We start from the raw sequence: 72,089 nt of genomic DNA on the forward strand, positions 1-72,089 counted from the left end.
ACAGAGTTGTAAAGGGGTAGATAATTCTGCAATAACTTACTGGATGATCACAAAATTTTAACTTTAACATACGTATCAGAATAATAAGGCAATTTATGATTATGACTGACAATCCAAAGTGCTCTTATAAATGTATCCATTCAGGTGCCAATTATATTTTTTTAGCTTTTGAAGAATCAACTTCAAAGTTGTCTTGAGGGGTCTGAGCATCCCCAGGTTGCCAGGATGCAGTAGATGTTTTGATCTTGGTTTCTGTTTTCCTTCTTGCCATCCACCTGCTGAGGTTAAGGGGATAGATTTTATATACATCTGGCACTAACCCGCAGCTGGTGGGCAACTCACACTATAGTTATAGCAAATTACCTAAAAGTAAATAAAAGCCTGGAGTATTTGAGTTAAAAAAATGTATCTCCATAAAGTTACACTGCCATCACACCTTTATGAACTTGGCAATGGATGTCATTGCCAACTTTTTCTTGCAATTCTCAGAAGTATGTTTTTCAGTTGACCAAATAGACAAAGAACAGTTTTAGGTGTTTCCATACTTTCCAATGGCACAGCTATGCCTTATCTGACCATAGCAAATATTCACATGTGTCAGCTTTCACCAAAACGTGCAAAAAATAATATTATTATGTGAGCCCATTGGACTTTCTGCAGGCCGGCAACTTTGATTGTGCTAAGCTACTTATATAAATCATATTTCAAAAGCACAAATGGCACATTCTCTCAGTTTAAAAGAGATGAACCTGATATTAAAACCCCAAATGGCCCTGAATGGAGACCTCTTTAAATAAAAAATTCACCAGCTAATATAGGTCAAGAAACCAGTTTGCTCAGGCAATGAAACATTTACAGCATTTTTCTCCTGTACAAATTCTTGTGTATTGAAAAAGGTGATGATTCTGGCTGAAGGCTTTCCCACATTCATTACTTTTATAAGGTTTCTCTCCAGTATGAATCTGAATTACATCATGGGAAAGTTAGTTTCATGACTCCTTTGGGATAGTTGTGGTCTTGAATATGGAAAGTCAATTAATCTATTGCTTAAAGAATAATGGTCAAGAAATAATATGTGAAAGTTCTTTGTGAACATTGAAGTGTTATACAAATGTAAGATCTATAGAACATTACCTTAGCCTGTGAATTCAAGGAAAGACTCATGCCTTATTATTATTATTTTTGGTACCAGCTTCAGTGCCTGGCAAAATATAGAAATCTTAAATGTTTTTGAATGAACAGATAAACACTGGAAGTAGCAAGGTGACAGCTACAGTTTAAAGAATGTTTAGGAATAAGAATTAAAACAAAGGGAAGTATTTGTGTCCTACAATCTTGGCCATTGAAACTAGCTTGGTGGATAGGGGGATTGGGTCAGACAAAGCCTGAACCAAAGCCCTGCAGGGTTGGAAAAGAGAGTCAGAGGAGACTGAAGGATTAGAACACAGAAGTCCTTAAGAGACCCAGCAGGAGGTTGTAGGGCTTCAGTCAGGCAATCTGAGTTTGGGGGAAGTTCCCCTATCTCTAAAATGAGTAGGAGGGTGAAACTGAATCCCAGTCCCAAAAGAACTCACTAACAGTCAGCAAACCAACACAGCAAACCAATCCCAGTCCCAAAAGAACTCACTAACAGTCAGCAAACCAACACAGCAAACCAATCCCAGTTCCAAAAGAACTCACTAACAGTGAGCAAACCAACACACTAACAGTGAGCAAACCAACACAGGGACCCAAGCACAGAGGCACTAGATAGGAAACCAGTTGTTGGAATTACAACATAATGGGGCTGATTTAATACAAACCTGTTACAAGGAGTTATAGGGTAGAGGTTTATTATGAATGTGTCCCTGACCTAGAAGAGCCAGAAATCATGGCAACCAAGAACTGTTCATTCATAGTGAGAAAGCCACAAGAACACGCACTGGAACCCTTGGGCATATCAAGGGCCCATGTAGGGAGAGTGGAGACAACTTGTCTGGTCCTTGGTTTCCCAGTCTATGGATCTCATCTGAATGATTGGAGTCATCCAGAAAATGGGAAACAGAAAGTGTGAATTTCCAACTTTTGTTTTATTATTAAAAAGTATTAAGTAAGGACCAGTAGGTTCTTTACCTATTATTCATCTCTTTCTCAAAATGCCTGATATTTCTGGAATTCCAAATCTCAGCAATCACATTCAAATGCCACACCTTATCCGAACACCACATATAAAGTAGTGTTAGTTGTTTTTTTTTTTAATTGAAACCAACACTTGGCCTAAGACAACTGAACTTATTCATTACCATGAAGGGACTATTTTTAACATGACTTTCCCATGTTATCTGATTTATGACACAAAGAAAAGAATGCAGTTCTCTGAGCCAATTGGGATAGGGATTATGTATGGCATGTGTAGCAACTATTCCTCTTTGCCTGTTTTGTACACGCATCCAATAGTAGAGCAGCTGCATCCTTTGTCATCTGGTATCGTACAAGAAAGGGCTTTGTGAACCACGACACAGAATAGGCATTTCTCACTTTGGAAATGACTTTCTTGCTTTGGCTTTGATGTGTGTGTTGATAAATGATTTTGGATTGCCTCAGGATTTCCCCGCTGATGGGAGACTACTGCTTATTGAAAACACTCAGTGTCACTGATAGCGTCCCTCAATGCCAATGCCTTTGTGCTCCATGGCGGTCATGGAGACTGAATGCCTGCCAAATGAATGTGCGACTGGTCATACTTGCAATGCCAGGGCACACTTAACCTGTGAGGAGCTCTGCTCTCCTGGAATACTTCCATTCCTAACTGTTCATCAGAATTGAATTACTAACAAGCACTTCACCCTGAAAGTTGCCACTACCAGCTCACTATAAGAGTACAAGGAGCCCAGCATCATCCAGAAGGCCATTCTGTGCAAGGTACCTAAAATAGCTACAAAGTTTTCACATGAGTATTCATAGTAAGAGAAAAGAGTGCATGGTAGCCAAGTTACGAGTGGGATGGTGAAGCCAGCCTCTCGTTCTTGGCAAACAAAACAAAAGCAGCAAGTCTCTTTGTGATAACAGCATGGCAGTGAACGGATGACTCCTCTCCTGTTAGAAACAAACATTTAGTGCTATGTAGAAATCTTTTCAGGCATCAAGTTGTAAGTTCTGGTGGGAGAATGAGAGCATCGTTTCCTGACACATTAGGAAGTGCCTGTGGCCCACAGGGCAGGCTGTCTTTTAGCCTTAGTTCTTATCTTCGGCTAGACTGTCTATGGATTTCCTCCTGAACATACCTTATATTCTCTCATTTCCAAACATTTGCCAAATGAAATGCTTGCCCTGCCCCACCCATAACCTCCACCTTTCTAAACTCTATCAGCCCTTTGGTTTTGGTCTCCATCGTCCCCAGCTCCCTCCGAATACCACAACAAAGTTTTGTATAACAAAGAGCCAGACATATAAACATTTAGAGAGAGTATTTCAGGTAGAAGTCACAGCTAGTACAAAAGTCCTAAGGCAAGAAGGAGGTTGGCCCAGCTGAGGAACATAAAGGTCAGTATGCCTGTAGCAGAAGAGTGGCAGGATAATGCTGGAGAGGCAGGTTGGAAATCGATCACATAGGGCCTTGTAGACTAGTAAGAATTTTGCATAAAGTATCGGGCACAACTTCATTACACAACTGGACTTTTAATTCAAGGTTTTAATCATTTTCACCTTTCTCACTTTGTAATTCTTTAATTCTTCCTTATTTCTATCACTAGTTCAGAGAGAGATTTTTTTCTTTCCTTTAGGGCTTTCATTCTTTGTAGAAGCAAAAAGAAGAAAAAAAAAGCTATTTTTCCCTTACCTTGAATTAAGGTTAGAATATATTCAGGCATATCTTAACATATTATATCTCTACTCAGTCTGCCTTCTGTCACTCCCTGCATATTCTATCAGAAAAATCAATACTTGGTTGAACCCCAACTAAGGTCAGAGTGAAAGCTTTCCCTGGGATCACATGTGGCTGGATTGAGTGTAGAGGGCGGGTGGTGGGTACTTTTCATGCCAGGGTAGCTGAGCATGAGCCCCAGCCTACTAAGAGCCACCTCTAGAGTTAGGTACTGAGGGTATTTCAAATCAAAATAAGAGAGTGGGAAGGAGCTAGAGAAAGATAATTTTATCAAGAACCAGAAATTAAAGTATTACCACAATTAAGTACTAAATTAATTCTGAGCTTATGATTACCCAAGGCAAAAGAGCAGTGTCATGGGACCTCTTTGTTGAGCAAAAGGAAAGATGAGTTTTCAAGGAGAGAACTTTGCTTTTTTACAGATTCTAAAATCAAGGACAAATTATTCATATGGATCCTAATCACAGAGACTTCAAGAAATCCAATGGACAATATCAGTTTTGCAAACACATTTCACATATATTTCACATGGCCATTTCTTATATCAACTCTTGATTAAAAGTAGTTGAGATCACGGTATATAACCGTGGTTAAGTGAGGACATTTGGATAAGTCACTGGGTTTATATAATCCAAATGTATTACAGTTGTTGACTAGAATGTTATCAGATGCATGGTTAGTATTCTCTTTGGCAGTTTGCAAATATCATTCATTTTTATCAAGGTTTTGATAGTGAGTTAAGATTGGGATTTCTGAAAAGTACCTCAAGTACAGATGGTCCACCTTGTTTGAAAATAGATCTGTAAGATTTTAAGACATAAAATGACGAAATCACACCTGAAAATACAATACTTCACTACACCATCTCACAATAATCTTTCTTAATAACAGTCCCTCTCATTTGAATATATATTCAGAAATCCACAACAGTTCATATGCTTGGTGTTCTCTGCTCCCATGGGCTTATTACCGTCCATTCAGTTCCTCTAAACAAAATTCTTGTACTTTTAGTCCCTGAACTTCTAACCCACCCCATGTTTTGCAGTTAATATGTATAGCATTGTTTTTATACTGCTGCTTGATCTTATGATGTTCTTCCTGTCAAATAATCATTACACTACCAAGAGAAGAAATGAGGATTTACAATAGAACCTACAGCAGAAGGATGAGAAAGGAGATTTTCAGTACTACAATAAAATCACATTAAAATTATGTGGTAAATCCCCCCGCCCTTTAAAAATGTTTGTTACAATAGCGCTCTCCAATAGAAATCCTATGACCTACACATGCAATTTAAAAATTTCTAGTAACCATATTCTAAAAAAGAAACAGTGAAATTAATTTTAATAATATATTCAACTTAACCTAATATATCCAAGACTATCATTTCAATATATAACCAAAATTTAAAAATATGAATAAAAATAATTCAATACCCAGTGCATATTTTACATTTGCAACACATCTTAATGCATTCTACATGCAAAATTTTAATCTAGTGGCTGCTATATTGAACAGTATAACTCTACAATGTATGACGTCTCTCAGGAAGCTTTTTTGGTGAACCTTAGTCTATAGTACTGAAAAATATTAGGAATGCAGAGCTATTACAAAGGAGTCAGTATTTAAATTCTAAGTAATATCTAGCACGCAATTACTGAGAGAATTAATTACTGTATTGATTGATTATATTGTTCATTCAACAAATATTTATTGAATCTTAAAATATGCTGTGCAACTTAAGAGGTTTCGAGATCCCTTGAGGGGTACAGTCAACAGTTACTTTCTGACTGTTCTGCAAAATAACAATCAGCTTTGCCTCTTCTGAGTATTTAGATATGATACAATTTAGCCTCCTTTGTTCTTCTTTGTAGAAGGGGGAAAGGAGGGCTCTGAAGGAGCTGAAGCCTACAGTGTGTCAGCTTAGTGTCCCTGAGATTTGGCAAAGGACTAATTCCATACACTGACATAGTAAGAATAATTTTGTAACTGCAATACTAGGAGAGGCAGCAAGGACACCCTGACTGAACAGTGCCTGAGGGCTGAAACCAAACACAACAAATAACTTTGATAACATGCTGCTATTTTTAATTGTGGCAGAAACTATACATGATTTGAAAATTACAGGAAAAAAAGAAAACGACAAAGGAAAAAAATGCCTCTAATTCAACAACTTACACGTATTTCCATTCACATTTATTTTTAACATCTTTATTGGAGTATAATTGCTTTACAATGGTGTGTTAGGTTCTGCTGTATAACAAAGTGAATCAGCTATAAGTATACATATATCCCCATATCCCCTCCCTCTTGCGTCTCCCTCCCACCCTCCCTATCCCACCCCTCTAGGTGGTCACAGAGCACAGAGCTGATCTCCCTGTGCTATGTGGCAGCTTCCCACTAGCTGTCTACTTTACATTTGGTAGTGTATATATGTCCACGCCATCCATTCCCATTTTGATGCATTTCCTTTCATCCATGCCTACTCCCCACCACTTAATGTCCCAGGTCTCACAAGTCTCAGGCATGAGAAAATGTCACGCTTGCTTTTTATATCTAACTTGACAATGATATGGGCCGCTCCTGCCCTCACGCAACCCCTACCAGCTTAACCCCCAGGAACTAGCTGCCTCGAGGGGTCTCCTGGCAGGTTTTCCTGGCAAGTCTCCTGCTGTCTCAGGAACATGCTCCCCCTGCCCCTCGCCCCTCCAGTTTCAACACTGTGGCATCCCACCTTGCCACCTCGCCGTGCCTGATGCCCACCATCCTCATGACATCACTGCTCTCCAGGGCCACCCGTCGGCAGTGACTATGTCCTAACTCTAGCCTAGCCAAGGGCCTTCTGCAGGTTCCCTCCGTCAGTGGCTAATAGACGTGGCGACTGACTCCATACAACACAAGTCACAGTCAGCCTTCTTCCTGCCTGTGGTCGGGGCTAACTCAGCTCTCACCAATCAGAGCTCTCTGGCATTTCTACACCTTCCAACTTAACCCCCAAATGAAGCTTTGCAAATCCAAACTAAGCCTCTCTTCCCAGGACTACCAACACTGGGAACACCCGTTCCTTTATGGAAACATCACCTTCAAGGGTGTGGTCTGGCCCTGTGGCCTCAGCAGGATCATCAAAGCAAGATAATCACTGCAGTCTAACAATGCTCTTCTCAAGGCCTGGACTAGAGTCTTGCCTTCTTTTTCCCATCTTCTTTTTTTTCCCTTCCTTCCTTCCTTCCTTCCTCCCTCCCTCCCTTCCTCCTTTTTATAACTTTGCTTATCTAAAATGGTATGAAAATATTTTCCTGTTATAAAAGTACAATACATTCCCACTGTAAAAATGAAAAATCCAAGTAAACAAAAAGACTCATAAACTTACCACTTCAGAGTTTACTGTTCTGCCATTCTAATACATTGATATATCAAGAATTTTAAACCTAAGGTAATTTCAAGTATTAGAGCCCTGGGATAACCTAAAAAGGAGTGTGCCCCTCATTTAGAATTAAAAATAGACCAGAAAGGGGAATTCTAATAAAAATCTGGAGAAAAGTTGAGGGCTAAGTTAAGTTTTGATTGATAATAAATTAGTACTATCCAGTAATCTCCAAAGTGTAAGTAGGTATTTATTTAAGTAAAAGTTTGTTAAAATAATTTCTTATGCTGCTTTACTAAAGGAATTTTAAATTTTAAAAAATTAGTGATCACTGTGTTACACTACCAAAACTATGGCCAGAAAATTACCTAAAAGTAGAGAAAGAATTTTAATTTGAACCCCTAAGTTAAACATTAGTACCAGTACCATCATATCCACACTTAGGAAACATGGACCTCTGCTAGGACTTTTCAGCTAGTACTGTTTCCTTTCCCCTTCTTTTATGAGCTAATAAAAGCAATGCAAAATGGGGAATCAAAAGAAATCCAGATTCTAGCCTTATTTTTCTTACTACCTGGTGACGATTTCCTTGATATCAAACGGGGATGAGAAAATCTGTCTTAGGCAATTCTGTGAAGACAAAATAAGATATATGATGTGCAATAATTTTGAAATGCTATACTAATTGTATAAAATATGGTATTATTTTTAGGAAAAAATTACCTTTCAAGGGCCTTTTAAAAACATGGTTATTACTTTCATTAGAAAATGTTGGTGAAAAATGACACCAAAAGAAAAGAATCACTTGGCATTGCTCTACTCTTATATTTTAAAATGTTGAGATCTAGGTGCTTGAGATTGAAGATGTGTGAGTGACAAGCTCTGTCTTTTCCACAGGCATCTTTAGTTCCAGCCTTCTAATTTTAAGCTAACACCATTAGCTTAGTTTTAGCTATCATGTTTTAAAAATGTACAAAATTCTGTTTTTGTAAATAACCTAGACAGAATGCCACACTCCCACCTCCATCACGGCCACTAATTAATCTCAGAGACGTTTCTCAGGACTTCAGTTATAAGACTTCATGCAAAACTAGCAAACAAAGATTTTGCTTCACACCATTTGAAATGAAATGGGTTTTTATAAGCTTTTCAGGGAACTTGACTAAAGAGTTAATGCTTCCTCATGGAATGCAGTGGTATATTCAAAATGTAATGAGCCTACATGACAAAATCCTTTACAACTCTACTAAATTTTGAAGAACAAGTCAATTCTTTCATTCGATATACAGGACACACATACTACCAACTAGCAAAGGAGTGTTTAGCAGATTCACAAATGCCCTCTCTACTACTGCCCCAGCTCCAGGGGCCATGGCATCAGCAGGTGTGTACCTGGAGGCACCTGGGGTGGGAGTGGGTGTGGGCAGACTGTCAACCCATTGCAAGGGTCTTTAACCATTTTCTTATTCCCTCACCGTGTTCACTACTCAGGGCTCTATACTTACCACCTAGTGCCTTCCCATGACAGATTATAAAGTTAGGCAGCATGATGGTGAATACGGCCCAATTTAAGGGATGCCAGAAAGACCCTTGTTTTCTTCTTTTCTTTCCCTCTCTGTCTGTCTTTCTGTCTGTCTCTCTCCTTCTCATACACATACACACAATTTGTCCAGGTAGTAAACTCCATGTGATATATTCTAAATGAAGATCCCTGATTTATATACATATTTAAGGTAAAAGGGAAGTCCTTAACTCATTATTAGTCATCAGAACTAGATTTTAAATGAGTTTACCAGAATACCTGTCCAGTCAACTTGAAGAAGATGAAACTACATTCAAGAACTTTGAGATTGGGAGAAAATAGAAAAGAAAAATAGGTGTGACGTATGGGGTACTCCCCAGGATAGCGTCTCGGGGGATGCTACATGGCCATGCCATGCCATGGGGCCTGAGGCAATCTCAGGACATTGGGCATCTTGAGGTGGGAGAAAGGCAGAGAAAGAGTGTTCAATTCCAAGCATTTTACAACCACGAACAGACAAATCAGGAGTTTAAGCAGCCTCACTGTAAAGGGATGATCGGAAGCGTCAGGGGATTCCAGGTAACCTAGATTTTACTCACCTTGTGTTCTCTCTATGAAAGAAACTTTGGAACACTATATTAATTGTGAGTAGATAATCAATGATTCATTATCTCAGTATTTTAAAAGAGATTCTCAGAGAGGCAAAGAGGAAACAAAGAACCTAAACCAAAGAGAAAATTCTGAAATTCTCCTAGCAGAACAGTCCCAAACATTGGGAGATGGGTAGAAAAAGAGTAAGGATAGGAGAGGGAAGGGTACACAAATAAATTTGTATTTGTTTCTTCAGGACTATTGATTCAAGTGAGAGGAAGTAATAAGGAATATCAAAGGCCAAAATAAACATCAAAAGAGAGAGAAAGTCACCAAGTGAAATCCTCAGTCTGGGCATGCTGTGGATGCAGGTCATGCTTTACTCACTTTGACTTCATAGTAATGCTTGTGGGTTGGTGAGAGCTATCTAGACCCCAGATCGTTTTTCAGTATCTATGCCTCTTCCTTTCTCCACCCATAGCTGTTAAGTTACCACCCAGTGTCACATCCTTGCTTAGTACTCTCTCCATCCACCCACATCCACACACTCACACACACGCACGCGCACACACACACACACACACAAGCACAGAGGCATAATACAGGGTGCTTACTTCACTTTGCTGCTCTTCTTGGCCAACTCTATTCCTGGAAACCTGGTTGTTCACAGTAGGGAATACAAACTAAATGGGGTCTTTCTGCCTTCCATGGGAAAAATCACAGGGCCCCAAATAAGGGTAGATTTCTGGGGCATCAAACACCAAGAGCTCTGAGCTGTCTTCAAATGCATTTCAGCAGAACTTCCAGAAAACAAGATACTTGAAAAGCAATTTAGTTTATCAAAACCAATACAAAATGCAAATAATGAACTTGAAGCAACAGCAGGACAAGTCAGAGAGAAAAACACCACTCACCTCCTTTCCTCCCCTACAGAACCATCTTGTTTTCAGAGTAAGGTTCTATTACCATGGGGACTGCTAAGAATATATGAGAGAAAGCAAAAGAGGGCTGTCACAGTGGGGGAAATTATCTGGCAGATCTGCATGGCAGGCGGTATTGTTTAGAAAATTGTGGTTGAAGGTTGTATCTGGGTAGACAGTGCCCAATGAAGATTTTTTTTTAAACATCTTTATTGGAGTATAATTCCTTTACAATGGTGTGTTAGTTTCTGCTTTCTAACAAAGTGAATCAGCTATACATATACATATATCCCCATATCCCCTCCCTCTTGCATCTCCACATATATCCCCATATCCCCTCCCTCTTGTATCTCCCTCCTACCCTCTCTATCCCAGCCCTCTAGGTGGTTACAAAGCACCGAGCTGACCTCCCTGTGCTTTGCAGCTGCTTCCCACTAGCTATCTATTTTACATTTGGTAGTGTATATATGTCCATGCCACTCTCTCACTTTGTCCCAGCTTACCCTTCCACCTCCTCAAGTCCATCTTCTACATCTGCGTCTTTATTCCTGTCCTGCCTCTAGGTTCTTCAGAACCATTTTTACTTTTTTTTAGATTCCATATATATGTGTTAGCATATGGTATTTGTTTTTCTCTTTCTGACTTACTTCACTCTAGGTCAATCCTCATCACTACAAACAGTTCAATTTCGTTTCTTTTTATGGCAGAGTAATATGCCATTGTATATACGTGCAAAATCTTCTTTATCCACTCATCTGTTGATGGGCATTTAGGTTGTTCCATGTCCTGGCTGTTGTAAATAGAGCTGAAATGAAGATTGTGGCACATGACTCTTTTTGAATTATGGTTTTCTGTGGGTATATGCCCAATAATGGGATTGCTGGGTCATATGGTAATTCTATTTTTAGTATTTTAAGGAACCTCCATACTGTTCTCCATAGTAGCTGTATCAATTTACATTCCCACCAACAGTGCAAAAGGGTTCCCTTTTCTCCACACCCTCTCCAGCATTTATTGTTTGTAGATTTTTTGATGATGGCCATTCTGACTGGTGTGAGATGATACCTCATTGTAGTTTTGATTTGCATTTCTCTAATGATTAAAGATGTTGAGCATCCTTTCATGTGTTTATTGGCAATCTGTATATATTCTTTGGAGAAATGTCTATTTAGGTCTTCTACCCATTTTTGGATTGGGTTGTTTGTTTTTGTGATACTGAGCTGCATGGGCTGCTTGGAGATTAATCCTTTATCAGTTGCTTCATTTGCAAATATTTTCTCCCATTCTGAGGGTTGTCTTTTCATCGTGCTTATGTATTCCTTTGCTGTGCAAAAGCTTTGAAGTTTCATTAGGTCCCATTTGTTTATTTTTGTTTTTATTTCCATTTCTCTAGGAGGTGGGTCGAAAAGGATCTTGCTGTGATTTATGTCATAGAGTGTTCTGCCTATGTTTTCCTCTAAGAGTTTTATAGTGTCTGGCCTTACATTTAGGTCTTTAACCCATTTTGAGTTTATGGTGTTAGGGAGTGTTCTAATTTCATTCTTTTACATGTAGCTGTCCATTTTCCCCAGCATCACTTACTGAAGAGGCTGTCTTTTCTCCATTGTACATTCTCGCCCCCTTTATCAAAAATAAGGTGACCATAGGTGCGTGGGTTTATCTCTGGGCTTTCTATCCTGTTCCACTTATCTACTTTTCTGTTTTTGTGCCAGTACCATACTGTCTTGATTACTGTAGCTTTGTATTATAGTCTGAAGTCTGGAAGCCTGATTCCTCCAGCTCCGTTTTTCTTTCTCAAGATTGCTTTGGCTATTCGGGGTCTTTTGTGTTTCCATACAAATTGTAAACTTTTTAGTTCTAGTTCTGTGAAAATGCCATTGGTAGCTTGAAAGGGATTGCATTGAATCTGTAGATTGCTTTGGGTAGTATAGTCATTTTCACAATGTTGATTCTTCCAATCCAAGAACATGGTATATTTCTCCATCTGTTTATGTCATCTTTAATTTCTTTCATCAGTGTCTTTATATAGTTTTCTGCATACCGGTCTTTTGTCTCCTTAGGTAGGTTTACTCCTAGGTACTTTATTCTTTTTGTTGCAATGGTAAATGGGAGTGTTTCCTTAATCTGTCTTTCAGATTTTTCATCATTCTTGCATAGGGATGCAAGATATTTCTGTGCATTAATTTTGTATTCTGCTACTTTACCAAATTTATTGACTAGCTCTAGTAGTTTTCTGGTAGCATCTTTAGGATTCTCTATGTATAGTAACATGTCATCTGCAAACAGTGACATTTTATTTCTTTTCCAATTTGGATTCCTTTTATTTCTTTTTCTTCTCTGATTTCTGTGGCTAAAACTTCCAAAACTATGTTGAATAATAGTAGTGAGAGTTGACAACCTTGTCTTGTTCCTGATCTTAGAGGAAATGGTTTCAGTTTTTCACCATTGAGAATGATGCTGGCTGTTGGTTTGTCATATATGGCCTTTATTATGTTGAGGTAAGTTCCCTCTATGCCCACTTTCTGGAGAGTTTTTATCATAAATGGGTGTTGAATTTTGTCAAAAGCTTTTTCTGCATCTACTGAGATGATCATATGGTTTTTATTCTTCAATTTGTTAATATGGTTTATCACATTGATTGATTTGCACATATTGAAGAATCCTTGCATTCTTGGGATAAACCCCACTTGATCGTGGTGTATGATCCTCTTAATGTGCTATTGGATTCTGTTTGCTAGCATTTTGTTGAGGATTTTTGCATCTATGTTCATTAGTGATATTGGCCTCTAGCTTTCTTTCTTTGTGACATCTTTGTCTGGTTTTGGTATCAGGGTGATGGTGGCCTCGTGGAATGAGTTTGGGAGTCTTCCTCCCTCTGCTATATTTTGGAAGAGTTTGAGAAGGATAGGTGTTAGCTCTTCTCTAAATGTTTCATAGAATTCGCCTGTAAAGCCATCTGGTCCTGGGCTTTTGTTTGTTGGAAGATATTTAATCACAGTGTCAATTTCAGTGCTTGTGATTGGTCTGTTTATATTTTCTATTTCTTCCTGGTTCAGTCTTGACAGGTTGTGCCTTTCTAAGAATTTGTCCATTTCTTCCAGGTTGTCCATTTTATTGGCATAGAGTTGCTTGTAGTAATCTCTCATGATCCTTTGTATTTCTGCAGTGTCAGTTGTTACTTCTCCTTTTTCATTTCTAATTCTGTTGATTTGAGTCTTCTTTTTTTCTTGATGAGTCTGGCTAATGGTTTATCAGTTTTGGTTATCTTCTCAAAGAAGCATCTTTTAGTTTTATTGATCTTTGCTACTGATTCCTTCATTTCTTTTTCATTTATTTCTGATATGATCTTTATGATTTCTTTCCTTCTGCTAACTTGGGGCTTTTTTGTTCTTCTTTCTCTAATTGCTTTAGGTGTAAGGTTAGGTTGTTTATTTGAGATGTTTCTTGTTTCTTGAGGTAGGATTGTATTGCTATAAACTCCCCTCTTAGAACTGCTTTTGCTGCATCCCACGGGTTTTGGGTCATCGTGTTTTCATTATCATTTGTTTCTAGGTATTTTTTGATTTCCTCTTTGATTTCATCAGTGATCTCTTGGTTATTAAGTAGTGTATTGTTTAACCTCCATGTGTTTGTATTTTTTACAGGTTTTTTCCTGTAATTGATATCTAGTCTCATAGCATTGTGGTCAGAAAAGATACTTGGTATGATTTCAATCTTCTTAAATTTACCAAGGCTTGATTTGTGACCCAAGATATGATCTATCCTGGAGAAGGTTCCATGAGCACTTGAGAAGAAAGTGTATTCTGTTGTTTTTTGATGGGATGTCCTATAAATATCAATTAAGTCCATCTTGTTTAATGTATCATTTAAAGCTTGTGTTTCCTTATTTATTTTCATTTTGGATGATATGTCCATTGGTGAAAGTGGGGTGTTAAAGTCCCCTACTATGATTGTGTTACTGTCGATTTCCCCTTTTATGACTGTTAGTATTTGCCTTATGTATTGAGATGCTCCTATATTGGGTGCATAAATATTTACAATTGTTATATCTTCTTCTTGGATCGATCCCTTGATCATTATGTAGTGTCTTTCTTTGTCTCTTGTAATACTCTTTATTTTAAAGTCTATTTTGTCTCATATGAGAATTGCTACTCCAGCTTTCTTTTGCTTTCCATTTGCATAGAATATCTTTTTCCATCCCCTCACTTTCAGTCTGTATGTGTCCCTAGGTCTGAAGTGGGTCTCTTGTAGACAGCATATAGATGGGTCTTGTTTTCTGTATCCATTCAGCCAGTCTATGTCTTTTGGTTGGAGCATTGAATCCATTTACATTTAAGGTAGTTATCGATATGTATGTTCCTATTACAATTTTCTTAATTGTTTTGGGTTTGTTACTGTAGGTCTTTTCCTTCTCTTGTGTTTCCCGTCTAGAGAAGTCCCTTTAGCATTTGTTGTATAGCTGGTTTGGTGGTGCTGAACTCTCTTAGCTTTTGCTTGTCTGTAAAGGTTTTAATTTCTCTGTCAACTCTGAATGAGATCCTTGCTAGGTAGAGTAATCTTGGTTGTAGGTTTTTCCCTTTCATCACTTTAAATATGTCCAGCCACTCCCTTCTGGCTTGCCTAGTTTCTGCTGAAAGATCAGTTGTTAACCTTATGGGGATTCCCTTGTATGTTATTTGTTGTTTTTCCCTTGCTGCTTTTAATATTTTTTCTTTGTATTTAATTTTTGATAGTTCGATTAATATTTTTCTCGGAGTGTTTCCCCTGGATTTATCCTGTATGGGACTCTCTGTGCTTCCTGGACTTGATTGACTATTTCCTTTCCCATAATAGGGAGATTTTCAACTGTAATCTCGTCAAATATTTTCTCAGTCCTTTCTTTTTCTCTTCTTCTTCTGGGACCCCTATAATTCGAATGTTGGTGTGTTTAATGTTGTCCCAGAGGTCTCTGAGACTGTCCTCAATTATTTTCATTCTTTTTTCTTTATTCTGCTCTGCAGTAGTTATTTCCACTATTTTATCTTCCATGTCACTTATCCGTTCTTCTGCCTCAGTTACTCTGCTATTGAGTTCTTCTAGAGAATTTTTAATTTCATTTATTGTGTTGTTCATCATTGTTTGTTTGCTCTTTAGTTCTTCTAGGTCCTTGTTAAACGTTTCTTGTATTTTCCCCATTCTATTTCCAAGAGTTTGGATCATCTTTACTATCATTACTCTGAATTCTTTTTCAGGTAGACTGCCTATTTCCTCTTTATTTGTTAAGTCTGGTGGGTTTTTGCCTTGCTCCTTCATCTGCTGTGTGTTTATCTGTGTTCTCATTTTGCTTATCTTACTGTGTTTGGGGTCTCCTTTTCGCAGGCTGCACGTTCGTAGTTCCCATTGTTTTTGGTGTCCTTCCCCAGTGGCTAAGGTTGGTTCAGTGGGTTGTGTAGGCTTCCTGGTGGAGGGGACTGGTGCCTGTGTTCTGGTGGATGAGGCTGGATCTTGTCTTTCTGGTGGGCAGGGCTGCATCCGGTGCTGTGTTTTGTGGTGTCTGTGAACTAATTATGATTTTAGGCAGCCTCTCTGCTAATGCGTGGAGTTGTGTTCCTGTCTTGCTAGTTGTTTGGCATAGGATGTCCAGCACTGTAGCTTCCTGGTCGTTGAGTGGAACTGGGTCTTAGCATTGAGATGGAGATCTTTGGGAGACCTTTCACCATTTGATATTACGTGGAGCTGGGAGGTCTCTGGTGGACCAATATCCTGAACTCGGCTCTCCCACCCCAGAGGCACAGGCCTGACATGCAGCCAGAGCAGCAAGACCCTGTCAGCCACATGGCTGCTAGGGTTGGAGGGTTTCCTGAAGATGTGGGAGGTGGCTGTGGCTCACCATGGGGACAAGGATACTGGCAGCACAGGTTCTGGGAAGTAATCCTTCCAATGAAGATTTTTGATGTTTTTACTTCATCCATTAGCTGCAAGTGTGAATTCATATGAAAGTGATTTGCTCTGTAAATGCCTGTTTCCAGATTAATTTCTGCTGAGAAAACTCAACACCCACAATACATAAAAACTTGCTGAGATGCCAAAAAAATCTCTTGTAAGGCTTCCTTGCCCTCATGTCTGTCCCACTGTCTGGCATTCAGTCACTCCTGGACATTGATCTGGTGTTTGCCGTGTGTATAAGAAGCTGTGCCAGATACTTTGGGGGCATGAATCAGATGTGTCTCTGTTTTCAAGAAGTTCACAATCCAGGAGGGAGCTGAGCAGATACACAAGTAAATATGGTAGTGAAACCTCAGGTAATCATCAGTCAAGTCCATTTCACCTGCCTTCACTAATCAAGGTCCCTTTTCTAATATAAATTTATTTATTTAACTTATTTATTTATTTATTTATCTTTTGCTGCTTTGGGTCTTCGTTGCTGCACCGGGGCTTTCTCTAATTAAGGGGAGTGGGGACTACTCTTTGTTGCAGTGTCAGAGGTTCTTTTAACTGTTGCTACAAAAGACTTGCAGGTCCTCCAAGCAGCAGGTAGCCTAAACAAGAATATGTCTGTTCCAGCTGTTTTGCATGAACTTGGAGTCAGCTGTGTGTAGTTGGAGCTGAGCTGATTAGGACTGCATAGGACCACTGACCCTCTACCTGGACATGTGTGAGTGTCCACTTGGTGACCTGTTGACATCAGCGGGCCGAAAACTTCACCCTCAGATCATGCTAAGGGCCTCTATGTTTGAATGTGCAGAGGCCTGGAGCTTAGTTACACTTGCCCAGAATCACAATTACCGCACCTTTTTTCAATCACCTTTCCCCACTCTCCCCATGCCTCAGACTGTGCTGCTGCTATATTCTTTATCCCATAAATACCCTGAGCCCTTTGCCTTTAGGCGGAGGGGAATCTGAGACTTTTTCTCCCATCTCCTCACTTGGCTGCCTTGTAAATAAGCCCTCTGTTTGCTGCAAACCTCGGCGTCTCAGCAGCGTTTTGGCTTGCTGCGTGTTCAGTAACAGTATCAAGTAGAAAGTAATAGGAGCCCTAGGAGAAGCAGAGAGATGGGGCTACTGGGATTCGCAGGGAGGGGAGCCACTCCTATGTAGAGCTGTCAGGAAGGTTTCATGCAGGAGATAGGCTGAGCCCTGAGGGAGATGGGGGCCTGGTTCCCCTCAGAGGGAAGAGAATAAGCAAAGCACACGCCAAGGTTCTCAAGGGACAAGAGCATATGGGGACTAGTGAGTGTCCAGAAGCCCCAGGTAAAGGCTGGGCCTTAAGAGTTCAAGTTAACAAAGGTACTGACACGGAGGAGAGACCATCCTGAGACTGCTGCAAGAATCCAGGCAAGAGGGGTGAGGTCCCACCTCTGGAGGAGGGGTGCTAGAGCATGAGAGCAAGTGGTGGAAGAAACAAATGAACGTGCATTGACATACAGCTAAAAAGGCCAACGTGGAGGGTGTTCTCCACGCATCTTGGTCCTCTCCACGCATTAAAAGCAGCAGGAGGGGGTAGGCAACTTACTATGACTGGCAGCACCTAGGAATTTTCCTTTTATTCCAAACAGGTTGCTTGTATATACGCTTAGAGCAGTTGAGGATGAGTAAAGCAAAAGAGTGGTTCTACTCTTACAACAAAAAGACTTAGGGCTGATAGAAAATAAAGTTGTTTTGAAAGCAAAAAAAAGAAGTATGTGGGGTGCCATATCTCACAAATGTTTAGACAGTGGTCATGTTTCACAACGTTTGTGGCTTTCAGAAACGCTGCTTAAATGGATTTTACCAGAGGGAACAAGGCTTCTTTCCATGGGTTTCTTCATCAGACCTGTAAAATATCGGTAGTGCCAGGGCCTGGAGGCTGGGAGAGTCTCAAAGGTCAGATTAAACCAACTCAGTTCTCCAGGTCTAACACGACAAGCCGCAATGTAGATGGCCACTTTAAGCATCATTTGAGAGTGCCAAGATCATCAGAAAATACATTTCCAAGAGAGCTTCTGTGGCATCTAAACAAGTTCTCACACTGCATCCGAGAAAAAAGCCAGTTGCTGTGCTAAATGAAGGATCTTGGGATCTCTTTGGTGATAGGAATGTTTGAAGGAAAAGGAACTTACTTCTTGGATATCACATCCACTAGATGCGCAGAGCAAGGCAGGTTTTTGTTTTGCTTTCCTGAGCAGATCAGTTACTGCGTTAAATCCCAACCAAACAACCTGGAGAAAAAGATTCACGAGGTGTCAAATCAGATGTTTAATTTCCACAGAAAGTACAAAGGGGAATGTTTTGAAATCCTGTTTTGCAGCCACAATTCACATTCTTTGTACTTGTATATTCCCATAGGTTTTTGTTCACGTGAGGCAAATATGGAATTTGACAAGCTCTACACAGAGTGGGAGACAAGAGCAGCCTCCATGGTGTCGGCTTTTAAATGATGTTGTGTATCTAGGGAGTAAACTGATGGCAGTCTAGGCTCTTTTGGCATAATGTAGCACGTGCATATTAATGACGTCACTATTGTGTGACTAAATCCAGTTTTTATGCTACTATTTACTATTTATTGAATGCTGTTTTATTTAAAAATATAGTAATATTGATACTTACATATTACTATATATAAAATACATACCATATATTACTATGTTAAAAATATAGTAATATTTATATATAGTAATATGCTAAGAGTTTATGTACATAATCAAATTTAATCCTCACAGCAACCCTCTGGGGAAGCAGTATTACCCCTATCTTGCAAATGAGAAAACAAGGCTCAGAGAAGTGAAGGGTATAAATCAGAGCTGGGATCTGGTACCTCCACTGAGCTGCCCTTAAGGAACAAGCGGCTATGTCCCTGCTTTTTTCTTACATTGCATTCTCCTGCTCTTTCCCTGGTTGACCCTTTTGTTCTTTTTCTCTAGCCTGTCCTTTAAATGTAGGTTGTTATAGGTTGAATTGTGCCCCCTCCAAAATTCACGTGTCAAATTCCTAACCCCCAGTACCTCAGAATGTGACCTTACTTGGAGACAGGGTCTTTATAGAAATAATGAAGTTAAAATAAGGTTATTAGTGTGGGCGCTAATTCAGTATGACTGGGGTCCTCCCATAAAGGGGAAATTTAGACACAGATGCACACAGGGAGAATGTGATGTGAATATGAAGACAGAGATGACGGTGACGCTTCTAGAAGCCAACGAACCCCAAAGACTACCAGCAAACCACCAGAAGAGAGGAGAGAGGCGTGGAACAGGTCCTTCCCTCAAGGCTCTCAGAAGGAACCAACACTGCCAACACCTTCATCTTGGACGTCTAGCCTGCAGAGCTGTGAGACAATACATTTCTGCTGTTTAAGCCACCTACTTTATGGTACTTTGTTACAGCAACTTCTCCCTCACCCACCAGATAATTAACTTGGTATGGTCTCCTGGACACCACGGGCATTTTATGTGTTGTTCCCTTGTTGTATTATTTCTCCTTTCTGGAACACCTCCATCACTGTTCCAGCTCAATTATCACCTCCTACAGGAAGTCTTCCCTCATTTTCTCTTATGCCCATTGACCAAGAAGAGTTAATTACACCTTCCTCTGAGCTGTAACTGTTCCTTGTACTTGTTCCTACGGTTGCCCTTACAGCAGCACAGTGCAACCTGGGTGTTTATGTACTTACCTGTCTGTCTCCCCTACTGGGCTGTCATCCCTGGGAGGGCAACTTTCCACCTTATTCCTCCCTATTTAACATGGTGCCCAGGGTTGGTCCTCCTTGGAAGCCTTCAAAGAGCTTCTCCAGCTGCCTCCCCTCAACCACAATCCAGGGGGCTGTAAGATGAACAGTGAGAGGAGACAGAATGGCGCCCTGATTAAACATATGGACACAGCTAGAGAGAGAATATGTCCTTCCAATGGGGGTGGAAGTGGAAAAGAAGCATCTAGGAAATCATAAAAAAGGGAGAAAAGAGGAGTGGCAGGACCTGTCCAAGAATTATCTGATAGGGAATCTTCACTGTCAGGCTTCAAAATCTTTTTAATCACACCGGGAAAGCGTTCTCATGAGATGGATGCTTCAGAGTCTCTTAGCTCTTTGCCATTAAACCCTGGTTTCATCTAAGTGCACTTGTTTCGCTTCCATGCTTACCAAGCAATATCCTCATTCCTCCCTGGATCTTCATACAGACCAAGAGCATGTACTGTATGAACTCCATGCGTTCCCAGTCCTCCAGCAGTGATCACTCCTGGCCAGCAGATTAAAAACTTTGGATTATGTTTGGCTCCCAAGCAGTCTGACAGGGAGATGACAGGGAGAGAAAGCTTGGATGGTGCAAGCATGAGAATTCCTGGTCTGTTTGACAGATACACTTATTAATTTGAATGAATAAATGGGCCTTCTCCTAACTACCCCAGTCTTTCATGGGTTTTGGTTAGTGTGAGCTAGGGAGTCGGATCCATCCTGGTTCGTATTTATTAGGTAAATAATAACACTAGCTGCTGAAAGAGAAACACTCTAAACATCAGTGGTTTAACAATAAAAGTGTATTTCTCACTCATGGCCTCACATCCACTGCGGTTGAGGGTGGGTGAGGACTCTGCCCCACACAGTAACTCAGTCCTAGCTTCTCGGTGTGTCTTCTTTATTAAGCTGGCAGTTGTGGAAAGAAAGCAATTGTGTTTTTATGCAAAAGATAAAAGGGGGCCAGTGGACATATACACGGGTCTAGTCTGGGAGAGGCCACATTGCAAACACTCCAGTGCCACTGGCCAGAATTCGCTCATATGTCCAATCTAGTATAAGGGAGACTGGGAAATGTGGTCCAGACAGATGCTTAAGAAGAGAAGAACTTGGCAACCGGCCAGCCCAAGTAGTCTCTGCCACATGGGGGAACAACGAAGTGAGATTCTAGGCTTTTCCTTGGGCAATACCATGACCACTTCCAGACTCACCACCCTTCCTTCCACTGGTTGCTACACCTGCACCAAGAAGGGATTGGTGCGTGTTTGTTGAATAAATGAATGAATGTAACCTCGGCCCTTTTCTCTCTCCAACTCTCTTGGAAATCCTGAGGCTTTAGTCATCACCTCTAGGTAGATGGGCTCCCAGTGTCTTCATCTTTCTCCTCTCGCCTGAGCTCCAGCCTTACATTTCCAGCTCGTTGCTGGACATGGTCACATAGGGTTCAAGCACCCCTTCAATTCAACACACCACACCTGAGCTCCGCCATCTCTTCAGTCCTGGACCGTCCTTTTCTTTGCTGAATACTACAACAAGACCCTTGTCTGACTCAACTTTCTAGCCCTCTGAGCATGTAGCACAACACCTTACATGCTATTGGCTATCAAGACGCATCTTTATTTATTCATATGAATTTTTCTATTGTAGAGATGTGTATTTAAATCACACTGCACTAAGACGTGCAAAAATATAGTTTCTCTATTTTTCTGTAGCTTATTTGATCTTCCTCATAAACATTTACCCCTCTGAAAAAACGATCTGGTTGTAAACTCAGTTACATAAAATAACTGGAAGTCTCTTTAGGTATCCGAGTCTAGCGTCTTTAGGGGGATATTCTATCTTCAGACATCCCTTTCCTCTGCTCCCTGCAGGAGGCATCTGTGTCAGTGGCTGTGACCTGTTGAATCCTGGCTTGGGCAGTCTGACCACCAGCCCTTGGCTTATAAGGTGTGTTTATTCTCATCACAGCAGCATCTGGAGTGAACTCACCCTCCAGTGCTGTCAGCTGACTCCTGCACGTGCCTCCACAGGGTCCCGGAACTTCAGGGCACCCAAGGGGAGCAGACAGAGAGCTAGGTGCAGGCCTCCCTTGCCACATCGTGCCCCAGATGCCAAATCTTCTCTGAGGGGCCCATCAGTGCTGGTGAGTGGGGAGGAGGGACATCTGGGAGGCTGCTTCCTCCCACAGTCCTAGCTGGAAATGCCGAAGATTCCACTCTGCTTAGCCTTTCAGCTGCCACTCTGAGCCCCCTTTCAGGAACTTGCTACTGGGGCAGCTATAATATGTGACTCCGGGCCTGCTTTCCCTGTTCCTGCTGTGGTCCACTGGGGCCGGCTGCTTCTCTCCGGGGGGCTAACAGTTCCCTGCACCGATTCTGCTGCTTCCCCAGGGGCACTGGCTCCATACAGTGGAATGACTTCTGAATATCATGATGTGCAAGACAGTAAATGAGAAACACATTTAAAAATATTTTTATATGTAAGAAATACTTATTAAGTATCAGGCGCTATTCTGAGAGCTTTCCAAATAAGAACTCATGTCATCCTATGACAACCTGAGTACCCTGAGTGGGTACTATTATCCTTCCCATTTTACTGACAAGGAAGCAGAGGAACAGAGCAGATAAATAACTTGGCCCATGGGCACAGAGCTTAGGTTCAAACTCGGAGAGGATGGCTCTAGAATCCATATTCTTAATCACTATGCCAAGGTGCCTATCACATTCATTTTATATTTTTCAAAATATAAATCTAAGTAAGATGTGAAGCGAAGACTTCTCTATAGCATAGGGCAAAAATTCACAAGGCCAAATCCTGGTGTCCATGACCTATGATAATTTGATAACCAAAATCCCATAAGATGTGATATAGAAGCTTCAAAGAATGGTAGTCTCTGGGATTCTCACTAGTTTTAAAGATTTTAGAGGAGTCAGGTTTAGTTCCCCTTCTCTGGATTCTCTTCCCAGCCCTCCAATCCAGCACTTTTGTACATGTGTGTGAACCTGAGCATGTTCTTGTGCACATCCGTGCACACACACACACTCACAAACTCATTGACAGCAAAAACCCACTGGAATCCTGCAAATCCATTCCAGGATCCTTTGGGCCATTAATTACCACTAACAGGGCCATTTTGAAATCTGATGCGCAATTTTAAGGTTGTCATTCAAACAGTAAAGTATAACCTTTTTGGTTTTTGTTTTTGCGGTACGCGGGCCACTCACTGTTGTGGCCTCTCCTGTTGCGGAGCACAGGCTCCGGACGTGCAGGCTCAGCGGCCATGGCTCACGGGCCCAGCCGCTCCGTGTCACGTGGGATCTTCCCGGACCGGGGCACGAACCCGCGTCCGCTGCTTCGGCAGGCAGACTCTCAACCGCTGCGCCACCAGGGAAGCCCAAGTATAACCTTTTTGAATCACCATTTCGCATTTTAGAGGTGATCAGATGATCGTGAGTTGCATCCCTATAATAGTGTCACTCTTGTACACTTGCATTCCCTCTCTTAAATAGGAGAGAGGGGAGAATTCCAACCAGAGAGGTGGGACCTGCACAAATCCTGCACCCTGTCTCTGAGACTGAGCAAACTTTACTGCTATAGTATTTATAACAGTCCCAAGGCTGAGATTATTTCTCTGCCAAAACATTGTCAGGCTTAACCTCCTCACCAAAAGTGTGACTCTGGTCAGATTGCCAGGCTCTTGGACATGTCCTAAAAACTTTTAGTTTTTGCTACTTATGTGCTCCTTAGACATAAAAGCTGATGATTAACTGATTCTTTTAGGCTTTTCGAAAAAATCAATGTTTCATGCAACTATTTAGGCCCAGAACAAAGGCTTCTGGGATGAAATAAATTCAGAAAACTCTCTATATCTTCTTTTCCCCTTGAAGTTTCACAGTATGCATTGTCCTATTAAAGGCTTCCGAACCCCTACAAAAAAAGAAACCTCGTTAACTGTATATAAACTGGTGTTCTCCAAACTAAGATTTGATCAAGAAACCCTTAAGTTTTTCATGATGCATATTATCAGAGTTTCTGACAGAGACTCTCTTTTATCTTGAGAATTTCTCCACAGCCCTTAGAAAGAAGTCACCTTCTCGTTGTATAGACGTGGACACTTTTTTTTTTTTGAATTTTATTTCATTTTTTATACAGCAGGTTCTTATTAGTCATCAATTTTATATACATCAGTGTATACATGTCAATCCCAATCGCCCAATTCATCACACCACCACCACCACCACCCCGCCACTTTCCGCCCCTGGTGTCCATACATTTATTCTATACATCTGTGTCTCTATTCCTGCCCTGCAAACTGGTTCATCTGTACCATTTTTCTAGGTTCCACATATATGCGTTAATACATGATATTTTTCTCTTTCTGACTTACTTCACTCTGTATGACAGTCTCTAGGTCCATCCACGTCTCAACAAATGACCCAATTTCGTTCCATTTTATGGCTAATATTCCATTGTATATATGTACCACATCGTCTTTATCCACTCGTCTGTCGATGGGCATTTAGGTTGCTTCCATGACCTGGCTATTGTAAATAGTGCTGCAATGAACATTGTGGTACATGACTCTTTCTGATTTATGGTTTTCTCTGGGTATATGCCCAGTAGTGGGATTGCTGGGTCGTATGGTAGCTCTATTTTTAGTTTTTTGAGGAACCTCCATACTGTTCTCCATAGTGGCTGTATCAATTTACATTCCCACTAACAGTGCAAGAGGGTTCCCTTTTCTCCACACCCTCTCCAGCATTTGTTGTTTGTAGATTGTCTGATGATGCCCATGTTAACTGGTGTGAGGTGATACCTCATTGTAGTTTTGATTTGCATTTCTCTAATAATTAGTGATGTTGAGCAGCTTTTCATGTGCTTCTTGGCCATCTGTATGTCCTCTTTGGAGAAATGTCTATTTAGATCTTCTGCCCATTTTTGGATTGGGTTGTTTGTTTTTTTAATATTGAGCTGCATGAACTGTTTATATATTTTGGAGATTAATCCTTTGTCCATTCATTTGCGAATATTTTCTCCCATTCTGAGGGTTGTCTTTTCGTCGTGCTTATGTATTCCTTTGCTGTGCAAAAGCTTTTAAGTTTCATTAGGTCCCATTTGTTTATTGTTTTTATTTCCATTACTCTAGGAGGTGGATCAAAAAAAATCTTGCTGTGATTTATGTCAAAGAGTGTTCTTCCTATGTTTTCCTCTAAGAGTTTTATAGTGTCTGGTCTTACATTTAGGTCTCTAATCCATTTTGAGTTTATTTTTGTGTATGGTGTTAGGGAGCATTCTAATTTCATTCTTTTACATGTAGCTGTCCATTTTCCCCAGCACCACTTATTGAAGAGACTGTCTTTTCTCCATCGTATATCCTTGCCTCCTTTGTCATAGATTAGTTGACCATAGGTGTGTGGGTTTATCTCTGGGCTTTCTATCCTGTTCCATTGATCTATATTTCTGTTTTTGTGCCAGTACCATAACAGACATTACCATACAGTAATTGTCTTGATTACCGTAACTTTGTAATATAGTCTGAAGTCTGGGAGTCTGATTCCTCCAGTTCCGTTTTTTCCCCTCAAGACTGCTTTGGCTATTCAGGGTCTTTTGTGTCTCCATACAAATTTTAAGATTTTTTTGTTCTAGTTCTGTAAAAAATGCCACTGGTAATTTGGTAGGGATTGCATTGAATCTGTAGATTGCTTTGGGTAGTATAGTCACTTTCACAATATTGATTCTTACAATCCAGGGACATGGTATATCTCTCCATCTGTTTGTGTCATCTTTGATTTCTTTCATCAGTGTGGAGACACAATTCGTACTTGCTTTTGGGGTTGTTAGGTGGGTAATGACCCAACCCATAGAAGAGGATGAGGAAACTGTGCATGAATATGAGGATGTCTTATGTGACCAAAAGGCAGAGAAGAAATTGAAGCTTCTCCCTACCTTTTCAGCATTCAAAACTCCTACTGCTCAAGAATTCAAGTCTAATTGGAGGAAATAATAGAGGATATCCACATAGGGACCCTATCTTATAATGTTTACCATTTATTCTGTACCCCTTTTCTCCAAGGTAATTCATTACTGCTGTTACTAATGAAGACATTACAAAGGATAAAAGGGGTTGGCTGTCACTTCTCAGCATGGAGTTGGGTAGCATCAAATGAAATGAAATGCTTCAGAAACTGACAGCTGGAGAAAACCTGTCACCACAGTCACAGTGTCAAGTGTAGGATGACACCTCTGTGTGTGTTTCCTTTGCATCTAAGAACTCCTTTGCCGACATGGACCGAAACAATGAAAGAAAACGGCTTTTGCTGGCACAGAGGATTAGCTATACTGTTGAGAAAACCATAGGGATAATTGGAATGGACTTGGGATTTAAGATTTTTTTCCCCTGAGGATTCTGCACAAAGTGTTTTTCTATGAAGGATTTAAATAGAGTTGCTTTTCCTTACATTGGTCATGGAAGAGAATTGAGACGTTAACTGTTGATCCAATTTACACTGCCATTTGATCCCATAAGTGCTGGACGGGACTCGGTTACTCATGGAAAAGAGCTCCTGGCAGATCAAACACTCTCAAGGCCAAAGTCACAGGATTCTGACTCTACAGACTGTTCTGCCTCCATTCATTTTGCCTCTTAGATTGTCATGATCTCCCTGAGCAAGGAGGCCATCCACCATGCAGCCTCATCTCTTGCTATGAGATTAGTCACGCCATTTATAATATGTTCCTGCAAGGAATTTCCTCATGAAGACCTTCCCAAGTAATGCAAGGTAGTACCTTGTAGCCTTTTCCATCCTTGTCCTATTCATTCACACCTTGCAACAAAACTGAAAGCTTAACTCCGATTGGAGGAATACTGATACTAAATGGTATTTGGTGTATCTGCAACTTTTTGTTCTAGTTTGTGGAAGAGGGTGTGTATACATGTGCACATGTTTACTGAGTCCTTGTATCCAACAAACATCCTACATCTGCTTCTTTGTGAAATGCTTTGCAGACTATTTATATTGGATGTTATCTCAGATTAAAATTTTCAATAGGGCTGGAGAGGTGCCTTTAAATCTAATAGGCATTGGATCATGTTTCCTGAACTGCATTCCCTAGAATATTAGTAGCCATGAATACTAGAGGCTTTATGATGAAAGGGCCCATTTTCAAAGTTTGAAGACCACTTTATTTTCAGCCCTCTCTTGTAAGAGGCATAAAATTCTATAATGCTCAAAACACCTGTCATACCTATCATAAAGAATCATGTTTAACTGAAACTTAGTGTGTCTCTAATTTATTTGACTTTGAAGTTCAAAATTCTTGTAAAAATCCATAGGCCAGGCAAGACTTAACAACATCCAAAATCTCTGAAAAAGAAACACATGGCTGGGTAGCTAGGTGGTCTCCCTCCTTCTAAGTTCCCTGCCTCTATTCTCTCCTCTCTGCCATCACCAGGAAGATCTTTCTAAAGTATCATTCAGATCTTCTCACTCTTCCACTAATTAGGATATAGGTGTGTTGCTGCAACATAGATACCAAATAGTAGTGTCTCAAAAAAACCCAGAAATTTATTTTTCTCTCACATAACAGTCTGTGTGTTAGCAGTCCAAGATTTGAATGGTTTTGCCGAAAAGACAGAGATCCAGGCTCTATCTTATTCCCCTGCTGTATGTAGGGTGTCTTCCCATCCACATGGCCCAAGATGTCTCACCTCTACGTCTATATTCCAGGCAATTGGAAAGAGGGAACGAGTAGGGGAAGGAATTCTCCTTCCTTTCAGGAACAACATCTGAAAGTTGCATTTATAGCTTCTGCTCACATCCCACTGTGAACTTCATTGCTTGATCACACCTACCTGTGAAGAAGACTGGAAGACGTATTTTTCCTTAGTCTGGTGGCCATTGGTACACTACCATGTTTCTATGCTGTAAGAGAAAGAAAGAATGGATACCGGGGAACAGCTAATGGTCTCTGCCACTCATGTGACATCCCATTTGATCCTTACCTTACCACGATTTTTTGAGGTGAAGATTTTTATCCCAAGTTTCCAAATGAGAAAATTAAGGCTCAGAAAGCATAGTGTTGTATGAAACAAGAGACAGTTAGAAAGCATTCATAATTTGCATATTGCCACCATGTCAAGAACTGTTCATTCTACTTATTTCCAAGCTAACAAGGTAGCCTGCACAGTTGCATGGATTCTTGCAGAAGAGATGAGATTCCTGAGTCAGAGACAAAGAACTTTGTTACTCATGGCACAGCAGGAAGCACAAGCTTCATGTTCCCTTGGCTCTTCTTGTCCTCTGAATTCCATGGGGCATTAGGGAGTGATCCAGGGAGATAGTGCCATATAGTGGCTTTGCATCACAATTGAGGAAACTCCAATATTTTAAAGAGACTGCAAGAAACCTGCCGAACCTTTGCTTTGGAGGGAAACATTTTCTTTAGTATCCTAGTAAAGAATCAAATCTCTCTACCATGGAGGAAGAAACTATAACCTCCAACATGTTTGCTAGCAATATAAACACCCTTGAAAGATAGTTCAAGACAAGTCAAAAAAGGTGGTCAGTCTCTGTTGACAAGGCATGCAGAAACCTGAGAGACCCTGAGAATTTTCTACCGACATATTGCTAGTTCAATGACAATAAAGGCACCTCTTCAACAAGTCTCCCGTAGAAGGCCACCATGCCTCCATCATGGCAATTCTCTTTTTATTGTAATTGTTTCTACCTCTGGCTCTCCACACTAGAATGTCAATTCCTTGAAGGCAGAGCCCATGGCTTTTACTTTTATATCCCTAGCACCTGACATATTTCTTGAAATATAGAGCATGTCCAATAACTATTTTGAATAAAGCTTTTTGTTTACAGTATATTTTGTTGGGGCAATGAGCCTCCAGTCCTCACTACAGGAATTCCACTGCCATCTTGGGTTGAGCCACACACCACTGCCCTCCCCTGGTCTTGCTGGCTAAGGTGCCCTGTGCCAGCAGGCAGCTTCAGTGCCTTCTCCTCCCAAGTCCTCTCCTGGCTCCTAGGGTGGCCATCCTTCTTAATGGGCACTCTCAGCTCTAGTCAAGTAGGCTCAGAGACCTTCCTGATCACTTCTGTGGATCCCACAGATTCAAGGACACTGTGCTCTTCCCATGAAAATTAGCCCCTCGTTTATGGCTCATTTTCACTGAACTCTCTCATATGGTTCCTTGAGTCTTTCCTAGGGATCCTTTGAGAAACTCCATGGAGTGTCAGCTCTGCTCTCTGAAACAAAGTGGTCAATTTGTTTGGTAAGGATGTATCGATACTCATTTCCTTCATTACTCACCCACTTCCAAAAATAATACAAAGCAGAAAAATGTCAACACTGAACAATAAAAATAGGGAAAATCTCTTGGGAGGGATCATGATTATAATTTGTTCAAACATTGACAAATATTGATACCAATGGTGAACGTGGAAATGGGGCATGAGGAAAATGACCAGAGGGAAATTACTGGTATATCTAATTTTTCAAACCACCATTGATTCTAAACGAATTATGATAGGAGAGATTTATTTAGAATATTAGGTTAAAGGCCTAATAGGAATAATACATATCAAGCATTTCCCCTATTTTGTAGATGAAGAAATTACCTCAAAGAAGTCAAATAATTTGCCCAGAGTCACAAAGTGAGCAAATGATAGAGCTCAGCGTCAATTCAGGTTTTCCAACTTTATTTCCATTGAATTTATCTCTCTCAGAGATTACTGTAGCATTGAGAAGATGAAAACTAGAAGAGCTGGAAACAGAGAGTTCAAGTGTGAGCTAAAGGTTCAAGTGGAGAAGCATGGAGAAGAATGTGGCCACGGCTGGTTTCTGTGTATTTTCATAACAAATAAACAAGGTTGTATTCAAGGTTGAATATCCTCCCAAAAGTCTCAATCATTGATATGTATGCTAATTTAAGAGTTTTTAAATGGAGAACAATTTATGTCCACTTCTATTGAAAACTGTGCCAGTTATAAAAATCATTCAAGTATCAGTCACATACAATTCATGTCAGAGAATGAGCATCAGAAAAAAAATCTCCAGTAAGAGGTCCTTGAAACTCAGAAACACGTTTCCCCCCCCGAATGTTACTACGAACTAGAGTTAAAAGGGAGCATTTTCAAAAAGAAATAGAATAAACCTGAGTAAAACCCTGAGTTATATGACTTTTAAAAAAATTTCAGTGGATTCACTTTTTTTTTTTTTTTGCGGTTACGAGGGCCTCTCACTGCTGTGGCCTCTCCCACTGCGGAGCACAGGCTCCGGACGCGCAGGCGCAGCGGCCATGGCTGACAGGCCCAGCCGCTCCGCAGCACGTGGGATCTTCCCGGACTGGGGCACGAACCCGTGTCCCCTGCATCAGCAGGCGGACTCTCAACCACTGCGCCACCAGGGAAGCCCGGATTCACTTATTTTGAGCTCATGTTTGCCTATGTAATGAAGAGAGTGCTGTTTATGACAACATCCAGAAGAACAGTTCTCAGGGGTTGGCTTTATTACAGTGCGTTAATTAAAACTAATTTGCCATTATTCTCTATAGTTATTCTTTAGTCTTTCCCTAAAGATTTTCAAACATACACGCACACATGTGCGCATGCGCGCGCGCGCGCACACACACACACACACACACACACAAACACACACACACACACACACACACACTCCCCTTCCAGGGAAGAAATGTAAAAAATATTTCACCTTCATCATATCCTATCACTGAGAAGAGGCCTGACTTCTAGTTTCCAGATAGGAAGGATCAAAAGATGAGAAGGAAAAGCAGGCCTTACTTGTCCTGCACTGTAAGCATATGGTCAAGGCCAATGCGAAAGGATAATGCCTACTTTTTCCAAGTATTCAATCCCTCTTTTCTGCTCTTAAGAGGGTTGGGGTGGACTTCCCTGGTGGCGCAGTGGTTACGACTCCATGCTCCCAATGCAGAGGGCCCGGGTTCGATCCCTGGTCCAGGAACTAGATCCCACATGCATGCCACAACTAAGAGTTCACATGCCACAACTAAGGAGATGGCGAGCCGCAGCTAAGGAGCCTGCAAGCCACAAGTAAGGAGCCCACGAGCTGCAACTAAGGAGCCCACCTGCCACAACTAAGACCCGATGCAACCAAATAAATTTAAAAAAAAAAAAGAAAGCTCATAGTTCTAAAAAGAAAAAAGAGGGTTGGGGGATTGAAATAGTTTTTAAAAAAGTATTTGGGGCCCTGAGTTATTCATTCTGGTGTTTTAAGCTATAAGAAAATACATGACTCAAAGTTCAATATCAAGAGAAAGATACTATTTCAACTTAAATAGGGCCCCTTTATTTCCATTCCTCATGGAATGTTGAGATTTGCATTCTCTTTTCCCATTTAATTGCAGCCTGGCAACAAAAATGTAGAGTATGCTCTAGCATTGTTGCCATCTAATCTGATAATGTGTTTTAGAAACCAGCAAAAGTATAGAATGTGTGGTGGGAGAATATTTTGTTTCAGTGAGAGCCATCCTTCACCTGCTATGAAGTGACAATGCTGGATTCTGTTTCATTGACAAGAAAAATTATGATTGTCAGGCTGTGTGTCTGGAGTTAGCCTTGATTATTCCTATCTGCCAAGCCAAGAGATTACCCTAAACTTAAATTGACCCAGTTGATAGGACCCTGCTTGAAATCATGAGGAAAATAGATATAAATTTATTTTCTAATTATCAGAAAATACCTGAGAAGGAGAATTGACTCTAGAGACATAAGTGACCTAATGGAATAATTAAAATTATAATTAAATAAAACCAAGTCATCCCGAGCCTATTAGCTCTATAATTCCCCCTAGGATTATTGTGGCATTTGAGAGAGGGAGGGTGAAGAAATCACTTTTCAGGATTTTCCACTGTGAGGGAGTCCTCCAGACTTTCGGAGCTGAGAAAAGGCCAAGAAGAAATAAATACCAGGGCAAACAAAGCGGATATTACATCCCTCCCTAGTCAGTCCTACTTTACCATCAACGGCTGTGTGGCCAAGGAAATTGACCTTAAACTCTTCATCTTCAATTTCCTCACCTCCAAAATTTCTGGGCCAATAACAACATGCATAACAGAGTTGTTATAAGGGTCAAATGATAACATATATAGTAAGTGTTTACTTACTATATTTAGTATTATATTATTTAGTATCATCATTTAAAATTTTTTTTACTTTTTCAATTTTTTATTGAAGTATAGTTGAATTACAATGTTGTGTTAATTACTGCTATATAGCAAAGTGACTCAGTTATACATATTTATATATATACATTCATTTTCATATTCTTTTCCATTATGGTTTATCACAGGATATTGAATATAGTTCCCTGTGCTATACAGTAGGACCTTGTTGTTTATCCAGTATCATCACTAATATGAGTAATGCATCAAATGGTGAAGTAAAGAGTATTCCAGAAAAGCTAAAGATGATGATACTAAATTCATTGAGCTGGGTGTTAAAAATAGAAGAGTTTCTGTGTAGAGTCGTAAGTTAAAATTGGAAAAGCCTCCATGTACACTGAGAATGGACTCTGGGAATAGAGAGAGGGGGTGATGCCTCAAGCAACTCTTTCTCTCCTATTAAATGCAAACTCCAGAAAGCCTGTCACAGGTAAGGAATAGGGTAATTAAAATGAGGGAAGTCTGTGAGGAAAAGGGTTTCCGGGTCATGGGCCATATAAGCCACACTCCCAGCTTAGAAAGTGACCCAAGGTCTCTAGCTTCATCTTTTTGTTATTGTTTAAAAATCAATAGCTTCCACACTAACTAGGATGGTTGAAATCACAATGATAGACAATAACAAATGTTGACAAGGATGTGGAGAAACTGGAACCCCATACACTGCCATGCGGATGTAAAACAGTGCAACCACTTTGTGAAACAGTTTGGGAATCCCTCAGAAAGTTAAACACGGGGTGACCATTATACTTAACAATTCCACTCCTAGGTATACACACAAGGTAACTGAAAAGTATGTACACAAAAAACTTCTATGAGGGTGCAGAGAAGCAGTATTCATAACAGCCAAAAAGTGGAAGCAACCCAAATGCCCATCAACTAGTGACTGGATAAACAGAATATGGTAAATCCATTGAATGGAATATTATTCAGCCATAAAAAGAAATGAAGTATTCATTTTGGAAACATTATGCTGAGTGAAAGAAACCAGACACAGAAGGCCACATATTGTATGACTCAATTTATATGAAGTGTCCAGAATCGGCAAATCCATAGAGGCATAAAGTAGATTAGTGGTTGCCAGGGGACTGGGGGATGAGGGGGATGGGGATGGCTGCTAGTGTGTACAGAGTTTCTTCTTCTGAGGTGATAAATAATGTCCTGGAATTAGATGGTGGTTGTGATTGTATAACTTTATGAATGTATTAAAAACCACTAAATTTTATAATTTAAGAGGGTGAATTTATGGTATACGAATTAGATCTCAATTTAAAAATTGTATGAGAGAAAAATCAGTTGCTGATTTAACACATTATACTAAGCTAAACTGAAGGCAAATGGAGTCTTAAGTTTTACAAAGGCTTTAGTGAGTCTACATGAGTCACGTAATTCCTTTCTGCTCCTTCATGTTCCTCATCTGGAGGAAGAAAGAAACAACACCTGCCACCTACATTTGTGATAAGACCTGAGTATTTTTTTTTTGAAAAGCCTGTGTTTTCCAGTAAAAGGTGACATACAAATGTAAGGCAACAAATACAGGAAACACTGAACACTAGGTAGCTTTAAAGCTATAGAGTCCTACTGTGGCCGCTGAATCTTAAACATATGGGCAGGTATTCATTTCCCACAGCTAGGGAGTGGCCCATGTGATGCCCTGTGGCTCCAAGTGGATCAGCCACAGGGGCAAAGCCTGTGACACACACACACACACACCTTTGAGATTCAAGCTCTAGGTTATTACTCCAATCATCATGGTGTCCTAAGTATTAAATTCTGTTTTCAAAATAGATAATCTTGTCAGAATCGTCAACCCTGATGACTCTTTTAGAAAATAATGCAGAACATTCTTCATCTGGCTGGGAAGAAAAATGGTGCTCATGAGGTGCCGTTCAAATCACTTTTGGTGCAATCAAAAGGATCTCCATCCACTTCCTTCACATTTCTTTCAAGACAGTAGACAGGAAGAATAAGATACTGAAACGAGGAAAGGGTACCTTACCCCATTTTCTAGGTAGTAAACGCTGTTAGTTTAACCATCTACAGAAGAGAGAAGCAGTCTAGGAAGGGCTGTGCCTTGAATCCTGAGTTCCAAACAATCATTGCAAATCCTGGCTGCCTATCCTAAATTCACTGTAAAATTACTGTAATTACTTAATTCACTGTAAAATCACATTCTAAAAAAAGAATCTTCCTGCTCCTTATTCATGATTTACACAAATGGCTCTAGAATTCCTACTGTGTAAAACCCAAAGCAGGGAGACAGAACCACAGTTCACTCTCCCCACATGGCTTCTTTGGGCCACCACCGCCCCTCACTGCTATGCAGATGCACATGGGAGAGAGCATGTGTACTATGTACCTTCATCAGGTAAACACATGCCTGTTTCCTGCATCCCCTAATTTATCCTCAGGCCACCAGCTAAAGGAGAGATAACGCTGAATTACGTGTTGGGCAGAAAGGCCATGGATCTTGCAGCCCATCTCTTCACTCCAGTCTTTCCCTCCCTTTAAAACAGCAAGAAAAGTGGAAATGACAGACAAGCTAAGACTGATCTGGAAATCTAAACATACACAATGAAACAGGATATTTGTGGCTTTAGGGAAAATTTCTCTTCTACTTCCCACACTCCCCTCTCATCCCATAGAAGAAGGAATTTCTACCAACTCTACTGTCTCAGAAATGCCATAAAGGAAACATCTATTCTTCTCAATCGCTCTTTCCTTACTCTTCTTTATGGAAATGGAAGTGATTAATAATATGATTGGTTTATTTGCCTCAAGTCAAGGGACAGGATCCTGCTGTCATCTCGGATACCTGAAAGTAGATGGGGGCTCAGGTTTTACAAACCCTGGATACCTGTGTTCAATGGTGGCAAACATCCTCTGTGCTTCTAATTCTCATGTGATAAGTAGATCAAGCACTGGGTTTACCAGTTGGAGATAAGAAGCTAAAAAAAGGGCAAAATTCAAAGGCTAGGGGCTGTGAGGTGTGGGAGGGAGAAGGGGGATAGAAGAGGCAGGGTAGAGCTATTCTTGATTATGTGACTCCCATATCTTTTTTTTTTAATTGAAGTATAGTTGATTTACAATGTTGTGCTAGTTTCTGTTGTACAGGAAAGTGACTCAGTGATACACATATATACATTCTTTTTTTTTTTTTTTTGCGGTACGTGGGCCTCTCCTGTTGTGGCCTCTCCCGTCGTGGAGCACAGGCTCCGGATGCGCAGGCTCAGCGGCCATGGCTCACGGGCCGAGCTGCTGCACGGCATGTGGGATCTTCCCGGACCGGGGCACAAACCCGTGTCCCCTGCATCGGCAGGCGGACTCTCAACCACTGCGTCACCAGGGAAGCCCTATACATTCTTTTAAAATATTCTTTTCCATTATGGTTTATCCCAGGAGATTGGATTATAGTTCCCTGTGCTATACAGTAGGACCTTGTTATTTATCCATTCTAAATATAATACTTTGCATCTACTAACCCCAAATTCCCAGTCCATCCCTCTCCCTCCCTTCTCCCCCTTGGCAACCAGAAGTCTGTTCTCGATGTCTGTGAGTCTGTTTCTGTTTTTTAGACAGATTCCTTTGTGCCATATTTTAGATTCCATATGACCCAGCAATCCCACCACTGGGCATATACCCTGAGCAAACCATAACTCAAAAGGACACATGTACCCCAATGTTCACTGCAGCACTATTTACAATAGCCAGGACATGAAAACAACCTAAATCCAACAACAGGTGAATGGACAAAGAAGATGTGGTACATATATACAATGGAATATGACTCCCATATCTTTTGCAACAGATTAGGTTCAGATGCATTGAACAAAAATTCCAATAACAGTGGATTAAAAAGGCACATGTTTACTCTTCTTCCCTCCAAATATTGTTTGAAGATAGGTAAGCCAGGACTGGTAATGTGCCCCACAGTTATCGGGGACTAAGGATTTATTTTCAAGTCTACATCCTTAGCCTATAGCTTCTATTTTCAAGGTCACCATGAGGTTGCAAGATAGCTACTGCAGCTCTAGACATTTCATCCATGTTCCAGACAACAGGAAAGAAGAAGGGGCCACAGCAAAGCACATGCCTCCCAGCTGTATCAGAGGTTCCCTGGGAACCCCACAAACGATGTCTGCTTCCATCTCATTGGCTACCTCTAGCCACAAGGGAAGTTGAGATGTGTAGTCTATCATCTCAGCGTAGTGCTGACAGAATAAAACCATACTGACCACGGTGTGTTAGGAAGGAACAAGTGGGCAATGACTAGTCCCAGGAATGAAGCAGACTAGCCACATCTTATCCTATGGGGAGGACAGAGTAGAAGACGGAAAGGGAAATTAAGACTCACTGCCCCGTGTATTGATCAGAAAGCAAAAGATTTGGCAAATTTTCTTCCCCCAGGATCTAAAGGTAAGTAGAAATTTGAGGGATTTCTCTGAATAAAATAGGACCATCACCCTATTACACACACATACACACACACATGCAAAAATGGATCCATTTCTCATGGGCAAATGCAAAAAAGGAACATGGTTACGGGGGAAAATGCTCCCCTTTGCAGCTGTATCTTCTAGTCAAATATTGTTGTGTGTGTGTGTGAGTGTCCACGTCGTCCAACCCTACTGACATCCCATTATAAAAGTTAATAACCCAAGTTTATTCCTGAACAAGCATATTCCTAAAGAACAGATGGGGATCCACACTTCCTCTGGGTCCTATCACTAAGCTAATTCTCAAAATTAGTACATGCTGGGGGGAGTAGCCCATCCCAGAAAGAGGCATGAGCATGGAGACCAAGCTTTAGGGAACAGTGGGATAGAGGCAGACCAGACAGGACAGGCCATCGAGAACACTGCCCAGAAAAATTCCTGCCACCTCTGTCAGCTCCTGAACTGCCCGTGTAGGGGATTTCTATTGTTACTCAATCAGCTGGTTTATCTTGCCCAAATGGCATGCTGAGAGGAGGCTGTTTAGTTGCCAGCTCAATCAGCCTCTCTGGCTACTGATACAGTACCTTTCACAAACATAAAGCTGAAAAACAAACGTTAAAGCTTCGGCTATTGGTTTTCCTTTTCAGGAAAATGATGGATCATACTACAGACAGGAATAACAAAGATTTCTGGGAAGAAATATAGCAGAAAAGCTGTCATAGTACCCTTTGGAGGAGGCAATGGGACCCCCCTCATGACCTTTGTCCCAGAATTGACAGAACGTTGCTTTGTAACTCTATTAATATAGACACATTAAAATTGTTGTTACTGGGAGTGAGGTGTACAAACACACTTATGCTGTGTAAAAACGGACCCATTTTCAAATGGGCAAATGCAAGGGCAAAAAAAGTTTGACTATAGTTCCACAATGAATGACATTTATCTATTTTTTTCAAAAAGACACAAACACTTATATCTGCCTAACAATGATTTCATCTTCAGAAAACTCAGTTGCTAAGTTTTAAAATTGTATGTATTACTCCTGTTGGTTTTTGATAATTGTTAACGTGGGTGTTTTTAAGAGAAGCAGCTTTTCAACTCAGGGTTCTCATTATTCAAGGAATTATAGTGGAAAACCCTGCTTTCATGTACTTCAGGGTCCTCAGAGACTACAATGGCCAATATAAATAAAAATAAACAAAATAAAACAAAACTTAAAGTGCCACCCATCTCTGATAACACCTTCAGTGTCCCTGTCACTTAAGGATCAGAAATTCTGTGACTTTAGTTCCTGGGGTCATCTCAGGGTTCAACTAGGCTGACCCATCTCAGGCCCTGGTGTTCTCCTAACTCTCTAGAGGAGAGCAAGAATTAGTGCTCCCAAGCTTCATCTTGGTCTCACCCAAGATAGTCTCAGGCATAAGTTAACTAGCTAAAGTAAAGGATCAAGTGTAACAGAAGAATTCCTCTTTGCATTTGGCTAAATCCCAATTGTCCATCTGCAAAAGGAGTGGTCTGTGCAAATGTAACTGATGCATTATATCAGCAAATTACTGATTACTTGCAAGGATGGTTACTGGTTACTTGCAAGGATGTCCATCGCTAAAATGCTTGCTCAAGGGAATTCAGTAACACCGACTACAAGGCATGCTGAGCGCTAAGGTTTAGATCTGTCGAAAATTGATTTAGATTCATCCACATTTTCTCTCTGATTCAGGAGTGCCAAGGAAAAAAAAAGCCCTGCTGGCTGGATGGAGGTGAAAGAGATCATCAGTTACAGAAGTCGGCCCTCTTCTCTGGAAACTGAGTTGTCAGCAGCCAGGTTAGAACATATGGGCGAGAAAATCAACCTATTCTTTTCTTGTTAATGGAAAGGACTTAAATAGTTATCTTATAGAAAATGTGTTTTAAAAATTGATCTCTCTGAGGCTGAGATAAACTGGAGAGACCCAAGGTGGGTAAGAAGCAGGGTTCAGCAAGTTTATTACCCATTTCACCACTTAGTAGATGTGTGACCCTGACCAGATTTCTTAACCTCTCTAAACCTTAAGTTTTCTCACCTCTAAAATGAGAGTCTTGGTGGTATTGCAATTTTTGGGAAAAAAAAAAAAAAGTTCTATTTACAAAGAGCAGAGTGCCTCATAAATGTTAAGTTTCCTTATCTCCACCCTCACGAGGAACATTTGTTAATAGATCAGAAGGTAACATTAGTAAGTATAGCATGCCCTGAAAGGCCAACTTTTACCTCTGACTTATCAAACTGCTTATGTAATGATACTTAAACCAGAATCACATGTTAAAAGCTCACTGCCTCCCCATACCAGGAGGTTGGGATTCAGCAAGTTTGAGGAGGAATCTGTATTTTAACAACCATGCTGAAGATTTGGGAGTATGTCCAAGCTGGAAACCCAACAGGTTAGGGCAATGTCAATATAATAACAGAAAATAGTCATTTTGATTTAGTTTAATAACTTGATCATTAAAGTAGATTAAAAGATACATCCAATCAGTTAATAAAATTACAAATCTAGGCTTTTTAAAACTCTATGTAATAAGTACTGCCTAAATCTCTTAGTGCTTCAACTGCTTAGCTTTAGCTAAGCCACAAAGTAGAAACTGTAAAGCTTCCTGATTTCACAGACAGTAAAATTCCAGTTCAAATGTCAGCCCTCTCGGTGGAATCTCCCTGACAATCTCATCCTCTCTTGTGGGATTAATCAAATCTCTTGGTTCCTGGCTTTTAGCAAATCGTAATTAGATTCACTGTCTACATGGCCGCACCAACTATGAGCTTCTGGAGGGGGAAACACTAGCCATGCTATCTTCTCCCCCCTTCAACATAGTACCAGACACATAGGAAGCATTAAGTAAATGTGTGCTGAATTTCACCATAAATTTCTTAAACTAATTTACACTTATTTTATAAAATTAAGAATATGTAGAAAATTTAGACATAACTACTAGCAACATTTTGAAATATTTGTTTGAATTTGAGAGTCCATTAACCTCCTTAAGAAAAGATGTTTCCTAATCTCAAGTTATTTCTCCTAGGAAGGAAAAGTGAAGCAAATTGCTTACAAACTTCCCCTTAAATTTTTTTTTTTTTTTTTTTTTTTGCGGTACATGGGCCTCTCACTGTTGTGGTCTCTCCCGTTGCGGAGCACAGGCTCCGGACGCGCAGGCTCAGCGGCCATGGCTCACGGGCCCAGTCGCTCCGCGGTATGTGGGATCTTCCCGGACCGGGGGATGAACCCGTGTCCCCGGCATCGGCAGGCGGACTCTCAACCACTGCGCTACCAGGGAAGCCCTCCCCTTAAATATTGATTTAGCAACTCCCTTATTAATATAATCCCCTCTTCTCTGCTGCGTAACTGTTTTTAAATGGATTGGCAATGGATGAATAATAAGCAACCTCTTTTACAAATACTTAAAGACACCATTGAAACAAAACAAAACAAAAACCTCTTTACACATCAATTTAGTGAACCCTCAATTATTCTTCCTAAGCATACAGTATTATAAAACACAGAACACACACAATCAGTTTACCTCCTCCTGAAATGACATGAGAGAAGATTCTAGTGAAGTGCTGAGGGGAATCGGTAATTGCCCACTGACTTGCTATGCCCGTACATCAGTAGATGAGCCAGAAGCAGAGTGGCAGCAGTGGCAACAGTGTTGAGTTTCGTGGAGAGGTGTCTTCCATCAACTGGCCCCTGTCCTCAGGGAGCTCATAGTCTATGAAGAAGACAGATACGTGAACAATTAATTACCAGATAAGGTGAAAAATGCCTTGTGGAAGATATAGAGTGTACTATGGGAAAGAAGAAAAAGGAAGAGCTGCCTGGGGATGAGGTCTGACAGACTGGAAAACATCTGACCTGGGTCTTGAAGGATGAATAGGAGTTCACCCAGAGATATTCCTAAGGTCAGGTACTATGTTTACTGAGCTTGCTTTTTAGGTAGTTCAGGTCAGCACCATCAAAAAGAGTCTTTAAAACAGTTTAACAATAAAATATTTGAGCCGATGAAGGATCAGGAGGAGTAGAGTCGCCTCAGCAGATGCTGACAGCCCAGCCAATACATTTAGAGCACATAAAATCCAGTTATGCTCATGAAAATGAAGGCAGCAGGATGACCAATGTAATAGGAGAGCAAAAAGACACATCAACTACAAAGGATTTATTCATTTTCCCCAATAACAACTAAGCCCCTTCACGTGCTTTTGTTAATTCATGACTTTTCCAATTCATAGTCCAGAGACACATTGTGCTGTTTTGAAACAGCTGTTATGAATAATCCATAGGATTTTATTTAGACCACATCACCTTAATTTTTATTTCTGCCTCATTCAGCTCAATGTCGTCTCATTTTTTGGAATCATAAATTGGGTATTTAATTAGATTACTTAGCGACACCTAGTGGCAGAGATTGGGACCAAAGGCTACTTTAACAGTGAAGTTTGTGCATCTTTATCTTCATGCTTTGGTCCACGAAAGCCCTCATATTCCAAGTTTTCTTTTCAACCCATTCTAATGATATGCGACGGTTAATTTTATGTGTCAACTTGACTGGGCCAATAGGTGCCAAGATTAAAAATTATTACTGGCTGTGTGTAAGGGTGTTTCTGATGAGATTAACATTTGAATTGGTGGGCTCAGTAAAGTAGATTGCCCTCTCCAAAGTGAGTGAGCATCATTCCTTGAGGCTGTGAATAGAAAAAAAGGCAGAGGAAGGAGGAAATCTCCCCTTTGCTTCCTGCCTGTCTGCTAGAGCTGGGACATTGATCTTCTCCTACCCTTGGACTGGGATTACACCATCGGCTCCTCTGGTTCTCAGTCATTCAGGCTCAGGCTGGAATTATTCCATTGGCCTTTCCGGGCCTCCAGCTTGCAGACAGAAGATTGTGGGACTTCTCAGCTTCCATAATTGCATAAGCCAATTCTCCATAATAAATCTTTTCAGACCGATAGCTATATGCATATATCTTACTGGTTCTGTTTCTCCAGAGAACCCTAATACTAGATACTAAAGCAAATCCATGCAAGCAGTTTGACCTGAAATACAACTGATTAGATAGAGAGAGAAAGAGAAAGAGAAGGACAAGAGGGAGAGAGAGAGGGGAAGAGACCTCTGGTTGAAGCTGAAGGGCTGTGTTAGAGTTGCAGAAGAGCCAAGGTCAGTCGTGAGGGTATTTATTATTTGGCCACATTCACATTAAGAAATAGAAAGAAAGGTAAGTCCACCTGTTGATGCAGAAGATGTAATGAGAACCTGTGGCAGTCTGAAGGAGAAAGACTCAATATTTTGTTCCTGTCTTTTCCACACAGATTTGAGAATATAGAATAAACATGTGTACGATGATTTTGAAGTCCAAGATACATCCAAATGTAGACTTTTTTTTAAACAAAAAGATATGGTTCTTATTTTCATAAATTATAAAATGCCTTTCCCACTTCTCAATCTCTGTTCCCTGTCCCTTCTTTTTTTTTTTTTTTTTTTTTTTGCGGTACGCAGGCCTCTCACTGTTGTGGCCTCTCCCGTTGTGGAGCAACAGGCTCCGGATGCGCAGGCTCAGCGGCCATGGCTCACGGGCACAGCCGCTCCGCGGCATGTGGGATCTTCCCGGACCGGGGCACGAACCCATGTCCCCTGCATCGGCAGGCGGACTCTCAACCACTGCGCCACCAGGGAAGCCCTGTCCCTTCTTTATTTACCTTATCATGTCCACTTGTTTCTCCCACAAGCGGGAAATGGATGTCTTGAGATGTGAACATCAATCTCATTTACAGCAACATTCAGTGTTGCTCTAAAAATAAAGTGGTAATTTGCTATACTGGCATATCCTGTCAGAAAACCAATCAATCGGAGATTAGGAACCAAGATGGCAGAGTAGAAGGACGTGCTCTCATGCCCTCTTGCGAGAACACCAGAATCACAACTAGCTGCTGGACAGTCATCGACAGGAAGACACTGGAACTCACCAAAATGATACCCCACATCCAAAGACAAAGGAGAAGCCACAATGAGATGGTAGGAGGAGCGCAATCACAATAAAATCAAACCCCGTAACTGCTGGGTGGGTGACTCACAAATTGGAGAACACACACCACAGAGGTCCACCCACTGGAGTGAAGGTTCTAGCCCCACGTCAGGTTCCCAACCTGGGGGTCCGGCAATGGGAGGAGGAATTCCTAGAGAATCAGACTTTGAAGGCTAGCGGGATTTGATTGCAGGACTTCGACAGGACTGGGGGAGACAGAGACTCCACTCTTGGAGGGTACACACAAAGTAGTGTGTGCATCGGGACGCAGGGGAAGGAGCAGTGACCCCTGGGAAGACTGAACCAGACCTACCTGCTAGTGTTGGAGGGTCTCCTGCAGAGGCAGGGGGTGGCTGTGTCTCACCGTGAGGACATGGACACTGGCAGCAGAAGTTCTGGGAAGTACTCCTTGGCGTGAGCCTTCCCAGAGTCCACCATTAGCCCCACAAAACAGCCCAGGTAGGCTCCAGTGCTGGGTTGCCTCAGACCAAACAACCAACAGGGAGGGAACCCAGCCCCACCCATCAGCAGAGAAGTGGATTAAAGTTTTACTGAGCTCTGCCCACCAGAGCAACAGTCAGCTCTACCCACCACCAGTCCCTCCCATCAGTAAACTTGCACAAGCCTCATAGATAGCCTCATCCACCAGAGGGCAGACAGCAGAAGCAAGAAGAACTACAATCCTGCAGCCTGTGGAACAAAAACTACATTCACAGAAAGACAGACAAGATGAAAAGGCAGAGGGCTATAGACCAGATGAAAGAGCAAGATAAAACCCCAGAAAAACAACTAAATGAAGTGGAGATAGGCAACCTTCCAGAAAAAGCACTCAGAATAATGATAGTGAAGATGATCCAGGACCTCGGAAAATGAATGGAGGCAAAGATCGAGAAGATGCAAGAAATGTTTAACGAAGACCTAGAAGAATTAAAGAACAAACAAACGGAGATGGACAATACAATAACTTAAATGAAAAATACACTAGAAGGAATCAATAGCAGAATAACTGAGGCAGAAGAACGGATAAGTGACCTGGAAGACAGAATGGTGGAACTCACTGCTGCGGAACAGAATAAAGAAAAAAGAATGAAAAGAAATGAAGACAGCCTAAGAGACCTCTGGGACAACATTAAACGCAACAACATTCGCATTATAGGGGTCCCATTATAGAAAGGACCCGAGAAAATATCTGAAGAGATTATAGTCGAAAACTTCCCTAACATGGGAAAGGAAATAGCCACCCAAGTCAAGGAAGCGCAGTGAGTCCCATACAGGATGAATCCAAGGAGAAACACGCCGAGACACATAGTAAACAAATGGGCAAAAATTAAAGACAAAGAAACATTATTGAAAGCAGCAAGGGAAAAAGACAAATAACACACAAGGGAACGGCCATAAGGTTAACAGCTGATTTCTCAGCAGAAACTCTACAAGCCGGAAGGGAGTGGCACGATAGACTTAAAGTGATGAAAGGGAAGAACCTACAACCAAGATTACTCTACCTGGCAAGGATCTCACTCAGATTCGATGGAGAAATCAAAAGCTTTACAGACAAGCAAAAGCTAAGAGAATTCAGCACCACCAAACCAGCTGTACAACAAATGCTAAAGGAACTTCCCTAAGTGGGAAACACAAGAGAAGAAAAGGACCTACAAAAACAAACCCAAACAATTCAGAAAATGGTCATAGGAACATGCATATCGGTAATTACCTTAAACATGAATGGATTAAATGCTCCAACCAAAAGACACAGACTTGGGCTTCCCTGGTGACGCAGTAGTTCAGAGTCTGCCTGCTGATACAGGGGACACGGGTTCGTGCCCCGGTCCTGGAAGATCCCACATGCCGTGGACTGGCTGGGCACGTGAGCCATGGCCACTGAGTCTGCGCATCCGGAGCCTGTACTCCGCAATGGGAGAGGCCACAACAGTGAGAGGCCCATGTACCACGAAAAAAAAAAAAAAGACACAGTCTTGCTGAATGGATACAAAAACAAGACCCATCTATATGCTGTCTACAAGAGACCCATTTCAGACCTAGGGACACATACAGACTGAAAGTGAGGGGATGGGAAAAGATATTCCAGGCAAATGGAAATCAAAAGAAAGCTGGAGTAACAGTACTCATATCAGATAAAACAGACTTTAAAATAAAGAATGTTACAAGAGACAAGGAAGGACACTACATAATGATCAAGGGATCAATCCAAGAAGAAGATATAACAATTATAAATATATATGCACCCAACATAGGAGCACCTCAATACATAAGGCAACTGTTAACAGCTATAAAAGAGGAAATCGATAGTAACACAGTAATAGTGGGGGACTTTAACACCTCACTTACACCAATGGACAGATCATCCAAAATGAAAATAAATAAGGAAACAGAAGCCATAAACGACACAATAGACCAGATAGATTTAACTGATATTTATAGGACATTCCATCCAAAAACAGCAGAATACACTTTCTTCTCAAGGGCTCATGGAACATTCTCCAGGATAGATCACATCATGGGTCACAAATCAAGGCTCAGTAAATTTAAGAAAATTGAAATCATATAAAACATCTTTTCTGACCACAACATTATGAGATTAGAAATGAATTACAGGGAAAAAAAACATAAAAAACACAAACACATGGAGGCTAAACATTTCGTTACTAAATAACCAAGAGATCACTGAAGAAATCAAAGAGGAAATCAAAAAATACCTAGAGACAAATGACAATGAAAACATGATGATCCAAAACCTATGGGATGCAGCAAAAGCAGTTCTAAGAGGGAAGTTTATACCTATACAAGCCTACTTCAAGAAACAAGAAAAATCTCAAATAAACAATCTAACGTTACACCTAAAGAAACTAGAGAAAGAAGAACAAGCAAAACCCAAAGTTAGCAGAAGAAAGAAATCATAAAGATCAGAGCAGAAATAAATGAAATAGAAACAAAGAACACAATAGCAAAGATCAATAAAACTAAAAGCTGGTTCTTTGAGAAGATAAACAAAATTGATAAACCACTGGCCAAACTCATCAAGAAAAAGAGGGAGAGAACTCAAATCAATAAAATTAGAAATGAAAAAAGAAGTTACCACAGACACCGCAGAAATACAAAGCATCCTAAGAGACTACTACAAGCAACTCTATGCCAATAAAATGGACAACCTGGAAGAAATGGACAAATTCTTAGAAAGGTATAACCTTCCAAGACTGAAACAGGAAGAAATAGAAAATATGAACAGACCAATCACAAGTAATGAAATTGAAATTGTGATTAAAGATCTTCCAACAAATAGAAGTCCAGGACCAGATGTCTTCAAAGGTGAATTCTATCAAACATTTAGAGAACAGATAACACCCATCCTTCTCAAACTCTTCCAAAAAACTGTGGAGGAAGGGATACTCCCAAACTCATTCTATGAGGCCACCATCACCCTGATACCAAAACCAGACAAAGATACTACAAAAAAAGAAAATTACTTTATCACTGACCAATATCACTGATGAATATAGATTCAAAATTCCTCAACAAAATACTAGCAAACAGAATCCAACAACACAATAAAAGGATCATACACCATAATCAGGTGGGATTTATCCCAGGGATGCAAGGATTCTTCAATATACATAAATCAATCAATGTGATAAACCATATTAACAAATTGAAGAATAAAAACCATATGATCATCTCAATAGATGCAGAAAAAGCTTTTGACAAAATTCAACACCCATTTATGATAAAAACTCTCCAGAAAGTGGGCATAGAGGGAACCTACCTCAACATAATAAAGGCCATATATGACAAACCCACAGCAAACATCATTCTCAATGGTGAAAAACTGAAACCATTTCCTCTAAGATCAGGAACAAGACAAGGATGCCCACTCTCACCACTATTATTCAACATAGTTTTCGAAGTCCTAGCCACTTTCTTCAGAGAAGAAAAAGAAATAAAAGGAATACAAATTGGAAAGGAAGAAATAAAACTGTCACTGTTTGCAAATGACATGATACTATACATAGAGAATCCTAAAGATGCCACCAGAAAACTACTAGAGCTAATCAATGAAGTTGGTAAAGTAGCAGGACACAAAATTAATGCACAGAAACCTCTTGCATTCCTATACACTAATGATGAAAAATCTGAAAGAGAAATTAAGGAAACACTCCCATTTACCACTGCAACTAAAGAATAAAATACCTAGCAATAAACCTACCTAGGGAGACAAAAGACATGTAGGCAGAAAACTATAAGACACTGATGAAAGAAATTAAAGATGATACCAACAGATGGAGAGATATACCATGATCTTGGATTGGAAGAATCAATATTGGGAAAATGACTATACTACCCAAAGCAATCTACAGATTCAATGCTATTGCTATCAAATTACCAATGGCGCTTTTTACGGAACTAGAACAAAAAATCTTAAAATTTGTATGGCGACACAAAAGACCCCGAATAGCCAAAGCAGTCTTGAGGGAAAAAAACGGAACTGGAGGAATCAGACTCCCTGAGTTCAGACTATACTACAAAGCTACAGTAATCAAGACAATATGGTACTGGCACAAAAACAGAAACATAGATCAATGGAACAAGATAGAAAGCCCAGAGATCATGCACCTATGGTCAACTAATGTATGACAAAGGAGGCAAGGATATACAATGGAGAAAAGACAGCCTCTTCAATCAGTGGTGCCGGGAAAACCGAACAGCTACATGTAAAAGAATGAAATTAGAACACTCCCTAACACCATACACAAAAATAAGCTCAAAATGGATTAGAAACCTAAATGTAAGACCGGATGCTATAAAACTCTTAGAGGAAAAGATAGGAAGAACACACTTTGACATAAATCACAGCAAGATCTTTTTTGATCCACCTCTTAGAGTAATCGAAATAAAAACAAAAATAAACAAATGGGACATAATGAAACTTCAAAGCTTTTGCACAGCAAAGGAAACCATAAACAAGATGAAAAGACAAACCCTCAGAATGGGAGAAAATATTTGCAAACGAATCAACGGACATAGGATTAATCTCCAAAATATATAAATAGCTCATGCAGCTCAATATTAAAAAAACAAACAACCCAATCCAAAACTGGGCAGAAGACCTAAATAGACATTTCTCCAAAGAGGACATACAGATGGCCAAGAAGCACACGTAAAGCTGCTCAACACCACTAATTATTAGAGAAACGCAAATCAAACCTACAATGAGGTATCACCTCACAGTGGTTAGAATGGGCATCATCAGAAAATCTACAAACAACAAATGCTGGAGAGGGTGTGGTGAAAAGGGAACCCTCTTGCACTGTTGGTGGGAATGTAAATTGATACAGCCACTATGGAGAACAGTATGGAGGTTCCTTAAGAAACTAAAAATAGAATTACCATATGATCCAGCAATCCCACTACTGGGCACATACCCAGAGAAAACCATAATTCAAAGAGACACATGCACCCCAATGTTCATTGCAGCACTATTTACAATAGCCAGATCATGGAAGCAACCAAAGTGCCCATCAACAGACTAATGGATAAAGAAGATGTGGTACATATATACAATGGAATATTACTCAGCCATAAAAAGGAATGACATTGGGTCATTTGTAGAGACATGGATGGATCTAGAGACTGTCATACAGAGTGAAGTAAGTCAGAAAAAGAAAAACAAATATCATATATTAACGCATATATGTGGAACCTAGAAAAATGGTACAGATGAACTGGTTTGCAGGGCAGAAATTGAGACACAGATGTAGAGAACAAATGTATGGACACCAAGGGGGAAAGCAGTGGGCGTTGGTGGTGGTTGTGTGATGAACTGGGCGATTGGTATTGACATGTATACACTGATGTGTATAAAACTGATGACTAATAAGGATCTGCTGTAGAAAAAAAATTAATAAAATTAAAAAAAAGAAAACCAATCAATCTACCAAAGTAATAAAAAAGCAGAACAAGTACAGTCATTAATAAAATTAATTTAAAAAACAAAAGTATAACAAAACTACTAGAAGTGTGGGTGCATGCGACAGCTTTCCGTGAGTTAAAGGTGTGAATCCAAGACAAATCTCATCCAAGGGTTCTGGATGAGTTCACAGGAACTCATGTGAGAAACTGCTGCCATAAATCTTTGAGCAAACTCAGAGAACAGGAATGCTACAGGACGGGACTCAACTTAAAAACTAGAATAGATTACTGAGAATGCAAACCAGGGAGCCCTCGACACGACTTTAGAGCAGCAATTAAGCAGGGGGTCTGCCCCTGCTTTCCATGGTCCATCTCCCTTTCCAACAATGGGGTTCATCACCTACAAGTTGAGCCCTTTAAGGCTCTGGGCCCATAGAAACTTTATCTGAAACTTAAGGAGCTATTTGCCCCTTGGAGGTAGAATCCAGAGATGGTGTTGTGTTGAGCAGCCTTGATTCTGATGCCCAAATGCTCTGTGGGTTCCTTTGCTCCCACGCTCCAGACAGCACCCTGGCCAGGGAATCTGCACGCATCTGTTCTTTTAAGTGCTCTTCCTTCTGTCTGAAGGGTCCACTTAATACACTGCTATTCACCTTCCAGATGCCAAGAGACTATCACCTCATTTGGGGATCCTTCCCTAATTTCTCTCCCACCCAGATATTTATTCTTAGCCATACAATACCCCATTTATTGTAATAATTTATTATTGTGTCTTGTCTTTTCTGTTAAACCATAACCTCCATGGGTAGAGCTACGCAATGTAGCCTTCACCTGCCAGTCCATCCTATTTAGTTATTGATTAAATATTTATCAAGCATCTAGTATGTACTATGTGCTGAGATGGGCCTTAGGATACAATGATGAATGAGATGCAGGTCCTCCCCTCAAAGTGCTTAAATCTGGTAGGAAAGACAAATAACAAAATAGGTCATTTTAGTATGTTCTAGTAAATGCTAAGATTGGGATAAGCATCGAGTTCTGAGGAGCACAGAGCAGGACATCTCAGTTTATGAAAGAGTCTGGGAAGGCTTCCTGGAGGAAGAGAGGGTGGGGAAGGACCATGGGAAAGGCATTCCAGGCAGTACAAAGGCACAAAGGGATGAACCAGCACTGCATGTGCTATCATACCTGAGGCCCAGCAGCCTCCCTGTTGCTGGTCCCTGCCCCTAAATCCATCCTCCATATTGTCACCTGAGTGGTCCTCTTAACATGCAAAAATACAAAGAAGTTGTCTCCATGATCAAGTTTCTTTAATGGCTCCCTGTCACCTGCAGGAAAAATCCAGCTCCTCAACATAAACTGGGATGTCAGTCCCATTGTGCTTCACCTCAGCCTTCATGCTGACGCTGGTACAGTGCCCAATATGAAATATTTTTGGATGAACAGATAAATGACTAAAAGATTGAGTGAATGGTTAGCGAACTGCAGGGGGAAGAGGATAAGGAAGGAATGAAAGAAATTTATTCCATTTTTATAGTCCCCAATCCTCTCAGGTACCATCCTCACAGGGTTTTGTCAGATGTCTGAATATTGTCTGCACAGCCAAAACTATTAATGAATAAAAATGCATTTTAAGTCATTTATTTATTTTGAACTCACTTCATTTTAGAGATGGCTTTAAGTGTCTGGAACACTATTGTTACTTTTTACTTTTGTTTTAAGCTTTTATTTCTTGAACTTACTGTATACTGTAATGTATTAGGCACTTTTCAGGCATTTATCTTAGTAAAAAGCCATAACCATGCAATGAAGAAGGTAGGTACTATGGTAACCTCATTTTCCAGATGAAAAAACTGAAAATTTAAGGAGGATAAGGGACAGGCAACAATGTCACAGTTGATAAGTGGCAGAGCTGAAATTTGAACCCAGTGCTATTTGACTACAGCATCCATGTTCTTAATACTCTGGGTGTGCTGAACAAATTGACTTGGTCTAGACCCTCACATGGATCAGAGGAGAAAAGAGGAAGCAAGGCCATTTAGGTTATGATATGGGGATTGGCTCGCAAAGGGCCAGCAACCAGAGACCTAATCTCTACTGTTGCAAGCCCAGGCTCCATTCAAACCAGCATCAGCATTTACATGCAGGGAAATCTAATCCAGTGGCTGGGGGCGCAGGATAGAAGGCAGTCCGAACATAAGCTGTCCTCAAGTTCATACTAGTTCTTGGGTCACGGTTTCAAGGGGGCATATCTTTATGAAGTGGCACCTCCAAAGTGAAGTGGGACTATGAGACAGGTTTTGACCAACTGATATAGAGGAACGGGTAAGGGATAGGTAGGAATCAGTACTGTACTGCCCCATACATCATCAAGCCAACCTGGGATTCAAGGAACTGGAGCACGAGGCAGAAAACTGGTATGAGAGCCCAGTCCATGTAGACACCAAGTACATGGAGGCTGGCAAAGGGCTCATTTAAAGGGCACCTGGGTGAATCCAAGTGTTTCCAAGACACCAAAATACCAGGCAGCAAGACTGATTCTAATCTCTGTCTGTTGGGGGGTGTGTGGCATCTATTGGTCTCCCTGTCCTGGTCGGATGGTCTAGAGGACTGAGGAAAGTAGGGGATGACCATGAAGATTCTTGGCATTTTTAGAGGATCTCCCCAAAAGCCATGAAACATGACAGTGGGATTTCAGACAGGTGTGGCAGATACTTGAGAGAGAAGAGAAGCACTGTTTGGCATCCTTAAGTAAAACCGATACCAAAATCCTTATTTTATGAAAACCTTCTCTTACTTATATTTTTAACATTTAAGGGAACAATGACAAAAATCAGATGCATGTTAGTACTTAACAGCCCTCCTTTCAACTGGTGCTTTATCCTAAGTGATGCTGGGCAAGTAGTAATCGTTTACTAATATTTTTGATGAAAAGGTTGGTATTTTCATGTTGTATTATAAAAGTAATTAAATGTTAAAATAAAATACACATTATAATATATGGAGATTTAATACCAACCCTTACCAGCAAAAGATAATATTGTTTTATTTTCCTCAGAACAGAGTCTTACCTGTGCTATCTCTTCCCATGGAATTATTTTGCATAAACACTTAACTGAATGACAATACAAAGTTTAAGTATTTTGTCACCATCAACATTAGTAACAGCAACAACATTTATTAAAATCAATGTATAAATATATTATAAAATGCTTCAAAAATAAGATGGATTAGTAGATCTATTGGAGGTATAATAGATTAATAGATATGTGATAGTGGAAGTGGAGTACAATGTTCATGGTAGAATCAAGGTGGTGGGTACATCGATGTTTACTTTAAAAGTCTTTCAATTATGCTGTATGTTTTAAAATTTTCATAATGGCATGTTGGGAAAAAGAATCAGTGGGAAGCAAAACAAAATAGCTCTGTGATTTAAAAAAATTAATGCATGGGATTTCTTTAAATTGTTTTACCAGATATTTATTTTCTATAATTTAAGTAAAAATCAAAGACAATATCAAGAGGCCTTTCCTAATACTGACAATAAATAAAGTCAACACAGCATGACTTTCAATGAAAAAAAAGATATGTATGTGTTTATCTGAATTATACACATGTGAATGTATTTACCTGAATTATCTATAATATATATGCATATACATGCATATACATGTTTGTATGTGTGTACATATGTATTAGAAGATGCAGAGAATGAAGACGTGTTAAAGAATAAGAGAAAGGAACCATGAAAAACTGCAAAAACTTTAAACAGATCTGAAAGGTGAGGTCTATTTCAGATTAAAAAAGCAACCAAAAACAGTTCTGTCTAAAATATGCTGAAGAAAACCCAGGATGAATTGTTTGGTGACTATAACAGTGCAAGATGAATATGAATATGCATGTTCCATGTTTCTACTAGGGTCAGGGGGATTTAATGATTTCCCCCTCCCCTGGCTGTGAATCAGATTCACTGGTGGGACTCTGAAGAGTTCACTCCTCTAAAGCTTGGATTCAGTACGCCTGGGATGAGACTTGGGCATCTGTATTGTTTTTAATGCCAGAGGAGATTCCCATGCACAGCTGGTTTTGAGCACTATTTCCTTGCCCCCAAAGCTGCACACAGCAAATTATTTCTTAGTCATGAGAGCAGCAGACCTATAAATTTCTCTTTAAATTATTAGTCCTCGCTGTTCTTTCCTCCCATTTCATTCAGTTCTGTTAGTTGAAAGGATGTTATTTTCTCCAGGGCTCCAATAAACTGTCACTTCACACTTGAAGAAAATACATTTAAAAGATCTAATCATGGTCTTTTTTTTTTTTTTTTAAAGAGTTGAAGTAGAGAAGAGGAAGTTGGTCAAACAGGGCTTCTAAAGGGGAAATCAACACATAGGGAGAGGGGAGGAGAAGGGTCGTGTCGGTTCACAAACCCTGGGGAAACACTTTTCTCTTCTGTCCTTAGGAAGAACTCTTTAGAGATGTGAGGTGGAATATCATCAGCTGGCCAGGCTCAGAAGAGTACAGGGTGATCACACATCGCGGCGTGCCCGCGAGAGCTCTGCTTTATGCCTACTGTGCCAGTGTAATTGTTAACAATGTCCCTTTTCACTGTTAAAAGTGCCCTGACTTTAGGCAATAAATTACAAGGTCACCCCAAGGTTAAGTAAGAGTGTTTTGAAGATCAGATTATAAATATAGACTTGGCAAGTTTCTTAACCTTTGAGCCTTTGCACCTTCATTTGTCCCTAGAGAATGCTATCTTGAAGATTGTTTCGAGGGTTAAATCAAGGTGAAGTGCCTGGCTCCAGGGCTGGCACTCTGTGGGGCCTCACCAAGCAGCAGTGGTTCATCCCAGGGCTTGAAATCCAGCCTCCCTTAAGTCAAATCAAAACTCCATACCTCTGAGCACTGTGACTTGGAACAATTTTCTTGCCCTCTCAATTCCTCAGTTTCTTGTCTATAAAATAGATATAAGGAGAGTCCTTGCCTAGCAGAGTGTATCATAAAGATAAAATGAGTTAGAATATACATAGTGCCTTGAACAATACTTGGCACATAGTGGATACTCAATAAATGTAATATATTATTATTACTCCAAAGAAATTTAGATTTTTAATCTCACCTTGTTGATAAAATGACATCTCACTTAATTTGAAGGTGTCCTTTTATGGTACAAAAATATTAGGGTAAAACTAAGACTCATAAACTGTTGGCTTCCATTTTGACCTTAGCCATTCTATTATTTTGCATTCATGAACTAGAGCTATTTTTTCTCCTTTGAAAATTTTGTTTGTGGTTTGTTTGTTTGTTTGCATGAGCACTCAGAATCTCTTCTAGTTTGTTCTCTTGATGTCACTATTGTCTTAATTCCCATTACAGGAGAGTGGGACCCCAGAGGGCTACATCTGGGAATGACCCTGCTGTCCCTGCCTTCTTCATCAGATGAAAGGTTGGGGAAGGAATAAAAGAGCATGGGCCATGTGTTAAACAGGTGACTGTGCCCAGAAAGTAAAGGGAAGTTGACAGCAAAGCACCCATTTCCACCAAAGCTTTCATCCCAAAGGAGCTAGAAAGAAACACAGCATCTAGGTTATAGGGAGGAGAGAGTGGGAGGCTTAGAATTTTTCATGAAAACTTCCAAACTCAAAGTTCATAACTAAAATTTCTTTCTCTTTCATGTAAGTAAAATAGTGGTAGGCTAATATCAGAGGTGGAGTAATATTCATTTATTCATATAGCTACATTTTTTCAATGCATGCATGGTCAAGTGGAAAACTAATAAAATTAAACATGGCAATGTTTAATTTGCCAAGAAAAACCTTTTTTTATATTGTTTTGTTAGCTCACACTGAACTATCAGTGTAGCTACTTCTACTGAATCAAAGAAACATGCCTAACTTATAACCAGTTTATTGAAAGGGCTGAACTCAGTGGGATACAAGCAGAAAGCAACTTTATTTTAAAAAATATTCTTTCAACCTGTTCTTCCTCATCCCTGGATGAAATCTTGGTCATTCTCAGATAGTAAATCATGAGTTTCATTTTCAACACACACACACACACTCCAGCCAGAGTAATATGAAAATTGCAAGCTCTCATCTAATTTAAAACTTTTCCCTTTCCCTGGCCTGGATCTGCTTTATGTTTGGAAACCTGTCAGAGGGAAAGTGGGGCACATACAGCATGTTAGTTGAAGTTCTATAACAGATAAATCCTGAAGTAACAGTGGTTTAGCACAATGGAAATTTAGTTTTTGCTCATAAAATGTGGAATCAGCTGTGGTGAGTTTGGAGCAATGTGGTGCTGGCAAAAGGAGGGGGCTCTGCTCCACCTAGTCATTCAAGGATCTAATAAGATGTCTGAGGCTCAGCTACCTTCAGTAATGTAGTTTCCAAAAATTTCCCTGGTCTTACTTAGTCTGGGTTTCCCGAGAAGCAGACGCTGAAATAAGGATTTGACCAAAAGTAGTTTTTATTGGGGAGGCAATCACAAGCAATCTCTAAAGAGTAGAGAAGTGAGATATAGAAATAAGACAATAATGATTACACAAGTTATAATGGAGGGCAACTAGAACTTGATCCTGTTGGGAAACAGTATAGAATATGTACCTCAATGCTATCTCACCCAAGGAGAAGAAGGCTGGGGTATTTATCCACCAATTCCAAACAGTCATTGGCTTAGGACTGTTCACATACTGGGGGAGGTGCTGATTCTCTGGCATTTCCACTGCCATATATATGAGCAAAGAAGCCTCCAGTGGCTAGAGAAAGCCTTCAGGTAAAGAGACTCAAGTGCAGACAGTTGAAATATAGATTGGTGTGCACTTAAATATTGAGGGCTGGTGGCACATGGGTAAGGTATTTATAGTGTGTGCCACAACCTGGATATCAACATCCAGCTGACACAAGCAGGGGAAGTGAAAACATGGAAGATTTATGGGAGGCCAGGGTAGCAAGTAACACACATCACTTTCATCCACATTCCACTGGGCAGAAATGAGTCACGTGCCCTCATATAGATGCAAAGGACATTGTCTTTGGAAAAGGTAACCTCATGGTGTGCAGTCACTTTCTTGTATGATATACTTATGGAAAGAGAGCACAATCCATGGTGGACTGCCAGCTGTCTCTCCCACACCTGACTGCTGCTTCTCCATTCGTTCATCTTCTACTTTTCATCCCCCATTGACTTATCTGTACTTAGTTCCTTCAGGGCTGGACTTGGAGGAAAGAGATGAGATATGGGGAAAAAATTCCTTACTTGATTGGTTCAGTTGAAACCTGTCATTAGTGCTCTTTGGATGTGGCAACTGCCAAACATTGATTTTTTTTCTCCATAGGGTAACCCTGTGGGTTCTTTAGAGCTTGCGTTCCTGGTGAGCTCTTGCCTACAGTTTCCTTGATGTGGGCTGCAACTCCTCTGGTAGGTCTTATAACTCCCTCTAAGCCCCTGGTTGCTGGTAGTTCCCACTCTGTCGAGGTCACCTTGCACAAACCAGCAGTGTCTTGAGCAAAGGTCCTCTCAACTCAAGACAAACCACCCATTCCCCTTCCATGTGATCCATGTCAGGCTCACCAGCATCTGGACCATTCTCAACACTACCCTGTCCTTGGCTCTGAAGAGCAGCTGGCTACGGATCACATGCCAAGCTCTTCACACTTTTATGTTTTGCTTTGGTTTTTTGAAGTCAACCTCAACTGACTTAAGGAAGGGAAAGCTCACCGCTCCCTTCTCTTTTTATGGGAAAGTTAGGTGGAAACTCTCAGCACACTGACTACTCTCACCAAAGAGGACCTCCCTACCAGCTACTTCAGTATCTCAATGATGTTTTTCATCTTGTCTAATACAGCTTTATACAAGGTAGGGGAAGAACTTTTGTGGCATAACTCACTTTGGACCATGCTCTTTGCATGTTCAGCAGAGGTGGCTGGCCCTTCCTTTGGAATGTGGGAGAACATGTCACCAGGTGTTTGCAGCATTTGGGGCATCTGTGAAGCTCCAAGACAATGGGAAAACTTGTATTCAATATCCTGTTACACATGTTAAGGAATTTCTCCCAGCGTCTACATTTCTAGGACATCTTGGTGGCTACCATGATCAATGAAGAGAACTCTAGGAATTATTAGGGCTGTTCCTTAGATTTTAGGAAGGCAAGTTTCAAAAGCATAGGTATAATCTCACGGCAAGAGATCTGAAAGGGAGACATGGCTCAAGGGACATGGAAAGCTCTAAAATTAAAAAAAATATTATTTGAACAATTGAAGCTCAAGTTTAAATGAAGAAAAAAATGAAGATGGTGGGGAGTGGCATTTAAAGAGAGCCATATGGTCATGGAGTGGGGTGCCTCTCTGATGAACTCATGTTTGAAAAGAACATCTTCACATATACATACTTCACAATAGGGGCTTCACAATTTGAGCAAGCACAAATGCAAATGGGAGAAACAAATCTGTAAAAGTAGCTTTCAGAAAACCGTGAACCAAGGTTTAAAAAAATGCTAAAGAAAAAAAGCGAAATGATTTTTTAAAGCTACATTTGGAAAATAAAAGAAGCAAGGGAGGACTACATCTACTGTTAGGGGAGATAGCACCCTGTTAACAAATAACAGAATAAAGGCAAAAAGGCTGTACTGCTTATTTTATTTTATATTATTTTATCCAGAAGAATTGTTTTTCAACTGAAAAAGTGCAGTAAAAGCATTTTGGGGAGCAAACTGGAGACCATAATAGATGGCAAGATTGTAAAGGAAGACAAGACTCAGTTGCCTTAAATGAGTTACACTTTCCAAGTCTAGGGCAATTATATCTTCAAATACACAAGAACATACAAATATGACTACAGAACTACTCTTAGGGGCTGTGGAGAAATTCCCAGGAAGCTAACCCATTATAGGGCCTTTGCTCCTGGTTTACTCCCTCTGCTTGGAGTATTTGTGCCCCAAACATCCCTATTCATCTGAATATGAGTACTCCCACCTGGGGGCTCAGTTGAGTGAGCAGTTTCTCCAGGAAGCCTTTCCTGGCCTCCGGGGCCACTACAGATGCCCTTCCCTGAGCTCTCTCATGGCACTGCCCTCAAAAGACTCATCACCTGACCCTGCCTATAAATTATCTGTAAGAGGATGTTGCCTTTCTCCTCGTTGCATCACTTGGGCTTGGAGCAGTGCCAGGGACTATGTTAAGTGCTCAGGAAGTATTTCTTTAACTACTGAATCGACTGCATTACTGTATCCTTCTTGATCCTTTCTCACAGAAGAGTTTGCCTGCTCTGAGGCCAAAGCTAAATAGCTCATTTTGTCTGTGTGTGGAGTGATTGTTGTCTGAGTGGCAGAATACAGAGATACCTCGGTGTACAAATCCATACTGTGCAGAAGAAATTCTTTCTTAGGTTCCAAGCTACAGCAGTGACATCTGAACAATATCCAAACACTATGCTCTCAATAGGCCAACAAGCAACAAGCCACAATAACTTCCCCTAACCCAGCACTTACAGTGTGACAGGACTTATGCTAAAGATTTCTCCTAACGGTCCCGAAAGGTCTGCCCCATTTTATGGTTGAGGGAATAGGTTCTGAAAAGTAAGGCATCTTGCCCAGGACCATATGGAGGGCAAATGAGAAAAGTGGTATTCAGCCTCGGATCTGCTTAATACACAATCGTGTATTAGTGTTTCAGAGCTGAAAAAACAATAGCACAACCGGGGACTTATCAAAGCAGAAATTTATTTCCTCACATTCAGAATGCTAGAAGTCCCAACTCAAGGTGTTAGCAGGACCATGTCCCCTCTAAGGCTCTGGGTAGAGTCCTTCCTTCCCTCTTCCCGGCTTCTAGTGGAGGCTTATAGCTGCACCACTCCAATCTCTGCCTTCTTCATCACATGGCTGTCTTCCTGTGCATCTGCCTCCACATCAGCTTACCTCCTTTTACAAGGACACTAGTCATATTGGATTAGGGATTGCCCTAATGACCTCATCTTAACTAATTACATCTGAAATGACCCTATTTCCTAATAAGGTCGCATTTTGAGGTAATGGGGGTTAGGACTTCAACGTACGTTTTTGGTGAACCCTGTTCAATCCATAACATGCCTGCATACCATTACACTGCCTCTCTGAGAAATGTGAGAGTGGTGGAAGCCTTGAGAGCACAAATTATTCTGGACAGAATAGCGCAACAAAGTAGAGAGCAAATCCTAAAAATCACACTGAAACACCAGCTGCATTATTTCTACGTTCTGTTACAAAGTTTTACTCAATAAAATATGTTCTTTAAACTATGACCATCTTAACAGAGATGCTACTGCCATGATGAAGTTTAACAGAAGCAAAGCCTTACACTCGATAAAATTTTATTTTTACATTAGGGATTTGACTTTACTATAGAGAAAAAAGGTTACTTTGACCAATGTTGGGAGAGAAAGCAGACAAGCAAGTCAGGTTTTGTGCAGCTGACTGTTTAAGTTTAACCAAAGGGTTATGTAGTACTGATTGCAAACAGTGGTAGAGAAAGCCAGCTCTCTACATACAATTTGTGCTTCCTCTTCCAGAATGTGGAGTTGTCACTCAACCATGGATTATGTTACTACTTCTTACCAATGGAATGTGAGCTGAAGTGCTGTGTGTCACTTTTAGGTTGCATGATCTCATTTCCCATCCATTGGTTGGTGGTGAGGACAGCAAGACTCTAGGGGCATAAGATGGAAGGAATCTGAGGCCCTGGATTGAATTACTGTGTAAAGGAAAACTGCCCAGCAACCAGGGCACTCAGTGGACCATTATGTTAGGTAGGTATAACTGACAGGTTAGGGTTTACATGTTGCAGTAGGTGATGCTATCCTAGTTAATACAGAGAGCTTCCCCTTAACATAGAGCGCTCTTACAACAAAAATCAAATTACATTGGCTTGGAGGTCAAGTGTAGGCAGTGAGGAAAGATAACACAGGCTGGAAAAAGTGGAAGTCAATACTATACAGACGCAAAATATTTGCTAAATTGCCACCTGTCATAACTCAGACAGACTATATGCTTACTGAGCCTGTGTCTTCAGGAGAAGTGGTTGGAACGAGTATTAATGCACGGCACCTTTTCTTGCTGCTTTTAGCAAGGTATATCAGAACAAACAGAAAACAATCTTATGCAAAAATTGGCTGATTTGAAATCACAGTTGGAAATCACAAGGATGAAAAAGCTAAATCCTCTAGCATCTAAGAAGTAAAAAACTGAATAATAAAATCTTTGAGAAACAGAGGACTATTAAGAATCCGAAGTTAAATAAAGTGATTCAGCCCTGTGGCAAATATCAGCATAAGGCTATTAAAGTCCCACCCAAGCCTATTCTTTCAAATGCGTCCAAAGCAGACACCATTAAGTTGGAAAATAGGGACATGGGGAGAGGAAACAGTCATATGTTTAAGTCATATGACCTTTAGGAATGAATTTGGGATGTGAGTCTTGATACATGGGACTGAATGGAAACAAATAGATCAAAATTCTACTATGTTTCTGAGGGATCTTTGCTGCCAAAGAAACCGCTACAATTGTCCAGTCATTATCCAAGTCTTCAAACCCTTGGAACCTCAAAATTCCATGGGCAAAATAATAAGCAGTGAAAACTCTAGAAACCTTTTGGATAATTCCTAAATCCCACTTCAGATGGGCTGTGGAGAATATCAGGGGGAAAAAAAAGAATTTTTCAGAAAATGAAACCAGGCTCCACAGAGAACAAAGGAGCATTTCTCCCAGAGACAGAGTAAGGTTCTAATCTAGAAACTCCCCACCCCTTCAAGCTGGCTCCTAAATCCTTTTGACACATCCCCATTATTTTTTTTAATGATGTTCTGCTTTTTCTGGTTCATCTTGTACTTTTCCTGTCACAGCCCTAGAATCAGACATTATTCCAAGGAGCTCAACTTCCTCTTTGTGGGCAATGGCATTTAGTAACCAAAATAGGTGTGCTCACTGCTATTGAGATGTCTTTATTTCTGGGCTCTTTCTGCAGACAACCTGGGGTACTGAGGGGGTGAGAGATACACAAACATATATTTCTTTATTTTTATCTATTTACATTTATCTTAAAATCCATGAGTTTATGCTAATACCTCCAATTGCAGTCCAACTCCGGATGCTTCAATCATCTCTCTATCCATACTGTAGCTCTTATTCAAAGTGAAAAAAACTGCTTCTCATTTCCTCAGTATATTTACTCATTTGTTCAATCTCAATTTTACAGTTTCAAATTGCTAACCCATACTACTGTAAAAAAAAAAAACTAATTGGAATTCATATCTGTTTATAATTCTTTTTATCTTCAGTCTGATAAAACATAAAAATTCAATGTATGTATTAGAAGGTCACTTGGTTATTCATTTTCTCCACTCAGTGTGATTTTGTTACTAATTTGAAATTTGTTTCTGTTTATATTCCATTTTGAAGAGGTTTTTTCACATTCTTGTTGATGTGATTAGACAATATTTTTAAGTATGTTCTGAAAGTCAAAATCACATAAAAAGGCACACTCAGAAATGTAACTCCATCTCTCTCGTCACCTCCTCCACTCGCTTCCCATCACTCATATAGGTAAGCAATTTCACTATTCTAGTTTGTCCCTCACATGTTTCTTTTTACGGATTCACGTTGAATAAACTATGATATATCCTACAGTTAAGTACCATGTGAGTGTATAAAATAATGAGGAATATCTTTATGAACTGATACGGAATGATTTCTATGGCATATTATGAAGTGAAAAATGCAAAGTGTAAAAGAATAATAGTTCTTAATAAGATAATAAACTATAGTATGTTAACCTAATAATAGAATATAGTATGTTAACTTTCGTTTAAGGCAAATAAAAATATACATGTTCCTGCAAAGAGAAATATAAGAAGGGTAAACCAGAAACTAATGAGATTGATTTTCATAAAGAGAGCCTTTTGTCTTAAAATCGATTTTTTCTACTTTTAATATAGACACCTCACCTTATTTTTGTTAGTATTAGCTTTGTATATCTTTCCCCATCTTTAAGTTTCACCATTTCTGTCTGTGGCAACCACAATAGTGCACTGCTCAAATCTTCTTTCAACAGAGGTCGTTGACTGATGACCTCCAGTTGCCACACTTTCAAATCCACCGCAATTTTCCCACCAAGGACGTGCTTCACCTGGGATGCTCTCAGCCAAGGACTGAGAACAGTGCGGGTAGTAGAGACTGGCCATTGAAGCCCAATATGGGATCACTCTAATGGTCCTTCTTTGCTATGGACTCCATTGGTCTGGCTTTCTCAGAACTGTGCTGCTGTCTGGGGCTCTTACTATCCAATTCTTCTTTTCCCCTCTTCCCTTTTACAGGTGTCAGACCTGCCTCACTGTTCGAAGGTTCTCTCCTCATACTCCTACTCCCTTTCTCTAAATCTTCCACAGGCATTTTCCCCAATAAATCTCTTGCAAATCTGATCCCTTCCTTGTATTGGCTTCTTAGGAAACTTTGACAGTGTAAGAACATGTTGTGTCCCTTGTAAAACAATTTATATCTGAATTTTTAAACCCAATATAGCATTCTTTTAACTGGCTACCATGGTTTTATTATATTCCTTATGATAATTAATACAGTTAGACTTGTTTCTAACCTTTTCCATATTGATTTCTATGCATTGTTGGATTTGATTTTTCCCTTTTATCTGCCTACGGTTAGGAAATTGTACCTTCTATCTCCATTTGTTTCACTTTATGTTTCCAGTGGTTCACCAAATCCATGTTTAATTTAAGGTCTAAAATTAAACACTACTTTATCCTGTTTCCCAAGTAATGCAAGAATCTTGAAACACTTTAAATCTTCTCACTCCCACTCCACTCCCAGTTTACATACTGTTCCTGTCCAGTACTTAGGTTTGCATTTTAACCTGTCAAATTAACATGGAAAGTTTATTTTAGATTTATCTATATTCATGTTCTTTGTTCAACCTTTTTCCTTCCAACCCAGACATTACTTTCCTTCTTCCCAGAGTACATATTTCATCAGGTGTTCTCATATAGGTCTGATGATGATAAAACTCAGCTTTTGTTTTCTGAAAATATATTTCCTTCACCTTCACTCTTACAAGAGAGTTTTGATGGGTATACTATTCTAGGCTGACAGTCATTTTCTCTCAACATTTTGAAGACATTATTCAACTGGCTCCTGGCTCCCACTGCTGCTATGAAGTTTGCTGTTGGTCTAATTGTTGCTCCCTTGTGATGATCGCTCTTTTCTCTCTGGCTGTTCTTCACTTTTGATAATAATCCATTTCATTATGATGTGTCTGGATGTGCGTTTCTTCTTATTTATCCTGAGTAATTCTCTGAGATTCACAGCCATAATCCCTTCAAATGTTCCTCTTCTTTATTTCATCTTCTTTCTCTGAGATTAGATATGTTGGACATTATTATTCTATATTCCATAGATCTTACCTTTTTAAAAATATATTTCGTATCTTTGTCTCATTGTGCCATATTCTGGATAATTTCTTCTGATTTTTTTTAGTTCACTAGTTTCAGCATTGTGTATAATTTGCAGGTTCACTTTTCCCCTGCGTTATTTTTTATTTTAACAAATATTCATTTATAGCATTCTACTTTTCTATAAAAAAATTTTCTGTTGCTTGTTCATATTCATGATTTTATCTTTTAACTATTCCATAAGCTTCAAAATCTGAAGTTCTTAGAGGTCTAAGTATGTTATATGTGGTTTCCATTGAATATTCCCTAAGGTGCCTTGATTCCATGTGAGCTTGGCGATCCTGTATCGCAACCTCCTATTTGTCTTAATAAGTAGGAACCCTGGAGGCCTGACATGGATATATTTTCTACTGTAGAGTGTATGTGTCTATTTCTGCCAGAAGCCAGAAGATGCTACCAATTTGGAACAACTTTAACTCCCTTTTAGAATCTTATGCTAATGAAGAATCTCATTTTTTTACTAATTGATATAGATTTTACCTTTCTTTTTTATTTCTTCTTTGATATGAAGGTTACCCAGGAATATATTTATTTCCAACTATTAGAGATTTTCTTAGTCGCTTTAAAAATATTTATTTCTAACTTTATTGAACACGATCAGAACTGTGGCCTGTAATATATATGCTGAAACTTTCATTAAAATTTTCTTTATGGTCAAGTAAATGTCCAGTTTTTATCAAAGCTTTGTCAACATAGTAACAAATGCACTGTCACATATTTGAGTTCCTTGTTGTCAATATAGTCTATGTTGTTAACTTATTTGGAGGTGTTAGAGCTAATGTTGAATGAGATACACTGAAGTCTACTGTTATAATTGCATTTTTGTCATGCACTCCTTGCATCTGTAACTTTTTGCGGTATATATTTATCTTGTTAGATTGTTTTGTGGCATATAGTTTGATGACTAGTGCATCTTATTCACAGGAGTGCTTTTTAAATCTTTCTGTATGTGTATCTGTGTGTGTAAACTGTCTTGAATTATGTAAATATTTCCATCCCTCTCTCTCATAATCAGATGCAAATTTCCCTACATGTTTGAAAATAAGACATCAAATATCACTCTCTGCTTCTCCCTCAACACTCCTACGAGACTTTTTAAGAATAACTTAATTTTCCCCTTCTTTCCCAATGACCAACTCCTGGGTTTGCTTAAGTTGCTTAATTGTTATAGTTCTATGCTAGTATCAGAATTTTCCTTGAAGCTTTTCCCTCAAAACTTAAGAGTTCTTACTTAGCACTAACATTACACTCCCAGATAGTCTGTCAATATCTGTGTGGTTTAATTGAGTTTCATTGTTCACTACCGGGCCTACCCTCAATATTTGTGGGACCAAGACAAGAGGACAAATGAATGTCCACACGCCTCTATAAATATTTGAAAGTTCATGTATAAATCAAGTTAACAAACTATTAAATAAAATATGCTGTATGATCCAATGTTGGAAATATATACCTGTAAAAGGACAAAATCAGAAAGTATAGGCAGAGCTATGGTTTTTAAAAACCAAAAGTAGGGAATTTCCTAGCAGTTCAGTGGTTAGGACTCCGCACTCTCACTGCTGAGGGCCTGGGTTCAATCCCTGGTCAGGGAACTAAGATCCCACAAGCTGCATGTGTGGCCAATAAATAAATAAATAAATAAAAGCCAAGGGTTAACAAACCATAAAAAGCAACTGAATCCAATTATTGCATATGTCTGAGGGTTCTGTTGATGAACTAGTGATGCTTATAAAATAAAAACACACAGGGCTTCCCTGGTGGCGCAGTGGTTGAGAGTCCGCCTGCCGATGCAGGGGACACGGGTTCGTGCTCTGGTCCGGGAAGATCCCACGTGCCGCGGAGCGGCTGGGCCCGTGAGCCATGGCCACTGAGCCTGCCCGTCCGGAGCCTGTGCTCCACAAAGGGAAAGGCCACAACAGTGAGAGTCCCGCGTACCGCAAAAAAAAAAAAAATTAAAATTTTTATTTTGTGTTTTCAAAAAAATCCTTCAAATATATTTAATCTATTAAAATTAAAATGTAATTTGTAATTAATAAAAAATTTGAATCAAGCTTATTTTATTTAAAAATTTTTTTTATCTTTAACATCTTTATTGTAGTATAATTGCTTTACAATGGTATGTTAGTTTCTGCTTTATAGCAAAGTGAATCAGCTATACATATCCCCATATTTCCTCCCTCTTGCGTCTCCCTCCCACCCTCCCTATCCCACCCCTCTAGGTGGTCACAAAGCACAGAGCTGATCTCCCTGTCCTATGCGGCTGCTTCCCACTCAAGCTTATTTTTAAAAGGCTGAATTTTGATATAATTTTAAACATTTAAGAAATCTTTCTCTTTTACAAAAATAAAACTGTTCTCTATTTTAGTATTCAGTTTTCATCTAGTATCAATGATTTCAGTATATATGCTTTATTCATGTTATATCGAATCTACATATATGCAAATTTAGAAGTAATTTGCATTGTTAATACTGTAAAATATTCCTCAGCCTCAATATGCAACTGTTGCAAATAGCATGCTAATTTTTTAGTACCTACAGAATTGGAACAGAAGAGAAGCAAGAAAAAATAACCCTCAGTACTAGTGAAAAATGATACTTCAACGTGGAAGAAATACTGCAATCATGTTATCTCAGAAGAAGGTTTGATAAATTAATTACAATATTTTTTCCCGACCTAAGTACTGTGTTACTCATATCCTCCATGCCCTGGAAGAGCTCTAGAGAAGCATGTCCCTGAACAATGCTCATCTCAAGAGTGGATATTTACAGCTGGTTTGCCAGCTATGAGCACTAGCTCTAGACACCTAGGGGTATCTAGATCTAGGGCTATCCAAATGTTCTGCAGTAAATTTATTTTAGTCTGTCTGTGATCTAAGGCAGTGGTCCCCAATCTTTTTGGCACCAGGAACTGGTTTCGAGGAAGGCAATTTTTCCATGGACCGGGGGTAGAGGGGTGGTTCAGGCAGCAATGTGAGTGATAGGGAGCGACAGATGAAGCTTCACTCACTTGCCTGCCGCTCATCTCCTGCTGTGAGGCCCGGTTCCTAACAGGCCACAGACTGGTACCGGTCTCTGGCCCGGGGGTTGGGGACCCCTTATCTAAGGGCTCCTGTAAAGCTTGGGGCCTAGGTGAGGTCCCTCTCATTTAGGTGTAAGATGAAGGAGGTCTCTATTTCCTCCCTTCTTCATATTCCCTTAAGATAAAGATCATGCATTTTTCAAAATTCTTCAGATAGGGTATGTGAATACACTCCCTGAATTCTTGTATAGCCACAGATGTCTGGTGACAGCACCAGGACAAAGGACAACTGGCTGGGTACAGAATCTCTGAATTTAGTTTTTTGCTGCTGTTCATTTTCTTCTGTCTTCTGACTTGCAGCTTTGAGATAATCTAATAATAATTGCAATATTAGTATTATTGCTACTGTGTGCCAGGTATAGTTCTAGGTACTGTATATCAATTAACTACTGGTTAATTTAATCCTCACAAAATTTTATGGATTAAGTACCATCACTATCACTATTCTATATGAGCAAACAAATACAGTTAATTTAATCAAGGTCACATAAATGGAGGAACTAAAAATCAAAACTAGACTGTGTATCTCAAGTCATCATTCTTAGCCTCTATGACACACTGTCCTTACTAAAAACTATTTCTTTTTCTTTTGGGGAGGTGTCTTATTTTTTCTGTCTGGAAGCATGAAAATTTTTCTTTTCATGCTTGTAGTTCAAGAATTTTACTACAATATGCCCAGGTATGTTTTCTATTTTGCTTTGTTTTTCTCTTACCAAACCTGCTTGGAATTCAGATCTTCTTTCAAACTACAAACTCAGGTTTGCATTTATTCTGGAAAAATTTTCATCTATTTCTGTAAAGTGACTGTCTCTCACCCATCTTTTACATCTGTCTCTTTGTGGAAAACCTATTATTCAAGTGCTAAATCTCTGGACTCATTCATGTCTGTCTTTCATTTTTTACATCTGTTTTTGTTCTGTTCTTTGGGTGATTTCTTTTACTTGACATTTCTTGTCACTAATGTAAATATCAACAGAGTCCATTCTTTTCTTCAATTCACCTATTGCTTGTTCGTTTGAAAGTCTTGTTTATTTGGGTATTTCAGTTCCAGAAAAATCTTTGGATTCTCCTCAGGGGTCTTCAGAAGGCTATTTCTCCAGGCACCTACCTCTTTGGTTTGGTCTTTCTCTGAATGGTGGCACCACATAGCTGTACTCCTGCCTTTTCTCTTGTTGTTGGCACGCTTAGGCTCAGGTATGACATATCGTAAGTGGTGGTGGTCCACTAAGAGGAAGGAAAGGGCTGTCTAACTCTGGGGGCCACAGGGGAAGAGGGGAGAGCTAGGGGAACACTCCCCACTCTCCTGTCTCCTCACACAGTGCAGGTTTAGCCCAGCTACTCAGTTTTCTTTCCTCTTCTTAGGGACCAGTGAGAACAGACATATTCATATGGAGCCAATGCCAGTTTTACCCCTGGAGGTACACACATTCCTCAAGGCTCCCTGGTTTTAACCCCTGTTCTAGGGCTCCCCAATAGGAGTTTAGAGGCTCTGGCTTGACACTCAGGGAGGAAGCCCCAAACCAGCTTCCTGAGGGACATCATCCCCTAGAACCCAAGACCTCCTGCTCAGATCCTACAGTTAGACAGGACTGGAAATGGAGAGGAAGTGATAGGCATTTAGGCTGGACATCATGTTTCCAGAATTTGCCCTTATATTTGAAACAACTTACGTGAGAACAAATAGTAATAACTAAATTCACATATTTTTCCTTCAAAAATCATCACATTTTCATCATCTATTATTCAAACATCTCATGAGATACCACATCCTTTTCTACATCTTTAAAATTTTTAATCAGAATATTTTAATCTACATATACATATAAAAAAAGTAAATAAATAATAAGGTAAAAATAAAGTTGCCCTATTTTATATAATTTAACTTCTAGTAAAAACTTTTACTATGTGCCATACTCTATACCAAAATATACCAAAATAATGCATTATTCCAGAAATTTAAATAAAACCATTGTTCTCTTTTTAATATTAATAAAGTTTCTCTGATGACCCCACAGCAGTTAATGCCAAAGTTCTGTAAAAGCAGTTAACCGACACGCTGCCCTTCAGAATGTGATCATCTGCAGGGTTCAGCTTATCAGGGTTATTTTTACTAATGTCTCAGGAACTGCTGAGGTTGAAGCAATAAGAATTACAGGGATTCTAGGAGAGTCAAACTTTGATGGCTTGTTAAAGCACTCTGGAAGAGACTGTTAATAAAACATGCAGAGTTATTACTTCTGTAGTAACATAATTACTGTTAGACTCAGTAAATGACACGAAGTTTCTTAAGAAACAGGTAACTTTATGTGAAGTTAATTTTTTGAAGGACTACCCCTCCCCATTCTTGATGTGTTTGTGGGTTAGTGACATACAACTCAGCTTACACAGTCAGGACACTTCTCTAATAATCTTCCATGTAAGTGAAAATGGTTAAAAATGTTGGCTCCAGGATTAGTAGGCCTGGGTCTCAGTGAACCCTGCTTCTGCCATGTACTTGCTGTGAAATCTTGGGTATGTAGCTTAACCTTTCTGTGTCTCCTTTTCCCCATCTGTAAAATGGGAATGGTAATAAGAGCACTCCCCTTTTTGGATTGTTGAGAAGAGTAACAGTTAATTCAGCTAAGGCACCTGAGACAATGCCTGGCCTTTAACAACAGAGCACAGGATTTTTCTGGATTAACTGTTTCCCAAGAGGAATCAAAAGGATTTCAAAATCATAAGACAGGTAATTATCAAAATCACCTGCATCTGCTTCATAGTTTCATGGAGCAGAATAAATTCTAGTTTAGGGTAAGTGAGTTTCATGAATTTTCATTTCCATTTAATTCCTTAAACTGTTCTATATGACTCCCTAGAAAGCAGGAATGACCCCATTCATATGATCGGCAAAAGTCCCAAGTTCTGGCCCTTGATGGACTAGATTCTGCTTCAAACAGGATGTCTTGTTCTTGTAGGAAGAAAATACCTTGTGCAGTTTAAGACTGGATATCTGAGTCACTGATTTATTCATTTCTCCTTTGGCTAATGTAAAGGACAGAGATGAAGTTTGAGGCTCTTGTCCCCCCAAAAGAATACATTTTTATATTTCCTTAGAACTTCCAGGTGCCCACTAGAATACACTCTCCTATGACAACCAGTTAGCATTCAGTGTTTTAAGATTAATGTTTACATTCCCCAGGAAACAATATTCAACACCAGAAGTCCAGCTGTTTCCAGGGGGACTTATTTTTCTTGATTTTTTTACTTTATTGCGGCAAGAACATTTACATGAGATCTACGTTCTTAACCCATTTTAATTGTTCATTACTGTTAACTATAGGTATGATGTTTTAGAGCAGATCTCTAGAGCTTATTTATCTTACTTAACTGAAACTTTATGCCTGCTGATTAATAACTCTCCATCCTTTTCTCCCCCGGCCTCTGGTAACACCCACTTTAGTCTTTGATTTTGTGAATTTGACTATTTTAGATACTGAAATAAGTAGAATCATGCAGTATTCGTCTTGCAGTAGTCTGGCTTATTTCACTTAACAAAATGTCCTCAAGATCCATCCATGTTGTCATATCTTACAGAATTTCATTCTTTTTAAAGGCTAAATAGTATTACATCATACGTATATACCATGCTTCTTTCATCTATTCATCAGTTGATAGGCATTTAGGCTGTTTCCACATCTTAGTTATTGTGAATAGTGCTGCAATGAACATGCGAATGATACCTCCTCGAGATCACAATTTCAATTATTTTGGATAAATGCTCAGAAGTGGGATTGCTGGACCATATTGTAGTTTTATTTTTAATTTTTGAGGAACTTTCATACTTCTTTCCCATAGCAGCTGTACATTTCATATCCCCCCCAATAGTGTGAAAGGGTTTCAATTTCTCCACATCCTCACCAACACTTGCTGTCTTTTTTTTTGAGAATAGCTATCCTAATAGGTGTGAGGTAATACCTCACTGTGGTTTTGATTTGTATTTCTCTGATGATTAGCATTAGCGATGTTGAGCATTTTTCATATACCTGTTGGTCATTTGTGCGTATTCTTTGGAGAAGTGTCTATCCAAGTCCTTAGACCACTTTTAAATTGGATTATTAGTTGTAGAGTTGTAGGAACTCCTTATATATTTTTGAAATTAACCCTTTATCAGATATGTGGTTTGAAAATATTTTCTTCCATTATGACAGATGCCTTTTCATTCTGTTGATTGTTTCCTTTGCTGTGTAGAAGCTTCTTAGTTTAATGTAGTCCCACTTCTCTACTCTTGTTTTTGTTGCCTGTACTTTTGGTGTCATGCTCATGAAATCATTGCCAAGACCAATGTCATGAAGCTTTTCCCCTATGTTTTCTTCTAGGTGTTTTATAGTTTCAGTTCTAATATTTAAGTCTTTAATCTATTGGAGTTAATTTTTGTATATTCTTAAGATAAGGGTCCAATTTTATTTTACCTGAGAATATCCAGTTTTCTTCACACCATTTGTTGAAGAGACTGTCCTTTTCCCAAAGAGATTCCTTACAGACATCTTTGCAAGGACACTTTCACGGTAACTAAATAGAGCTTTTGTTCTTTTGAATGTGTTCAGCCTTCAATTTCATTTAACATGTTATTTCCAAGTAGCTTTAGTGTTTAGAATTCTTTCCCCTTCTCATACCTGAAAAAACAGGACTCTTATGTGAGCAGAGTCTCTTTTACAGACAATTGTTGATTAGCACATCTTGCAGCTTTTAGGCTATAAAAATTTTATTTGTCTGGAATCAGAAATATAGTTTCTAAAGTTATGTAGAACTCAATAAAAGAGAACAGGAAACAGACTTTTAAGAAAGGCAAATTAAAACCACTCCCTGCAGAGCGTCTATATTTCAATGCCAAGTATGTGTCTGCTGATACGCAATTGGGATGGAATGGTTCACACGGAAATAGGAAGCTGAAATAGTTACCATGGTGCTGACAAACAATATGATATTGGGGGGCAGGTGATGTGGGAAATGCTGTCCACTACCCACCCAAGCCACTTCTGCTTTTTTTCTCAGCTAATGGTCTCCTGATTTGTTCAGTAGGGACCTCCACCAGGGATGAATCATGATTAATCTAAATAAGGCATTCTAATCTCATTCTTCTGGGATGTGACTGGTTTATGATGGGCATGTGATCTAGTTCAGCTAATGAGATGTGGAGAAGCCTAGAGAGGGCTCCTTTGCCTCACTAAAAAGACAAAGTTCTGTTAAAAGGAAAGCTTAGACTTTCTCTTTTTTCTGTCTGGAATACGGCTCTGGTCCTTGAGATGCAACAAGTATTTTGTTATATGAGCAAAAAGCCTAAGGATGAAAGCTAAAGATGATGACAGGACAGAGTTCCTTGATAGGATCACTGAGCAGCTGAATCCACTCTACGAACTGTCTGCCACTGGAATTTTTGTAATAGAAGAAAACTACCCCTTATTCTTTCAAGTTTCTGAAACTAGGTTTGCTCTTTCTTGCAACTGGATGTCTGATACAGGTGGATTCTCCTGAGGTTTGTTGTAAGAGTCCATTGCTAACGTAATGAGCAATATTGATGTCTCCATTCAGGTTCCCTCCAAAGTAGACCCTGAGACCAGGATTAGCAGTCCAAGTAGCAAGTAGTTCACTTGAGAGGTGAAGAAAACACCAGTAAAGTGAGACACAGAAGGGAAGGCCACCAATAAAGAGTGCATCATCAAAATAGCTGCCTCTGTGGGGAAACTCTACAGACCAATGGAAAACACATGCCTCAAGGAGCTGTAAGGAAGCTGGGTTATTTACGTACCAACTCATCATTCATTAGTTGATGGCTCCTCCCAGGGAGCATTAATTCCCTGGCAAATCTGTCTACCATGTAGGAGGCAAATTGGGCTTTAGCAATCAGAAAACGCCCTCAGGAAAAGAAATGCAGGTACTGGCAGTTGAAAGTCTAGCTAGCATGCTCTGAAGGACTAAGAGATATGGTTGGGGCATCTG

The sequence above is a fragment of the Monodon monoceros genome, unplaced genomic scaffold (genome assembly GCF_005190385.1).
Source record: "Monodon monoceros isolate NGI ecotype Baffin Bay Population unplaced genomic scaffold, NGI_Narwhal_1 Super_Scaffold_6, whole genome shotgun sequence".
Lineage (NCBI taxonomy): Eukaryota > Metazoa > Chordata > Mammalia > Artiodactyla > Monodontidae > Monodon > Monodon monoceros.